This window comes from Gavia stellata, chromosome 2 (assembly GCF_030936135.1).
Source record: "Gavia stellata isolate bGavSte3 chromosome 2, bGavSte3.hap2, whole genome shotgun sequence".
NCBI classification, from domain to species: Eukaryota; Metazoa; Chordata; class Aves; order Gaviiformes; family Gaviidae; genus Gavia; species Gavia stellata.
Genome location: NC_082595.1, coordinates 109,482,773 through 109,554,442, shown reverse-complemented (window position 1 = coordinate 109,554,442; position 71,670 = coordinate 109,482,773). Strand labels below are relative to the sequence as shown.

The window sequence follows — 71,670 nt, the reverse complement described above, 5'->3', positions numbered from 1 at the left end:
AAATCAGTAGAGGTGGGACCTGAGTTTCAACTTGGGAAAACAACACAAAGCAAATAATGAGCAGAAATCTCAGCCGATCAACAACAAATAGCGGAAGAGAAAATAGAAACTTTATAAAGGTTTCTTTTTACAGCAATGACGCAGCGGAGGGCATCACCAAGTCTTCCATTTTCCCTTAATAAGTCATGTTGATGGCTTTTTATTTGCAGGCTCGATGTCAGGTAGTGCTGGAAAATGTAAATCCAATGGCCTTCGGGCTGCTTGAACAGAACAAGGATCACCTTCATCAAACAGTGCAGATAAGGGGCCCTTCACCAGCTGGACTTTGGATCACGGGACACTGAGCATTTAAACAGGGTGTCGTGCAAACTGGCCACACACAACCGGGGGAAGGAAAATGGGTCTGTAACCCTATCTGCCGGGGGGGATAGTTGCAAGGATATGTGTAGAGCCTCTCTAGAAGTGTTGGTGCTTTGCATATCTGGTGGTACTGCTTGGTGTAGTTGGTGGAAGACCATAACCCATCACGTGCCTCTGAGGATTGGCATCTCCAATGTGAGAGATGGTGCAACGTGTCTGGGGCAGGGTTTATCTAGCGTAAATGAGACTGCAGCTCTTGAGCTATAACCTGATCAGGGAGGAGCATCTGGATGCTCATATGAGTGTCCTTCTCTGAGTATATAACCTGATGTGTCTGAACATGCATGTGCGAGCAGCTTAATGGACTCTAGAGAGGAGGTTTAGCGCAGAGCCAGAGTACCACGTGTCCATGGTGTTCCTAATGATGGCAAAGCACCATCTTTTATCTCTAGCTCAGCTGCTCTCCCTTGGTGGGAGCAGCACCATCTCAGCAGATGAGCTGTGCCTGGAGCTGTTTGAATGCTGCAGGCTCCACAGGGGCAGGCGCAAAGTTGGCCAAGTTACATTCTCCACACCACCACAAGACCCTGTTCTGCAGCTGTGGTGCATGGGTTGAGTTGCAGAATGTGCCTTGGGAAAAAGAGCCAAAACAAGACAATACCAAGAAACCAGGGGCAGGAAGTCTCTGTCCCCCGGGTGATTGCTAGGACAGCAGATGGGCTTGCTCCCTCCGGCGTGGTCCCTACGCCGTGTTGGCCTCAGCCTCTGGTGAGCCTACTGGGGCTGGTCCATCAGCATCACGCCCTTCCCCACTCCCCAGCCTGCCTACAGATGTTTTCTCTCAGAGCCCACCATGCACAAAGGCTGATCTGTGCTCAGTGACACGTGGCACAAAAATAGCTCCCGGGTGCCTCAGAGGTTTTGAGGCTGAGGAGGAGCCAAATCAATCCACATCCGCCCCATGACCCCAAATGGGAGGGATGTCTCCACTGACTTCATCTGCCAGGTCCAGGACCTGAGCAGCCCAATTTTTAAAATGCAGCCTGGGATATATTTATGCCAGCAGGAGCAAATCCTTTGGTGATTGAACCCTCGCCAGCTTGTGATGCTGCCTCCACCTCTCCATCCCACCCATGGCTTTTTACCAAAAACCCAAGCCAAGCAAGTGCAGATACAGCCCTGCAGTTCAGCCTGGGAAGAAGTGACCATGGGCTCAGCTCTGGGCTCAGCTCTGGCCCAGAAACCCACTGTGGCCTTAGGCAGGCTTTCGTTACAGACCGCAATACAGCCGTCTTCACCCAGCCCGCGGGACCGTCCACCTCCTGCCTATAACAGCAGCCGTATGCGGAGGTGTGAATTAGAGTAAGCACAACACACCTGTGGTATTTATCTCAACATTTCTCCTTCTCTCAGGCTACTTTCTGGTCTGGAGAGAGAAGTTTTACATGACAATATCCTTCAACAAGGAGTTTCATAGGTCTGCAACCACTTAGATGAAGGAAAATTTTTGTTTGTTTGTTTTAAATGTGGCTCCCACCAGTTTCCCAACAGTTCTTGTGCATGATGAAAGCGTGAATGGTCAGACCCCATTCACCCTCAGCACGTTTCAGCAGACTTTCCTGATCCTCTAGACTTCTGCCTTATCCCCCCTAAACCACTCAATGCCAGTCTGCTTTGCAAGAGATGCTTCTGGACTCAACCTCTGCCTAGCAGGCTCTGTCATGCCTCCTGCCCACTCCCCAGGTTCCTCATGAGCCCAGGGGAGATGTTTGCAGATAATCCCAAACCCCTACGCATGTTCAGGCCTACAGGCATCTGGTGGGTCATATGTATCCCTTAAAACACGTAGGTCTTCAGGCTCATGAGACGTCTAAGTGCTCACTGAAGTTTGTGGAGATCTATCACTCATGTCAGTCACGTAACAGGCATCTGTTAGCATGTGGGATGCTCTGGGGTACCCAAGACACCCATGCTGGGCTGGTAGCTGTGACACCAGATCTATGTGCCCTTCTGCTGTGGCAGCTGGAGGTCAGGACCAATACCCTGGACATCTCAAACGCGTCTAGGTACCTGGCAGCCAGACTTCATGCTGGTCTTGTTCTGCACCATGCTCCACTACACCTCTGAAACCCACTATGCTCCTGGTCTCACAGCCTGCTGCAGCTTATTTGCTCTCTGAGTAGAAGAAGATTTCATTTTATATGGTCTGAAACTGTAAATCCCTCATTTCTCCCCATTTTTTTGCAAAATGTTGTTCTTTGCACCATGGCAAAGAGACACAGCACGCCTTGTGTCTGCACATCAAAGCTCTCCCTGCCAGCTCCATGGCCACATCCAGATGTCTACGACAAACGGTCCCTGGCATGTCCCCACCTCCAAACTGTGCCAAGGAGTAGTTTGGGGAAGCGCTAGTTTGCTGATAGCATGGGTGGGTATCTGCTAATGTCTGAGCCTGAGCCTCACGTGATTTGATTTACTCATTCAGATACAGCCTCTGAATCCAGACCCACCTTAGCATGCCACTGGAGCTGGGCTGTGGCAGGGTGATGATACCTTTCACTCCATAGGAGTCGGAGGAGCAGCCCTGTGAGTGGGCTGGATATGACCCCCTTTCTCCTGCATGGGGGTGAATGGAGAGCCCGGCATGCAGGTGGTTTGCCTGGGATTGCTGGGAATGGAAGGAGCAATCTGGATCTAAGGGGCTTGCCCAAGACTTTGAGATCTCAGCTTCCCCAAGCAGGAGCCCATCTGATGACCCTTCTGCTCCTGATTACACAGCTCCATTTACAATGGCATTTTTAGGGCAGAAGCAGAGGATTTCATCTCCGTCTGGCACCTTCTGCCAAACAAACACTGGCCTGTTGCCTGGGAACAGCAAACAAATTCCAGCGAGGGAGTCGTTCATGCCATGCTTTGATGAACTAACATCTCCAGTTATTCATGAGACTTGTGCTGGTTGACAGACCAGGCATGAGGGTAGGGCTCTACCCTGGCTGTCTGTATGGCTGCAAAGGCACAAAGTGTACCTCCAAAGACCCAAATAATACCTCCCAAGAGGTCTGGATGGTTTCTGTGTCTCCCTTAGGAGCTGTTAGAGGTCTGCTGGGGTAGTACTGAAGAACCCGTATTTTTGCAGCCATCTAAGCTCTGTCTGGTACAGGTAGCTGGAGTGAAAGGCTTAACCAAGCTCTTCCCAGAAAAATTCTCCTCCTCATTTGGCTTTGTCCCATGTGGGCAAAAACTTAATGTCTTTTCAGAGCAGACAACTAATCTGATTTAAATTCTCACCAGCCTGTGTCTTTTAAGAGATGGTAGACTTTACCTTCTCATTTCTTCTGCTATTCTCACTTCCCCCTTAGCTTGCCTGACTGTCCCCTCTACTCCTACATGCAATGCTGTGCCTAACAGTTTGGATTCAGATGAATTCCACTCACCACATGTTGGTCTACACTCTGGAAATGGTCCCAGTTGGGCAGGACTGCTGGTCACGGGTGGAGGTCCTCTGGCTGTAGCAAAGGCTCACACTGGGGATGAGTGTGAGTGCCTCAACAAGGAATATTTTTTGGCTTTTGGATATAAAGGGTTGGAAAATGGTGTTTGAGGGCCTGTAGGAGTGAGGTCTCATGGTGAACAAAAACACGCAGGTGAACAGTTCTGTGCTGAGTGGATGAACACGGTCACTTAGCCAGAGGAGTTTGGTGCTTCCTCCTCCCTGGGGTTACAGGATACGACAAGCTGGGGGTAATTAATCTGAGCAGCATTCCCTATCACGCACTTACACCAAAGCGTCTTATACTGCTGTTTAAGCAGCTCCTCACGAGCTGTGCTGGTGGCTGGGTGCTGTGCCCCAGGTGAGTCAATAGGTCAAGAAACCACGGGGAACCGTTGTGTAGGGTTGATGGACTGCGGGGTGCCATTCTCCACCCTCCGTCATGTCCTCAGTGCTTTCTCTCTCCTCCCTGTGTGTCAGACCAGGTAGCTGGGAGGGAAGTCAGTTCATCTTATTCATCAGGCAGAAATGATGATGGATTTTTGTTGTGTTTTTTTTTTCATTGGGTTGTGTTCTGTTTTTTTTGGTCTAGGCTTATTTCCAGCCAGATTAGCGAGAAAGGGAACACACAGCTGGGGGAAAGTGGGACTGTGCTTTTAGCAGCAGCTTGCATTTACATTACTGCTGGAGGGACAATGTTGCCTATAAACTGGCTGAGTATTTCCAACTCCCCTGATTGAAATTTGGCTGGCCGAGAGGTCCAAAATGTATAGGCCCAGGAACTGGCAGGGAGATTTACAAGATGATGAGCTGCATGAGCCCATATTTTTCACTTTCTTAGGAAACCAGGCTATAAACATGGTGGCCAAGCATCCCCCAGATAAGAGGCGTGAATCATGAACTTTGTGGACGGATGTGAGAAATAAACTGTTTGATTTGGAAAGGCAACTTGATTTAAAAGCCTGCCTGTGCTGTACTCGTACATCAGCGTGCCTCAGAGAGATGGGCTGGATCTGGGGAGGAATTTGGCTCCAGCTTCAGCCCCATCTCTGTTTTCAGCCGCAGTTCCCGAGCTGAGAGCCAGCCCTGGCTAATTCAGCTCTCCTGATGGTTCATCCAACTGCAGGGGATCTCCAGGGGAGTGCTGGCGTCTCCCTTCATATGTTTGTGTCCTGGACTGTGCTATGATGACCTGAGGAGAATAGCTGGGCTGCTTGTGGGAGAATGGAGACACTCAGATGAATTAATTGTTGGACCTCTGGTGATGGGTCCTGACCCTGGTGAGGTCAGTGGGAATTTTCTTGTTTGATTCATCACAGCAAGAATTTCATCTCCCAGTGAGGACTTTTCCCTGGCTCTGACCAATGCCTCGGCTAATTGGCATAGCTCTCTCATCACATCATTGTTTTCTTGCTTTCACAGAAATTATTGACCCAGAGAGAAATATTTTACCTGGAAAGGGAGACCAAGAGATAACTGACAAAGGCAAGGGGGTGTCAAAATCTCATGCTGAAAAAACACAGAAGGACTGAGAGTGGCTCTGGACAGGTAATGGATTTAGGCTGGTGCAGCTCGTAGGCAGAAAGCTGTTAGGTGCAAATAGGCTAATTGCTTTGGGATTATTGCTGGGTGATTAGAGAGGAAAGGAGGAGGACCAGAAGTGCAGTCCGTAGATGAGGAGACCAGCCTGTCAAGGGCAACGGTAGACAACTTTCAGGTCCCTTCCCTACCATGTTTAAAACAAGCAAGCCTGGGCTGTTCCTTGGTCTTGCTCCATTGTGGAAGAGGGATGAACCTGGGACAGCCCTGTTGGGTTTTGCATTTTCTGGTCTAGGTGGTGGCTGGTGGATAGGACATTCCTGTTACGAACCCCATGGGCAAAGGGGTCTGTATGCATGTGGGGAATCCCTGCTTCTTTTCTGTGCCTTATTTCTCATGCCAGCCCTTCCCAGTGCCTGTAAGAACCTGGCACAGCCTGGAAATGAAGAGTAGCATGGGGCTCGCTTGAGAAACACAGACTTTTATGTCAAACTTGGTAGCTTTTGTACCAAAAGTGATGGAGAAAAGGCTGCCCCATTGCAACTGTTTTCTCTGGGAAGGGAAAAAAAGAGACAGAGCCACCCTGCTCTGCTGGGAAGGTGTGGGCTCCTGTGTTCACTTCTGGTTAGTGCGAGAGCGTGAATCCCACCACTGGCAGCTTTGTTGAGTGTCAGCTGGAGTCACAGACGGGCACTTGCTGTTCTCTTAAACTTCAGATTTATTGCTTTCAGGTAAGGAGAAAGGCAATTTCTCACCTATGCATGACAGGTGACAACCAGATGCCAAAAGGGGCAATATATAATCTGCGTGGCCCCAATTTCTTCTTGTCACAGTGTTACCTAGAAAGTCCCAGCAAAAGCAAAAAACAATGTGTTCAGAAGTTCACGAGTGAATCTACAGCCATGTTCTCCCAAGGGAGCAACAGTCACAGAAAGGCATAATATTTTCTTCCCAACAGCAGCTCGTTCCTTGTTAGCGGAGCCTGCAGCTCTCCACGTGCTGCAGTTTGCTCCTTTGGAAATCTTCAGCTCTTTGCGGTAGCGGGTGATAAACTTTTACAACAGAGAATGATGGGTTCAAAGCAGTACCTAGCCAGATATTCACCAGGAATGCAGTTTCCAACTCGGCACAAGCCCCCTTCATGGTTACAGCTGTCTGGTCCATGAGCGTCTCCTGTACAAAGAAGCAGCAAGTTGGTGGGTAAAATGCATGGAGCTTCTTCCAGCACCCTGTGCCCGGCCAGCCAAGCCAGCACGGCGAGCGTGCATGGAGCCTGGACATGCATGGCTGCAAAGAGCACACCCGGGATCCCTGTCCCAAAGGACAGCTTCAGACATCTGTGTTAAAAAACTCAAGTTGCAAAGCCAACCTCTCTCAAGGAACATTTTATCACGCGGTTGTTTTTTCGGGACGTTGCCAAAGACCGTGCACGGGAGGTCAGAGCGGTTGTCCTCGCCCTACCAAGGAGGCAACTGCAGCCTGAGAAAAGGCAAAAACGTTTTCCCAGAGCTCAGGATATCTCCTCTAGGGCTTCTCCAACCAGTCTGCTCCTAGAAAGGCAGTGGGGTGCCCAATTTTCACAGTTTCTTCCCTGCTCATTTTTGCATTGCCCCAAGGGATTAAATCATGCATTTTGCCAAAGTGCCTAACCCACTATCTCATCCAGAAACCTGAGGGCACCTTTCCCCTTCAGTACCTATAATATTTTGACTTAATTACACAGTGAGGAAAGATTATTCCTGTTCCCAGATACCTCTCTTTACCACCCTGGTCTTACCGTGACCGGTCAAGGAGATGAAGATCAAAATGAACCAAAGGATCCCCATTGCTTTGGTTCTGCTGGAAAATCGCAGGGCTGAGTGTGAGATTTTGCAGAAGCCTCTGTGTGCTGCTGGCATGCTGGATGGCATCCGGGAAGACAGAGGGAGTAGGCAGGAGTTAATTATATTCCAGTCTCAGGAGTAATATTTGCTGCTGAGAAACCTTCCGTGTCGTTCTGACCCAGTGCAGCGGCTCCAAACAATGTTGACTTGCTTCATGTTCGCTGGTTATCGGCTCCCCTGATTCCTTTCCCTGGCAGTTGGCATTTTGGACTGGTAGCTTGCCAGCTGCAGGCAGCTCAGTGAAAACAGAGGCTCAGGGGATGCTCTGTCCTTCACCTGCAGCCAGCAAAGTCCCTGGGGAGCTGATGGGTGGGAGGGTGGCAACCTGCAAGGAAAGGCTCCTGAGGAGCTGCAAGGAGGAGAACGGTGCAGGCTGGGAGTGATTCATTTTTTGTCTGAGCTTGTGTGAATATTTTCTCCAGCTGAAACCTGTGTGTGATTCTTTTTTCCTGCCAAAAAGGCTATTCCAGCTTTGGCTTCCGAGGAATTTGGGAGGCTTCATTCCTGAGCGTGATGAGCACACAGCACTGGTGGAGGAGGTGGCTGGTTATGCTCAGCAACGCACCACTTGGTGGTAATTGTTTGATAGATATGCAGCTCTTGCTGTAAAATCAGCCTGTGATATTCCAGCTGCCCCTGCCTGGTCCTGCTGTTTGTTGTCCCTTCAGCTATGTTAATATAACAGTTTGTGTGAATACATCCTAAACTGGACAGTTGAAAGATCAAGGTTAAAAATTCCCTTCTCCCTAAAAAAATGTAGTTCAGATGCACTTGATAGAGTCAAAGTTTGCTGTCCTGGATCAGCAGGCATGAAAAGCTTGATTTATGTCACTTGAGATGCAAAGGTATTGTGGATTTCTGCATGAGTGACAGTCGCACACAAGACACTCTGGAAGCCCAGCATGATGCCCTGGGTCATCTCAAGTGTCACCGGTCGGTGTCCAGCTGTAGGCAACTGAGTCTGGCCATAAAGCCAAGAAGGACAAAAGACAGATTTCATCTGTCTTTAGGCTCAGTTGTGTTAAACCATCTTGTTCGAAGGCTGACCAGTCCTGATCTAGGGCATTCAAGTGCTGGCAAACCCTTCATTTTCCTTGTCCACTTAATATTCTGATTACTCCATTACTCCATGGTCACCTGCTGGACCAGAAAGAGGTCCAACTACACTCACGGAGTGAGAACTGGTGCCTTAGGAGTGGGACTGTTCCCTTGGGTCTAGAGCAAGGAGCTGGTCTGGGACCTTTACACAACTGTTTGGACACTATAGTGTTTGGACTTGCCCCTCTGGGCTATGTGGTGGACAAACCTGCAAGGCAGGTCTGGCAAAAGAGCTCGAAGCTGTGGACCGTTTCGTGCTAGAGAGATACTGATCTTGGAGGAACAGCAGAATCAGCAGACTGCCTGCTGCAGTCTGAAAATAATTTCCAGGTAAGCCTGCTCAGGTTTTGCAAAGGACAGAATTTTTCTATCTATCTCCTCTCCCAGGCCATTTTTTTTGATGTGTTGCTTTTTCAGTGCATTTCCATTCCAACAGAGGGGTGTGGGCTTGTTTTATCCCTGTAGCCCCCTCCCAAGCAACATTGCTCCCCTCTCCTCATCCTCTTCATGCCTTATAAATGATGACAAAGCTTGGCTGGTCCCACATGTCGCTGTGTGCTGTATCCTCATCTCCCTTGTTTGAGAGCGAGAGGTACCTTCTCTTGAACGGGTTGTAGGACTGGTTGCTGCTCCTTGCTCTCTCTGAGACTGGAAGGTGCGTGGTAGGTCAGGACCCTTCGCACGCTGCCCCACATGCTGGTCCACTCGCTAAGGATATAGGGAAGTGAAACAAACCTGTAGCTGAAAGAGCTTTCTTGCCTGTGGCCCATGACAGTGTGGATCAGGCCAGCCTTGCAAAGAGAGTTTGGAGGGTCTTTTGTGATCTAAAGAGGATGCGCATCTGGACATCTTTTGTGTCTGAATGATGGGACAAGAGCTCGCATGGAAGGGGCAGGACATATGGCAGTCTTGTCAAAAATGAACACCTCACCTTTTTGCTTTTTGCTGGTGTGAAATAATTATTTGCTTTTTAAGACAGCAGTTCCCAAAAGGGACTTGTCCCACAGACACACATACCCGCAGCTTGTTAGGATTAATTAAAAATCAGGTTTGAGGGGACTTCTACAGTTCTGCCTAAAGCGTGACCATCTTAAAATCTGCATTGTCCCAAGGACATGGACACTATCGATTTACGGTGCACCATACATACACTATACACCTGTGGATATCTAAGTACTATCGCTGTTAATATCTTCTCTGTGTTCCCTGGGCCAAGTGGTGTGGGCAGGTTCATCCCCATGGCGTGTGATTCTGCGTGTGGCTTTCCATACACAAGCACGCAGTTGGTTCACTGCAGAGTGGAAATGGGGTGTAAATGGCTATGAATGCAGTACAGACAATCCAGTGCCCAACACCTCCGTGCAGAGCAAGGCGTGGACAAATGTGGTGTTAGTGCAGATGCACCGTTGTGTTATCTCCATGGGCTACTAACACTAAATTTTGTAGCTGGACTTGGGGGAAACATTTCTTTGTAAAAACAGGGACAGCAAAGGCAAGATAGTCAGTGCCAGGGTTTTGAGGGCAGTAAGTCTTTACTTACATGGATAAGCAAGATCCTTTCCACACTGCTTTGGCAGAGTTGGGGTATACACCTCAACAAGCCCCTTCTCCTGCTCCCGGATAACCCCAGTCCATGGAGGCAGCCAGCGATGGCTGTGTGTGTCTTAGGAAGGCTGGAGGAACATGATGCTGGCTTTAAAACCACCTCATGACATAGCAGTCAGTGGACGCACACTGTCTGCAAATCTGAGCGTGGCCCTTTTCATTTGGTATTGACCCAGGGTCTTCTGAGAAATGATAAACGTTTAACTGCATAGCTGCAGCCACTGGGACCTTGTCCTCCACCAGCCTATATGGCTGCTGAGCCGTGGGTCTCTTTCACACCCCCAGGTCACTCCACATTTCGGGTTTGCAATGTGCCTTTGTGGGTGGGTGAATTGCTTTCATGGGAAGGTTTGCATCCATGGTTATGGTGACCTCGGTGAGTCCCTTGATGAGTTTCTTTGGGAACTGTGCAGACCATGTACTCTTTCCTGCATGTTTTATCTGCACACAAGCCCCGATTTGGGGCTAATAGCAGGCTTTTTATTCTTTGCTGACTTATATCTGATGGCATCTTAGTGAAATCTTCTAGCAAGCCATTAACTTGCTAGTTACAGTGCCTCTTCCCCTTATACTAAAGTTGAGAATTGCCCTCCTTCATGACTCAAGGAAGCTGGGATCTTGAATAAATTAGCAAACAACTACAAACTGCCACCGCCCAACCAAAATCAGCTAAAACTAATGAAAATAAAGTGAGGAGAAGAAAGAAGATGAAAGCAAGGCTCAATGGTGAGAGTCCATATGTAAGACATAGGAAGTCTTAGGTCCTACTTCTGATCTAAACTTTCTGGATGCCTCTGTAGTGTCCTCTGGAATCAGTGGTCTGTTTCAACAGTGTCCTGGACCGGTGTGAGGACAGTGTCCTCACATTACCTCACATTACCTCCTCAAGAACCTTCATGCACAACATGGGACTAAATCACACTTTGATCGACATCAATTCACCTCCAAGTCTCAGATGAAAAAGCGTCCTTTAGAAATGTATGAGAGGCAAGCAAGACATGCCGAAGAAAACAGTTTCATTATCACTGTCATTACATTGAGTATGGACAAGGGAGCATTTATTGAAGAAGATTTGAGGTTCCCACGGCTGCTGTACGTGCTGGAATGGGACACTTTCAGGACACCACATCTTCTACAGTTCCACCTAATATATATACCAGCAACAGAGCATGGTGTAATGCTGACCAGTCCTTATCTATTGTTGCGCAGGACCGCAGTCACAGCGTTGGCATATCCCACCTCTCACCAGGCCCACCGAGCGTAGACCGAGTCCTGCATGGGCACATCACGGCTTGAAAGGACTCAGGGAGGTGAGAAACAGGCTTATGGAGGCACCGGCCACGTGTCAGGGGACCAGACAAGAGAGGCTGACTCTGGAGTGGTAGTGGGAAAACTCAGTGGGAAGAGACTAAAGCCCATTCATTGACTTCACTTGATTTCAGTGGGTCATGGCGTAGGCTGTAAATCAGGTTATTTTGTTAAAAGGATAAAAAAAGTGGGATTTTTAAAATTTCTAATTATAAAAAAAAAATATTACTCTTCTTTCATGCATTTTCCCTTTATCAAAGATTTAACTCCTTGGAAATATCTTTACTAGTAAACAAAACAGGGCAAGGCACAAGCACTGGGATTTGATCATCCAAACTGTGAAATGCTTAGCATATCCCTGGAAAGGTTTTGGTCCAGGCTATTTCTCTTCCAAACAAAGGCCAAGTGTGTCTGGGATCAGGGATCGTTTCCACTAGGCAGTCTGGATGTAGCTGTCTGTTTCTGGAGGAGAAGAGAGGATGGACATGACCAGATTATGATATTTGAGTTCAGGGCTAAAGAAGAGGCCCTGAGACTGCTCGGTTTACCAGATCAGTTGTAGTGATTCCAATACTGAATTGGCATGAAAAAGTACTGAGTTTTCTGAGAGTGAGTTGTCAGTTTGGAAGATACATGGGTTGGGGAAGACCTGGGCTCTGTCCCCAGCTTGTACTGACTGGCAGTATGATCTTGGGCTTTGAAGTCATCAGGAAAACTCAGGAGCTTAGGGCTACACATGTGCCCAAATGCTTTGTGGAAGCAAAGCACAACTGTTTGCCCAAGGGTACCTCTGTCCTCTGGTTATTTGTGCATCTGCCTTTGATTTGCAAATGATTTCCCTGACATCTTCCCTCCCATATTCTGTCTGATCTAAACATGTTCATTGATCCCCATCCCTCCAAAACACCCTCCCCCAGTCCTAAAAAAGGAAGGACACAGCCAAAACCATGCCAAAGACCACACTGACAATTTACTGGTGTAGACCATCGAGCTCCAGTGCCTTAGCCCGGCTCTGCTTATTTTCCAAGCATGACATAGCCTCAGAGACAGCCAGTGCAAGTCCAACATTTGATTTGTGTCCACACTTCAGTAAAGTGCCTGGATGGTGCAATGCACATCAGGACTTCACCCTTGATATTTCTCAAAGGCTTGTCTGATGCCTGCACGTCTAGTTTTTGAGTTGGGTTTGTGCTGGGTGAAGACCACTGTGGATGTAGACGTGGGGGGGTCCTAAGGGGGAGTCCGTGTTGCTGTTACTCTTAGGCACACTGAGAGTCTTTCTGTCTGAAAGACAGTGAGATGTGCAGATGATGAGCAGTGGGTGGCCAGGTAGAAACACCTAGGCTATTAAGATTTTAAAATAAATTCTTCCTGGAAAATAACTTGCAATGGCACTAGGGAGAGGTGGCGGGGAGGCAATCAGAGAAGCAAAGCAGAAGGAGCTTTGTACCCATAAATCCTTCTAGCAGGAATTTCTTTTAATGAAAAAGCAGAACTACTATGTTTTTCAAGCCCAATCTAAAGCCTCAGGATGACTCTCCAATGGGTGACTCCTTTGCCAACTCTAAATCTCTCTCTCTCTCTGCAGCACTTTAGTACTTGTTGATAATGGGTGGCCATCTCATCTTCCCTTCAATAGCAATTGCTCCTGAAGCTGCTGGACCCGCTATCCTGGTTGGGGGCATGACCTGCAAACAGCTCAGCAGGGCACTCAGAGCCACCACTATTGATTAATTAAATATCACTTAAATCCTCCTGCCCTGGAAAAGCCATGCAACTGTTGGGGAGGGGTAGGCAGAGTTTGTGTCTTGTGTGGTGTGTGATGAGGAACATCTGGATATCTGAATGCCTGAGTTAGTGGAGAGGTGGATCCTGGCTCATTAAACTCTCTGCTTTCCACAGACCATCAAGGATGTATCAACAAGGTATTTTTTTCAACTTGCGTCGAGCTTTGGAAGAGCCACCTTTGTTTCAGGTCTGGATAAAGGCTTTGGTGCTCAAACCCGTTCAACTTTTCCAGCTGTGCTAGTTGGCTTTGTCTGTGTATAGACCTTGCTCTGCTCATGTCGTTCAACCATCAGAGCCATAGTGAAATGGTGGAGTGACCTGAGAGCAGCCTTTCACCTGAAAACTCCATCTGTGCTTCACTTCTTTACTAGACGTTTCCTTCAATAAAAAAGCTTAATTTTCCTCAATCCTCTAAAGCATCCAAGCATAACAACAACAAGATGCTGATAAGCAAGATGGGGCTAATCAAGAAGACTGTAATAGAGAGGTAGCTCTGCAAGCAGATGTTTTCCTCTGATGACTCCCCCACAGCACAACATCTGGCGTCGGGGTGAGGCAAAGAGCCAGGGACAGCAGCTTCCTACAGACATAGTCACTGTCACAGTTTTCTCAAAAAAACTCAGTTTCTTGTGAAATTAAAGAAAATTGGCTTCTCCTACCCACTTCTGAAGCAGACAAGCCATCCGCAGCATCGCTGTTCTTTCCACATCTTTCTGTTCTCACTTGTCCTTCCGAGACTCCTCCAGGAAGAGCTGCTGACATTAAAATCTCCTAAAATAATGCAGATCAACTGGTGTAGGCAGACCATAAGCCTGGACGGGTATCTACTACGTAATGATTACAGATTTGTGGTTTTTTTCCTCCCTTGAGATTTTTTTTCCTTGTGTGTAGTTACATAAATTGCCCTCCACCTCCTCTAGCAAAAAAATACAAAGGGCAAACAACAGTCAAAGCCAAAATGCTTAAAAAAATTCTCAAATAATTTCTAAACCTTTCCTTCCCTTTAGTGCTCCATCATAGGTAAAAAATATGGCTTCAGGAAGGGTTCTGCTGTTTCCAGCTGCAAGCTGTGCACACCTGCCTGATTTGTGATACAAGCTTGGGGAACACCTATGTGAAATACTCCTTGAACTACCAGCAATAGACATGGCAGAAAATACCCTCAGAGTTATCAAAAGAGTGCAAAGATTTTCTTGCAGCATGACTATTCCTAGCAGAAAATGAATTAAATTAGTTCGAACAACTGATTGGAGATCTTACCTGAAGACCATTCATCTCCAATTACTGAGAATCCCTGTTAAGCTCTTGGTTGGTTACCTAGACTGTCACACAGAGAGGTGATGCTGCTACGGAAATAAAGTTTTCCCATTGGAAGAGGTCAATATCATTTTACACGTCTTTAGAATGGAGGAAAAAATTGTTAGACCAAGGTCATCCCACCTGTCTAAATGCTGGCTAAGAGGGAGGTCACTCTTCGGTCGGTGAGGGATGAGTGTAATGCTGTTGCCAGTGGATCTGTCCTCTCCATGGACCAGAAGAGCAGCCTAGGATGACTAGGATGATAGTTAACACACTGATTTAGAGAATAACCTTTCTGAAGTGTGTGGTGGCAACATGAACAAGCCATTTGCATTAGTTCAGGCTGGAGGAAAGGGTATCTCAGCTGCTGAGAAACAGGATGATGAAATTTTGCTGCTGCAAGGGGCTTTCTGTCCTGTGTGGGAAGGGTTTGAAATCCTCCCATCCAAGGAAGGTGCCACAGCTTGTGTCCTGAGGGTCATTTTTCATTTTCCTCTGCAAAGATGTCCAACTACTCAGCCTTCAACTGGATAAACTAGAAAGCCAGCAGTCATGACTGGGAGCTCCTGAGCGCGTGGAGATGACACTGGGAAGCAAACACTTTTTTGTCTACATTTTGAATGAAACTTCTGTAGTTAATAAATTCAAACTTACCACAGAGGGAAGCACATACTGCATAAAATTTAGATAGACCATTTTAGATAGATTTGCCCAGTCACACATGAAGACTTCCCATAGGTGGTACCTGTACTCAGGTGGGTGCAGTTTATTGACAGAAATAGGGAGGCAGGGAAGAGCAGTTGACTGGCATGCTGCTTTGGAGAATGGGAGTTGAATAGTGTAGACATGGCCTGATCATGCCAGTTGGTCAGTCCTTGTTTCTATCACTTTAATAGAAGGAAAAGACATTGTCTTTCCTTCTATTAAGAAGGAAAGGAAGGAAGGAAAAAAGGAAGACAGAAAAGAGAGGGAGGTGAGGTTTGGATTATGAGGGGTTGTGGTTTCCAAGGACATTACAGCAAAGTTTCTGTGGACCTTTAAGGTCCCTTCCAACCCAAACCATTCTATGATTCTACGATTTCTCTGTGTGAGTGTAATAGAGAGACATTCTGCCTCTTTCCATACTTATACAACTGTGATACCCATTTATTTAGTATTTTTTGCCTTTGTTATATAAAGAAACATGTCACATCTAGTTAATTATACACTTTGCATGTTGAGAAAACCAGACATCTTCTGTACAACAGTAGGAAGAAAACTTGTTTCTTTTCTTGCCCATGCCTTTCTGTGGTTTTCTGCAAGTCTGTGAGGTCTTTATTTCACTTCTGTGCAGCACTTCCATTCTCTGTGAGGGCAAAGTCCCACTTGTTCTTGCAGACATTTGATTTCTGGAGGTACACAATGACCCCCCTCGTCTTGACAAGTATGGAAGTTTGATGTCGTGTCTGCAATGAGAAGTATTTAGGTCAAAACAGAAAACATTACAACACCTTCTGAAGCAACTCATACATGGTAAGTGTCATGAAGTTCTGGTTACTGTGTCTCTAAAAGCAAGGACACAAAGAAGGACTATGGGAGTCATCAGAGCACTTCTGTAAAAAGAGGAATTTGTGACCCACCAACTTGGAAAAGAAACAACTGAAGGAGGGCTATTGTAAAGGTATGAAGAAGGTGGATGCAGAATGACTACTTTTCATTTGCAGTACAGAAGTAATTGGTACTGAATAAAATTATGAGGGAAAAGGCTGTAAAACAAACAGAAGGAATTCCTAATCTAAAGAGGAAAAATCCAGTATGAACTTTTAAACACAAAGATGTTTAAATCTAAAAGTCCTGAGCTGCAAATTCATGAAAGCCAGGAGAATATATAAGGAAGTGTAACTATATGGTTGTGGTGTTCATTAATAGTCATTTTACACACACAGAGCAACTGTATGGGAATATCCACTTCTGGCCATGAACAGATACAGGATGCTGGATCAGATGAACCTTAGGTCTGATTAGCACAGTTGGCTATAAAGCATGTATCAACTTAATGATATACGTTGACTACTGAGGAGCTCCAAAAAAAAATCAAGTCCAGAAAGGATTAGATAAATTTACAGGGAAGAGGTCAGTTGGCACCTATTAAACATAGCAGTGTGGATGCAGTCAGCAGTCCTCCAACAGATGATTATAGGAAGATATATCAAGGAAGGAGGACTCTGTGTTGGCCACAATTTTTGTTTTCTTTCCCCAGGCATCTGTTCTGTTGGAGACAGGACATTGGGCTACGTGGTATTTGGCCATCCCAAAATGGCATTTCTGTTCCTGTGCTCCATGCTGCCGTTAACGGAAGAACAGCCCGGCCCATCTTTGTAGATGGGAGGAGGTGGCTTAGGCCATTTGGAGACAGAGCAAGAGTGTGTTTTGCTGACTTTAGTAATCTCCTCTCCAAATGTTGCCTGCCTGGCCAGGGTTTCCACACATACCTATGCAGCAGGTTTTCTGACGCCGAGAGCAAGTTCCAAACGCGGCAAACGGCTCTGGGCAGGATTTTGAATGGAAGCAGAAACCGTGGTATCCAACACAACGTAAGGTGTCTTTGGGCAAGCTGAGACCTACAGGAAGAATGGGATGCCCAGCTGTGCTGCAGGATCAGTCCATTTCTCATGGTCTTCCTCCTGCTGAAACCCCATGGACCCCAATTAAGGGTCTGATACAAATACCCCCAAAGCCCAAGGCAGCTTTTCAAAAAGTTTTGGGACCTCACAGGACTGCAAGGAAGGCCTTTGTACAATTAGAGAAAAATGTAGCTGTTCATGGCAAGTTTCTGAACGTATCCTGGTCATGCATGTTGTAGAGGGTAGGGACAACCCAGCCTTTGGCTGCTTCTAAGCTCTAGGACTGCAATGCTGCAGACAGCATGGTGCTCATATGCCCTGAGATGTACCTATGACTTAAAAAAAATCAAAAGCTGGGAGCTGGCCCAGTTAACAGGGACAAGAGGTTTGCCCAAGTCCCTTCCTTCTCTGAAAGATGTACTCCAAGGTGGGGAGTTTCATTAAGCATGAAGAAAAGCTAGGCTAAAAGCACAATCACTAAACGAGTCAGTGCAGCAGAAAGGCTGAAGAAGGGGAACCAGCATATTCAGAGACCTTAAGTAAACTTCACTGGTGTAGTTCAACTTCAGTAATACAAGGGAACACCTTTGCCGCTCTTCTACTGTACACGAAGGAGACAATTTATGACCCTGGGGTAAGAAAAGGTATATGATTTCCATAGTACCATCTTCAAATAATGCCACAAAGTGTCATAAAGAGACTTCAAAGAGTCATAAAGAGACTTCAAAGAGTCATAAAGAGCCAACGTCTGGTAGTGGCTTCTGTGGGGAGGTTCTGGTTTGACATCTGGTCACCATAGGTTCATTTTTCACTTCTGCTTCTAGACTGAGAAACAGGGAATGGCTCTAATGAAAGGAGCTGAAGAGCACAGAGGAGTACAGTCTGCACCACTGCACAAGCTAGTTGTACCTCCTACACAGGCAGACCCCAGCGTGGGTCTTGCCCCTTACCTGGCACAGCCTGGAGGAGGAAGAGGAGAAGAGCCATGAGGCAGGAGAAGAGCTTCATGGTGGAAGGTCTCAGCTGCAGCGTGGAGACAGGACCACAACACCAGAACCTTTGAGCAGGGGAAGCAGGGGAGGAGGGAGCACTCTTGCATTTATAGGGCTGTGGGAACAGACCTGGCTGTCCAGGGGACCTTGGCAGTGGTGAGTGTGGAAGGCAACGAGTACAGCTTGACCGCTGCACACGGCTGAACCTGAACAATGGCAGAGGGTCACAAAAACAAGCAGAGAGGTAACCACACCTCCCTACCTGGCCACTGGGTAGGCTGCTTCTCAATATCGACCCACCCAGAGAGCTTCATTACTTGTTATCTTCAAAGATCAAGATGGTTGGTAATGGACCACCTGGAGAAAATTAGCCATCATTTTGGTGGGAGAAAGGCACCTGGGAGTGCCAGAAGACTGTTGATGATGGTGAGTATAGCAGAAGGTCCAAGGTTCTGCTGCAATGTTTGCAGTCTCCATTCATCAATGCAAATAAATGATTTTTTGCATCATTTCCCTAACTGAAAAATAAAATTTGAACCAACTAAACAACCAATTTTCTTTCTGAAAATATTAGTTCATTGATATTATGGACTCAATTCAGTTACCCAAATATATAGTTTTAACTCATGTGGGCTGCTCTAGGGTATCCAAAGAATCTCAGGGAGCTATCTTGTAAGACACAGGACCTCTGGGACAATCTGCATATGACCAGAGGGGCAAATGGATGGCCACCTATCTAAAATGGCACTGGACACTCATGTGTGGTCAACTGACTGAAGCTTAATGGCTGTGGCCAGTGCTACACTCAGATACTGAGATGTAAGCATCTATAAGGGATGTGGCTGCATGGGAATGAGATGTTTAATCAGCTCTTCTAGGACTCACGTCACCTGTTTGGCTATAGTAGGACCTTAGGAGCCAACACACATGCAGAAACCTGCGCTGTAGATATTGGTACTTATCTGGCCAAGTCCAGAGCTAAGGGCATCTATTGTCATTTAAAGATGCCTCAGGGATCCCATCTGGCCTCCAGCTGCTGCTCCATGAGGGTGCAGATCCCCCATAGCTCCTGCATGATATCTGCCAGCCCCAGGCAGACATCAACATTTCTAATGTCCCAGGGCCTCTCAAATGGCTGTAGTCTTTATGTGTGGGCAACTGGATCATTTCCTACATCTTCTTCTCAATTGTGAAATTCTGGTTGTGGTCATTTTGTATAAAAAAAAAAAAAAGAAAAGAAAAAAAAAAGAAGGTTATAGAATAGTTTGCAAGGTCCTGCTTTGTGATTCAATGATCAAAAGGTTTAATACAAAATAAAACACTTTTGGTAGCAAGGACTCCTGTCCCAAAACACCACTGTGTCAGCTAGACACTGTGTCAGCCCTATGTAAGCCAGGAGACCTGGGGTACTATCCCTACTCCAGTAAATGTATGATTTATTTTTTATACCACATACAACAGGGTAAAGAAGGCAAAATTAACAATTTGCTTTAGTACTTGATAGTCTGAAAAGGAGCACTAACGGATTTAAGTACGCCAGGGCAAAACAGAACTGGAGCTAGGTCTCACATTGCCAGAAAAACATGTCTTCATTTGTTATATCTGCAGTGGATAAAATTGGAATTTTCCCCCTTAAACCGAGTCATTGCATCTAGCAGTGTGGGAAGTAACTCCAGAAGGAAAACAGGGAAAGCATATACTCAACGTCAAAAATAGTAGAAAAATCCTTTTATTGAAGAATCATGAATGGGCCTGAGTTAAAGAGCAGAGATATCTTTGAAGCTAAGAACACACCTCCTTTTTCTTTTATTTATTCTTTGGGAACATAAGAATATTCCTGGGTATTTCTTACAGCATCTGTATTTCTATAGAAGAAGCTTCCAATCAGATGCTGTAACATCTGCAGCTTCCTCTCAGACCACATCGGAAAGTGTCCGTGACATCCCAAGACCCGCTGCCCGCGCATAGAAAACATTTTGTACTCAGATGAGAAAGGATAGGCACAAAACGTTATCAGATCAATGGGTTTGTGGTTAGGTTGCCTGCGAGTAATCTACAGCCTGTGCCGCATGCGTAGCAGAACTTCTGAGTAACGCATCAAGCTGGAAAGAGAAAGGGTTTTGATGTGGACTGAAGTGAATTGGGACTTCTCCAAGTTACTGCTATGAAATTGCCGTTGGAAAAAACAATAAATGGTTTCACTTAACGTGAAAATTTTGGTTCATACTGAAATGAAACTTTCTGCGCTGTGCAGGTGTAAGACACAATGGAAATAAGAGTTGGGTCTTTGGAAACCCCTCCATGAAGTGGTGCTACCTTTGTTTTATCCAGGCTTTTAAGCAGCAGAAAGAACCAAACTCCAGCCTGTCTTTTGTATATAGAAAACAGCTGAGGAACAGTCAGCACCTCCAACTGAAGTATCACCCATGCTCTTTTCTCTCCAGATTTATTTAATAAATGTAACCAATATCTGCAGTTTGCAGACCCCCCTCACAACTTTAGGGCCAAATGGTTGCAAAATTCATACAAGCATCAAACTATTATTTCTTAACTAGGAAAGGACCCTGGGTCTACTCTGGGATGGCTAATGGCCTGAGGTAGTCCTCAGGGACAGGGCAGACTTAGGTCTAAAACTCTTTCCTAGTAGTTTTTGATGTTGCCTTAGCCAACAGACTCTTCTGGAGCAAGTCTCCCATGATGTATTCTGCTGTTTCTTCTGCATTAAAGAAGTAAAGCACAGAGCATGGTTCAGAAAATGCGTGGGCTTCAGCCACATAGTCATAGGTGTCTCAATATAATCTAGGTGTCTGAGCTCCCATTTTAAACAGTGGGCAGGGGATTTCTGTGGTCACAAGGTAGTCATCGAGTGATTTTTCAGGCACCCTTGGGTACAAGGCTTGACCGATACCATACCTTCTCACCCTGTGCAAATGTCTTGAGTACCCCAGATAGCCGAGGGTTCACTAACACCATCAAGTGCCTATGTTTAGGCAGGTGAAGCCTGCTGGAAAGAGCAAGGCAGGGAAGTCAGCAGAGTCAACTCAGCTCACCTTTGCTGTGATGGGCACATGAATCATAGAATCACAAAATCACAGAATCACTAAGGTTGGAAAAGACCTGTAAGATCATCAAGTCCAACCATCAACCCAACCCCACCATGCCCATTAAACCATGTCCCACAATGCCTCATCCACACGTTCCTTCAACACCTCCAGGGATGGTCACTCCACCACCTCCCTGGGCAGCTTATTCCAGTGTCTCACCCCTGTCTCAGTAAAGACATTTTTCCTAATATCCAGCCTGAACCTCCCCTGGCACAACTTGAGGCCATTTCCTCTTGTCCTGTCACTCGTCACTTGGGAGAAGAGACCAACACCCACCTCCCCACAACCCCCTTTCAGGTAGTTGTAGAGAGTGATGAGGTCTCCCCTCAGCCTCCTCTTCTCCAGACTGAACAACCCCAGCTCCCTCAGCCGCTCCTCATCAGACTTGTGCTCCAGACCCCTCACCAGCTCCGTCGCCCTTCTCTGGACACGCTCCAGCACCTCAATGTCCTTCTTGTAGTGAGGGGCCCAACACTGAACACAGCATTCGAGGTGCGGCCTCACCAGTGCTGAGTACAGGGGCACGATCCCCTCCCTGCTCCTGCTGGCCACACTCTTTCTGATACAGGCCAGGATGGCGTTGGCCTTCTTGGCCACCTGGGCACACTGCTGGCTCATCTTCAGCCGGCTGTCGACCAACACCCCCAGATCTCTAGACCCCATGAGCTCCACTGAGATATCTGCACATGGGAGCGCAGGGCTGTTTGAGGTGGGTCATGGTACATGTGGTGGTGCATGGTACCCTCTCCCCTGAACCGCTCTACGATCTCAGGAATTCCAGCTAGGCCCTGGCCTTTGTGTATCAAGTTGGGCGGTTAAGCGTCCCTTGACTGTACCAGGAACTCTTGCAGGGCCAAGGTGGGGAACAGCACTGACTGTACCCAGCACTCCTGTTACCTGACCGAGGCGGGAAATGAGAGCAAGAAGAATGGGATGATCCATCATCCCCTGGCAGCCTTGGAACATTCCTTATCTGGATTGTAGCCCAAGTGGAATGACACCATGGTTACTGAAATTCCATTATTTTGCTAATGACTAAAGCCAATCATCTTGCGAACCTATAAACAGCAGTCTTAAGTGAGGCCTTCCGAGCTCTCCTGGACCGCAGCGGGCTGCGACCACCATCTCCCTCTGAGCGGGACGCCTCTCAGAGTTCGTGAACTCTCCAGTTTGCCAAGTTTGGAGGAGTGCCGCCGAAAGCTGGTGACGGGACCTGGGCTGAAACCCTTTCCTCCTCAAGGCTCAACCCTCCCCCATTGAGAAATGTCGAGACATTTGAAGTGAATATTTCACAGAACTCAAGGGGGATTTTTAACAGGTATACCTTTGTTCATATATATATACATATATATCTTTATGTTTGTGTGCATGCATGTGTGAATCAATTTGAGTACCTGATAGCAAGTATAATATAAATATTACCATTTCAAATTTGTAATTAAGTCACTGTTGTGATTGTAGTAAATTCTATTAACTCACTTTGCTAATGTTAAACTAATCAATGATTAAGTGTTGCTAAAATCTTGTGTTCCATCTTAAATTGTGAATGAACCTTAGATTGTTGCTAAATACATATAATCCTTTAGATATAAACTGTTGACCAAGTCTGGTCCAGGAGTGGACCTAGCCGGTCTTCTCTGAACCTCATGACTCAACATTATTCCTTATACCCTTTCCTTTAGACATGAACCGTTGACCAAGTCTGAGACTAAGCCTGGATTCAGGCGCACCTAGACTCCTCTCTGAGAAGGAGTTTGGAAAACAAGGGGGTCCACTCTGAACCTCGTGACTCAACAGGAGGGTCCTCTTTACCCTTTTGTTTCTCCAGTCTCTCTGCAAAAATCATTCTGATTCAATCATAATTTGATTTTCCTTTGTTTGTTTTAGTAAGTAATAGAGTGAACCTTGTTGTCAAATTCTGTTAAGTCATATTTTTATAAACTTCTATTAAAATCACTTTTGCCAATACCCTTGATGGTGATTCTTTCAGTGGCCTAAACCACTCATTCATGACAGTACCCTGCCGGGCTCCAGCTGCCCATCTGGAAGGTCTCAGCTGTCCCACAGGGTCTGTGTCCCATCTGCTCCCTTGAGATGATATCTCAGGTACGCTAGTGCACGTCAGTGCACACAGGTGCCTATATCAAGCTGTTAATCTCTGGTCACCATAACCCTACCCCAGCTCTTTCACTTTGCAGGTGGGTTCTCTAAGCATGGGGCAACAATGTAGTCCAGAAGCACTTTCTCTCCTGCCCAGCTTTCAGTGGGAGTTCTCCTAAGACCTGGGAAACATTTCCTGATAGGATCTGCACCCAAACCAGTGACAACTGTGGAAATGGGATAACTTTAAAGGGGTGTTTAATACCACATTGTACCATAGCTATGGATTAGTCTTCAGCAAGAAAGTTTACAGGATACAAGCGTGCTCCCTAAACTGATGCGCTGCCTACTTATGGTGACCTTCAAAGCTTCCTGGCTCTCAGTCTTTATCATTCCATTATACGAGTTGAGTTTCATTTCCCATGGAGTTAGGGGTGCTGTTATACTCTGCACAACTGAAGACCTGCTCCAAAGCACTATTTAAAATTCCCTCAGACTCCTAAATAATTCAGGCACTTTTGGACACTTCCCTTGAAATGACAGGATTTGGTCTCTAGTACCCTCTGAGGTTTACCTTGAAAATGCTGGAAAATTAAGATGAGAAGAGCAATCAGAAGGTATGAGAAGGTCCTCATAGCTGGAGCTTGGTCCCAGACTCACGGAAGATACACAGAGAAAAAGGCTTTCATACAGAGAGTGATGAGGCGTCCCTGTATTTGTATAAGCAGCCAAATGAAAATCTCAGAATAACTCCATAAAATCCATAGCCCCAGAAAGCTGCCATAACTTATTAGCTCAAGTTTCACTTTTATGACATGACAACAAAGAACTCTTGATGAATCCTTGAAAATGCCGGCTATAAGATGTGATGTAGGTGGTGAAAGGGGAAGGAGGGGTCCTAAATCAAGGTAGGGTAGAAACATCTCTAGAAGCGCTTTTCCATGACGATGGTGTGTATGTGTGAAAAATGTCTTTTCTCATTTCCAGGGGATTAAAGGGGTCTTTCACAGGACAGGACAGCTTTGCAGCATCAGTTGGCTCTCTGAGATGGTGGTGGAAGAGGGGGAAGGAAAACCCCCTCTTTCACAGGAGGAGAGGTCTATGCAGTGGATCAGCCCTGTAAAAATCCATTCACCTGCAGTGGTAGAGGGGAGGTCCACCTTGCCATGCCATTGCTTTAGGAACCCTGGTAATTACCACTAAGGACCCTGCTAATAATCGTTCTGTCAGATCAGGGACTGTGGAAAACCATCTTCCCCTCTCAGCAGCAGACGATGAGGGGGGTACACAGGTACAAAGGGTCGTGTACACGTTGGGCTGGCAGGGGTGTCACAGAGCATCATCTTATAGAGACCTATGGGGATATTGAAGGCAACTGCATACACAACCTTGGATGTATGCGAGCAAGAAAAAAGCAGTTTCACCTCCCAACTCTTCTGGGGCTTTGGCTTTCCTTTCCTTCAGCTCTTCTCTTTTTTTTTCTGCACCCTTGACCTTCTGAACCCAAATCAACCATCCTTCAAACTCATCCCCTAAACCACCAGAAACACAGCCCAAATCCTGTGCCCTGTACCTCCTCTACCCCCCTCTCTCCCCACCTACCATGCTGCACACTTCCTACCTTGCAAACCAATTCTGCCTTGGACCCTTATCTCCAGACTGCAGTTGAAAGTACGGATCTTGTCAGTGGCTAGGTAACTATGTCTCCAGGATGCTGCACTTGCTTGTTTTGCTTTCAAACACCTTGGAAAATAGCCGGATGGTTAGTTAACCCACTCAGGTCAAGCCAACCCAGTCCACGGGTCATTTCCCATCTCCACTCTTACGTCACACAGAGAAAGCATCTGAATATTAAAGAACTAAGAAGAACTTAGACCTCAGATGTAAAGTAACAGGTTATTAAGGAAAGCTGTGCAGATTAATTAAGGTTCTTTTCACATGGTTTCAGTTTGAATGGGTTGTTACCTTACAGAAAACATATGTGTCAGCCAGAATGCATCAGCCTGCACTTCTGCAGAGAGCTCATTTGGTTTCATAATGCATTTAAAGTAAAAGCATGTAGAAATTGCCAGAAAGTCTCCCCAGAGCTGAGTCAGTATGTCCCACTGTTGTCCCACGCCTCAGTTCCTCAAATGGTAGTGCCTTACCCCAAGAACAAGGTGTGACAGCAGTCTGGAATTAAGTGGCTTGGTTTGTGTTGGGCTGCCAGGACTTCATTTCCATGAAACATACTGTGTTATTAAAAACACCATTTTTCTACTTAAAAAGTAAGATCTTGCCATCTTAGAAGCTATCAGCACTGCAGGTTCCTGTACGTATTGCCTGAAGCCATTGTTCAACCCCCGAGCGCTCATGCTGTTCTCTTTAGGAGGATCAAATGCTTTAGGGACGGCCATAAACTAGAAATGAGTATTTGATCACTCTCTGCTCCAGGGAGTCCTGAGGAAATGCTTTGTCACTTTTTTGGCTTTTCAAGCATGGTTTGACAAACAAAAAGGACTTTTTTTTCTTCAAAGCACCTTTCACAGAACAGAATAGATTTATTTGCTATTTCTATGGATGGAATACCCACTACTCCTTACTGCTTTCTCTTAGGACCCAGTGTTGCATCACAGGACATACAGCAGAGTCATACCTGAGGTGCAGATTATCAGCGTTTGCAGATGTCATAAGCAGCGCCTTCAGTTTTGCAGGTGTGCAAAGAGCAAGTGAGATTCATGATACAGTTTTCATAAGGATCTGTCTGTACAGTGTTTGAATTGTGCTGCAAACAGTCATGCTGAAATGGTAGCTGACAGCACAGGTTCTCCTTCAGAGCAGAAGAAACCAGTGCCATTTATTTGAGCCTCTTTCTGTACATGATATGTATTGATGTTGTTCTGATGCAGTGGCCTTGATATCAATGATATAAACCTTCCCCTGACTCAGTGTGCATTGTTCTCTGCCTTTCTGGTTTCTTTGTTAGCTTTTCATTTCAAACTTGCGGGTGCCATTGAGTCTCACGAGCAGCTATGTGGCAGGAGAGCTATTTATGCCCATTTTCAGGCACTCCAGGGAAATGGATGAAACAAAGACCTTGAGAAGGAAACTTCAGCTGGCTCAGGTTCCCACTGAAGCCAAGGGGAGCATCTCAGCTCTCAAACAGGACCTGACATTGTACTTAGTCAGACTGGAGCAGGTACTCAGCTTTTTAATCCTGCAAAGTTATTTTTAAAATTGCAAAAAGTGGACCTGTTCTGTTTAATGGTGGACTGGAAATGTTTTTCTTTTTTTTTTCATGGGAAGCGAAGGGCAAATGCAACACTTCAAGTGCGTTAATACCCTGGTAGAGGAGGAGTGCTTGTCCAATAGTCTTACGTTCAAAATCCTTCCCTATCATCTAGCCATTGCATAGACAATGTTCTCACTGTCAGGCTATAAGCATTTATATGATCATGATTCCCTTCAAATTATGATAAAAAAATTTCATCTCAGAAAAAAATCTTTGGATTTGGAGCGAAATTCACTTTGGTAAAGGGTTTCCCTCCAGAGTCCCTGTTGCTTGCAGCAGGTCGGATCCCCTCTTCTGATTCAGAGATGACCCTGTGATTGTTCAGGGAAGGTTATGCACAGAGGTGTTCGCTAGCAATTTTGGCCAAGGGCTACGCTATATACATTGAAGTAAAACCCCTGTTTCCAGTCCTGCCTGCTCCCAGAAGCCCTATAAACACTGGAACTCTCTCACCACCTAGCAAAGAATTGCCATCTCATTCTGCCTTGGTGCCTCTGCATTTCATTTGCTCTTGTTTATTCTCCTCCTCCTCTCCCAGATTACTCCAGGTAAGAGACATGTTTTATACGGATCACGGAAGAAATGCTTACACACGGGGAAAGCTCTGCCTCCTGCCTAATGACCAGTTCTGCAGCTGACCTACAGCTGGGGACGGAAAAAGTCACTGACCCTCCATATAGTCATAGCTTCCCCATGCTCAGTGTTGCAATGGTCACAGGGAAGGCCTCTTCCCAGTTCATCCAGTTTACCAGCAGACGGGACTGCTGGAGACATTTTCATGCATTTCCATGCAGGGAGTGAAAATGCAAACAACTGCAGAATACTAAGCAGGCTTGTTTTAATCACTATATTAGTCATTAGCATTGTTAAGATGAATCACCCATGATTTGGAATCTTCTGATTTGTGGCTTTTGGTGGAGTTTGTCTCACATTAGATACATGCAAATTACAAGCGGGGTTCCCCTCTCCCCACTTGAGATGTCTACAGTTTAGAGACTGCATTGGAGCCAGTCACGTAGCCAGTGTCACTTCTACAACGTGATATTCTGGCAGACTCACCCAGTACTTGCTTTTCTCCATTGACTATGAAAGAAATGCAGAAGACTAGTTCAGATGGAGGCATCTGTACTGCCAGCCTCCAAAAGAGGTGGGATGAAACCCATCCCAGCTGTCTAATCTAACGTCGTCTTCTAGTTTTATCTTGGAGTCAATGGAGACACAAGGACTTCCAGAGAAGACTTCAAACCTGCCTTGAGGTATGTGTCTGAGGCAGGTGAGATAGACAGTCTTTAGAAGATGTCTTAATCTGGGGAATAGAGATAAACCCTTCAGTGATCTTTCTGCCATGGAGTAGATCTTGCTAATCCTGACTTCCACACCGATATAGACTGCCCATATAGTAGCGTCCCTACCCACCTCACCCAGTTGCATTAGCTAATTTAACAACAGCCTGAAAAATGTACTTTATGGGTATCAATCCCACCAGGAGGGTAACCTCTTCTGATGGGGGCATGGGAAGCAATGAGTAGGTATTTACAGGTATTTCCAAAACAGGCCTGCATTCCTGCTTCGATGGGTGGGGAAGCATGCAGCAATCATCAATACGGGATGAAAACCAGCTGACCCAATGGATTGACTTCTCCTAAAGTTGCAGAGGGTCTGGACATAGAAGAGCCCTCCAGGGCTGCAGTGAGCTCCTCAGCCATGGGTCTGACAGCCGTAGACATCTCCACTAGGCAGTTCTCACCTTGAAATCACCATGATGGCTCCTGAGAAGTGTCTGCTAGGTGAAATCATTGTAGCTACATGTCCTCAAGGAAGGATATGCTGAAGAAGATGTAGATCCATGTGATTGGCAGACAGCAATGGGGGAGAAGCTTTTACCGTCATGTGAAATGTCTGTTCTTTCCTTTCAGTAGACTCAGAAAACTGTGAATCTTTCCCTGGGACTCACATCCCTTTGAAAGCATGAGGAAAGGAGTGTGCATGAGAAGGGAGGACACCTCTTTCATTTTGAATTTTTCAGTCAGTGGGCCTGGGCTAGCTCTGAAGTAACCTGGGACAGCAAAATTATGGGAAATATCTGCTTCCCTCAAGCACTTATACAGATTTGCTTTATGGCAATGTAAATCAGAAGAACTAGATTGCAGTTGGGGTGCAGTGCTCCTCGAACTAGCTGAAAAACAGAGCTTATTTATAAGATTGTAAGGGATTGGAAAGGGGTGTTGGGGGAGAAATGGGGTGTTCTGCTGAGAAATTTGAAAATTTCAGTGTTCTATCAAACTGATATCATACAGGCATCGATATATTCTGCTTAAAAATAAAAAGGAACACAGCAAAGCCAAGTGTCCAGAAATATCTCCTGCATCTCTTCAAGACATTTTTACGTATTTATGTGGTGTATCAACTATCTAACAGGCAAATACATCCCTACGTGGAGACACCTTCTTTAATTGTCCAATTCCTTGAGCTGACTCCCACCCTCAGGCAGGATTTAGTTGCCTGAATATAGTATCACTAGAGCATCCAAGATATTTGCATGGGACAGAGGTTTATGGGATACTCAGATTGCTTCTGGAGAGGCAAATATAGACCAGGCAGCGTATGCCATAACACAACACCAGATGCCTGAATTTAGGCAGCTGAATCTCTCCTGTTGTGTCATGCAGTTGGAAACTAAGCAAGTATCAGAGCAGGATAGATGAGAGGAGGTGGTCAGCGGGGAGCGGGCAGCAGGCGGAGCTCCCCATGACCACATCTGAGGCTGCACTTCTAGAAAACAGTGTGCTGATGGGGGGTGGGAAGTCTAAGAGAGACCAGTGGGACTGAAAGGCAAAAAAAAAAAAAAAAAAAAAAAAAATTGAGGCTGTGGAGAAACAACTGTATTTCCAGGAAGGAAACAAGCTGAATTTCCAGCCTGGCCTAGGGATGGAGGGTCCTTCACTGAGCAAAAGGCATCTCCAGCTTGGCTTTGCAGCTTGTGGAGCCCATCAGCGAGTTCATGGCTCCCTCTTGCGGGGGGACATGCTGGTGGAGGAAGGGACACCAAGGACCTGCTCCTGGGCAGGGTTTGCTCAGATGGAAAGGTAGGTGCCGGCCTCTTTGCTCCATCTTCAGCATCGATAATTTGCAGAGTACATACATGACTTTTATTAATAAGTCTGGAGAGCAGGGATGGCTTGTGGTTGCAGATACCACATTTTAGGGACTGGAGTGAGTTGCCCACATTCCCTCTAAGTGCATAATTATAAAGTTAACCTTTTTCTAACTTCATATAATTTTATATAACTTTATAAAAGTTTGTAACTATAGTAATAATGAGAGCTCTGCTGCCTAGAGCACAAGTAGGCATCGTCCTTGTAGACACATTCAGGTGTCTAAAGCAGCATCCCACCCCAGCAGACCTTCCCCTACCGCTTCACGCCTTCCTAATCAATGCTGCCTCGTACAGTCGGAGAAGAGCAACCACATGATGGCAGTGATCTCTTTTAAAAACAAAACTCATTTTCAAAAGCTTGAAAATGAAGGATTTCAGAAAGACTTCTGCTGAGATTTCTTTTTTCACAAGTGAAGAATGTTTCCATGCAGAAATGTACCCTACCGCTAGCCCAGGTGAGATCGCTGTGACTTACTCCCAAACATTTATCCACAAATAGAAATCTAATAAAGTTCAGCAGAGGTCTTTCTCTCCAAATGAATATCGTGTATATCTCCTGTATTTGTATACAGCACATATATACGGTGGACAAGTAGCTCATTGGCTACGCAGTTCAAGCAAACTGCCTTAAGTGTAGCTAGATAACTATATCCACTGCAGAAACTAAATGCATTTATTAAACTATCACTTATGCTATTCCTCATTTGGGTGCTGTAGTTTTTATTTGCATTTATTAATCATTTTCTCATTTTTTATGCTCATTTCTCATGGATTTTCTGAAATGGATCAGTCTTAATAACAACAATAAATTCTACTTTACATCACAAACTTGTACACTTACATTAAATAGTTTATTTTCTTTAAAAGGAAAGAGTAGTAATGGTGTCAGAGCTCTAACTCTAAGAATTTTAACATGAGCTCTGGGGCAAGCAGGAACTGAGTGCAAAGATGTCAGAATTTGTGGCGCTAGGCAGAAGGTAGAGCAGTGAGGAACAATGATGTGGGATGAAATGGAGGTGGAGCAAAGCAAAGATGGGTTGAGCAGAAAAAAACATGCTCTGAAAGAGAAAGGGAATGGGACAGATAGAGGTGCAGCCACCCGGCCTCTATCCAGTCCTGCAGGAGGTCCAGGTGAAATGGGACATTTGTGGAAAAGGTGTAACAACAGCTGTTTTTTTGAGAAAAATGCCTCATGGATTTCTGATAGAAAAATGTCTTATTGCTGGCAGAACACATAACAAAGCAAATGAGTAAGCCAGAGCCAGGGCAATACCCAAACTTGGTTACCCACCACTTCCAGAAGGACACCAGGGCAGCCTGATTCCCATCACCTCCACCATGGCCAGGCTGTGGGCAGGATTAAGTTGAGTCAGGCAGGACTCAACCCTGCAGTCTCCTGGTGCATTGCCCATTGCACCGCTGGCCCCAGCCCCCTGCCCACATCGTGCCCCACCATGTCCCTGCCCCAGCCAGCCTAGTACCCAGCAGACTTCCTCCAGCATGCTGGGGTGGGCATGGAGTTGGAGAGGAAGAAGGAAATTTTCATCTCCTCTCTGACACCTCTGTCCATGGCAACCTTGTACTAACCGCCCATGGGGAAAGGTCTGGGCAGCCAGAGCTGGCAGTGAACCTCACCTGCACTGTTGGTGGACCTTGCCTGTGCTGGTAAGAAGTCTTTCCTTCCTTGCAGAAGGTCCAGCTGCCATTCCCAGCCAAACCGAGGTTTGGTTACCTACGTCAGGAGCTGTAGTGTCCGTCTGTGACTGGGCTGAGCCCATGGACTGTCTGGTCTTAACACTGTCCACCACCATTTCTGGGTATCTACTTAGAGCCCACCTCAGGCTGTGCTGTAGGAGGGGACCTGGCCCCTTCCCTGTGTTCTGCCGTGGACCATCATCCTCCTTCACAGCATCCCTGAGCCTGGCTCCAGCCCGCACTGACCTCGCAGGTCACCCCATCCCACCCTGCACATTCATGCTCCAGCCTGGAGTCTGCTCTGCGTCCAGGCATTGTCTGCCCTTCCCCTCCATAGCTCCAGCTGAGGGGCTGTGGGATGTCCCTGGGGTGTTCCTCGTGGAGGGGACATCCCCACCACCCAGGTCCGGGTACGTGACAGGGAGCTGCATCCCTCCACCTCGACCTCGTGGCGCAAGGGCAGCGCGTCTGACTCCAGATCAGAAGGTTGTGTGTTCGAATCACACCGGGGTCAGCCTTGGGGCACCACTCGCCACCTTCTGTATCGACCCTGCTTTTCTGTGGGGCTGGTCGGGGAGAGGGGCAGGGCTCTGCAAGGCATTGGCCAACTGTGGGGGGACACCTCGGGAACAGCTGCGGGGAAAAGTCATGCCCAGAGATTTCCTTTCAGCCTGGCGCCAGTGCTGGTTGGAGGTTATGGCTCATGACCAGAGTGGAGGCCCATACAGGGGGTTGTTGTGGTGGCTGTCTGACAGGTTGCCTCATCAACAAGCTGAAGCAAATGAACTTTTCCTCCAGGAAGTGCAAGAAGCTTCATAACTGCATGCGCAGTCACTCCTGGGGGACCTGCACTTACCCCCAGGCAATACCTGCCTGGGAGGGCAACATGCCCTGGTACAGTCAGTCCAGGGGATTTCTGGAGGGGGGTCAAGGACAACGACTCAATGAAAGATCATGCCAATAGGGAGAGGTTTCTGAAGAACAGCATGAGAAGTTTTTTCAAGAGGAGGAGGAAGGAGGATCTGGGCAGCTCTAATCTGGTCAGCCTCACCACAGAGCCCACGTGAAGACTACAGAATAAACACTCCCAAAAGCCATGCCCAAATGAAGGAAGGACATGAAATGACTGAATGACAAGTGGTCATGGATTGACCAAAACCAGACCACTCTTGGCCAACGTGATAGGTTTCTTTGAAGAGATGGCTTCCTCGGTGGTCAAGAGGAGACCAAGGAACATGGTTTCTCTTGACTACAACTTGACCTCTGATGGGGTCTCCCAGGCTTCTCACTGTAGCAGGACACAGAGACAGAGCGCCTAAGCTGAATCCCAAGGCGGCTGGCAAAGTGGCTGGACCGGGGGGCCGAGGGGGCTGCAGTCAGTGGTTGGCAGTCCAGCTGACGTTCCTCACTGCCTGATGTTGCATTGGACGTTCTTCGGTGCCTTTGTGGTGGGCGCAGAGGACGCCCTATAGACCGAAGGACATGGGCAGCCTGCCATGGCCCCGGGGCTGGCGAGGGGCCGGGGCCAGTGGCGCAATGGACAACGCGCCTGACTACGGATCAGGAGACTGCAGGTTCGACTCCTGCCTGGCTCAACACTTTTAACCTGGCAACGGCTCCTCCTGCTCCCTCTGCGAGGGCTCAGGGCCTTCTGCAGGGCAAAAGTGCTGGGGTGTTCTCTTGTCCTGCAAGATGGAAATTGTTCCTCAAGACCTTATGGTGGAGCTGGGCACCTTGTCTCATCACTCTCCTCTACTCAGTACTGACATCCCTCTATTCCCACTGCTTACTCATGTTCCACACTGGGAATACTGCACACAGCTTTGGGGCTTCCAGCGTAAGGACATTGATCAACTGGAACAAGTCCAGTGGAGGGCCACCAAAATGCCTGCTGTTGGTCCCATGGCTTCTCCTCATACAAGGCATATGAGGAGAAGCCATGGGAGCTGGGTTTATTTGGCGTGGGGAAGAGCTTTCAGTGAGGACCCAAGAGCAAACTTCCAGTACCCATGAGGATGTGGTCAAGCCAGGCTCTTCACAGCATTTCGTGATGAAAGGATGAGAGACAATAGGTTTAAACTGAAATGGGAGGTTCTGTCAAAATATGAGGGAAAAGTATTTTCCCAAATTTTTTGTCATTGATGAACATGGCAGGAGAGGGGGACTGAAAAAGGGAGGGAGCTGCAACCAAGGCATGGGAACGAGGGCTCAGCAGGTAAGTTTTGTTTGGTGCAAAAGGTGCCCGGTGGGTGCCAAGGTTAATGACTGAGGCGGGGGAGACATCTCACTTGCCCCACAGGAGGCTTAGCTGCAATGCCCAGCTCATCACAGTTGGGGTCAGCCCTGGGTCTCCTGGGAGCTGTAGTGGCCAGCTCTGGGGTGGTCCCCATGGGGAGCGCATCTCCACCACCCAGGCTGGGTCCGTGCCTGGGGGCTGCATCCCTCCATATCGACCTTGTAGCACAAGGACAGCACATCTGACTCCAGATCAGGAGGTTGTGTGGTTGAATCACACTAGGGTAAAGGTTCCCCATTTCTGAAGGGTGCTGCTAGGGTGCTTCCTCGCCACATGGCAGGACTTTACTTTTGTCCTCTCTAAGGTTCATGAGGTTCCTATCAGCCCGTTTCTCCTGCCTCACAAGGCCCCTCTGAAAAGCAAACGTGCCTTCCAGTGTATCAGCCTCTACTCCCAATTTGATGTCCAGAAACTTGCTGAGTGTGCACCCCATCCTATCACGCAGGTTGTTAATGAAGACATTTAAGAATGTCAGTATCAGTATCAACACCTGCAAACTCCATTACTAAGAGGACACTTGCTACATTTCTAGCTGGTGATCCCAATACTGGGTCTGACGGTCCAGCCAGGTTTTCACCCACCTTCTTAGCCTCTCATTTAGTCCATATCTTTTCAATCTGGCTACAAGAAGACTTGGAGACCCTATTTAAAAGTCAAGATAAACAAGTGTTTCTTTCCCAGGTTCCAGCAGGACAGGCAGTTGGGTAGGTCAGGTAGGACCATAGTAAATCTATGCTGGCAGTTTGCAACTACTTTGGTGTCCTTCACGTGCCCATTTTGCTCAAGTGATTCCTGACTTGATCATCCTCTGCCATGAATAATCCACTACCATAGGCTCTGTCAGAAGGCAAAGGGACATAAAGCTGATAGCAGACCTCATCAATGAAGACAGAGGCAGAGAAGGCACTGAGTACCTCAGCCTGCTCCACATCTGTTGCTATTTATTTCCCTCGCTCACTCAGAAGTGTTCCCACACTTTCTTTTAATTTTCTTTTGCTGCCAATGTGGTTCTAAAAGCCATTTTGTTGACCTTTCACATCTGTACCAAACTCAACTCCAGATGAGCTTTGGTTTTCCTGTGTCAGCAGCTAATTCTAGCCATCAGATTGCGTGAATGATTATCACCCTGTTTGACACTTGTGGGACCACATCTGGAGTTTGTGTCCAGTTTTGGGATCTCCAGAACAAGAAAGACATTTACAGACTGCATTAAGTCCCAGAGATGGTCAATCAGATAAGAAGGTGGTGGAGAGCTAGGTTTCTGTAATAGGGAGAAGAAGAGGTCAAGGAAGGATTATAATCTTGTTTTATGCTATGATGTTTGCCTACAGAAAACACGGAGCCAGGCTTTTCTTGTGGACATAGAGGATGGAGCTCAACATAAAAAGATTACATAAAGGAAAATCTCTATTAGATGACAGGGAAAAATTTCAGACATCAGAGGTCACACGTTAGAACAGGGTCCCAGAGAGATTTCGGAGTTCCCATCCTTGGAGACATTCAAAGCTCGACTAACAAAATGACCTAATGACTTTTGTACTCTGAGCAGGGGATAAGATCACTTGGCTTCCACGGATCTCATAAAATCTATTTTTTTCTATATTTAACACCTCTTGCTCCCTCCTCCCCGTTCCCCTCACAAAGCCCATCCAGCGATGAGAAGTCCCCAGAGCTCCAGGAGGACCAGGGCCAGTGGCGCAATGGATAACGCGCCTGACTACGGATCAGGAGACTGCAGGTTCGACTCCTGCCTGGCTCGGCATTTTCCTGCCCGCAGCCTGGCCATAGTACTGATGGTGACAGGCGCAACCTCTTTCTCCATGGTGGCCTGTCTTGGCCTGGCATTTCTCCCTTCTTGCTGGGCTCCTTGCATAGCAAAAGCTTCCCTCGCATCAGGGGAGGCTCTGACTGGGTATACTGGCAAAAAAAATTTCACCGTGAGGTTGGTAAATCACTGAGAGTAGGACCCAGAGGGGCTGTGGACTCTCCATCCTTGGAGCTATTCAGAGTTCAAGCAGACAAAACATTGAACTCAATGTCCCAAGTTGAGCAGAAATTTGGACCAGAGACCTCCACATGTGATTTCCAACCTGAATCACTCTATTATTCGATGGGAAGTTCCTGCTTCCGTATTCTTTTGCTGCTCCATCCCACGTTGGCAGGCTCATGGGCTTATCACTACCTTTGTGGTACCTTCACCCTGCATGTGGCTTGCGGAAGTGAGATTGAAGATGCCCATGTACAGGCTAGCCTAGACCAATTGGCCATCAAGCAAGATCTCACTACCCACAGCTCACCTGTTCTGCCCTCTGTCATCAGGCAGGAGGAAGCGGAAAACAAACCAGGTGATCTTGGGCTGAGCTCACCCCTCAGCTGGAAGCCACAGCTCCAGAGAGTCCTGGGCTGTTCCAAGCCCTGCGTTGGCTGGGAATTGTAGACACACCTTCCATGGGGGGGGGCAGATGTCTCCTCCAACCCACCAGAGCAGCTGAGGGGCTGGAGGACATCATCTGCCCTTTCTGCCTGGCCTCCCTGTGGGGGGAGTCAGCACAGGCACCACTTCTCCTGGGTGGTGGGACCAGTGGGACCAATACTGACCTCTCCTCCACAGGTCAGTAGGGCAACGCTGTCATGGATGGGGCAGGAGGGAGCTAGGTGAGGTCTTGCCACTTCCCTTTGACCACCAACACACCCAGGTGGTACAGAAAGCAAGGTGGGGGCACCAGGAGGGACCAGGGGCCGGGGCCAGTGGCGCAATGGACAACGCGCCTGACTACGGATCAGGAGACTGCAGGTTCGACTCCTGCCTGGCTCGCCCTGAAACTGCCTGGCTGTCATGGAGGTTCCAAGGGACAGTTGTCTTCATGACGTCCTTCCTCTTCCAGGCTTTTTGTCCGTCTCTCTGGCATCAGCATCACAGCAGCATCATTTTGCGACATGCTGCATCAAAGCTGCGGGCGTGCCACCTGCTTCAAGAGCCACCACTCCTCAAGTCCTTTTTGGCCTGGCCTGCTGACCTGCTAGACTGCTGGGCAGCGAGACGGCTCCTGAGGTCTCTGAGAGTGTGTTTCCCTCATAAGCACTGTGTTGATCTCTCTGTCTTTCTGAGCACCAGAGTGAAAGCTACCTGAAGCCTCACCAGTAACTGTGGGTAAGGAGTGGGTGGAAAATGGCCTGGGACATTGAGTCTGAAGGGTTGTGGTCAGGGGCTGGAAGTGCAAATGGTGGTTCATTGCTCCTTCGTGCTCCTCAGGGGTCAATGCTGACACTGATGCTATTGGACATCTTCATTGACATACTCAGTAATGGGACAGGATGAATCCTATGTGAGTTCATGGATGACATCAGCTGGGAGGGGAGCAGCTGGCACTGGCAGGGACGGCTGTCATTCAGAGTGACCTGGACAGGGTGAGGGAAGTTCAGCAGAGGCAAACACAACATCCTGCATCTGGGATGGGATAACCCCATGCAGCACTACAGGCTGGGGGCAACTGTCAGGAAAAAAGCTGTGCAGAAAGGGGCGTAGGAGGTCCTGGAGAACAACAACTTGAACAAGAATCAGCAGTCTGTCCCTGCACCCGTGAAGGCCAACTGCGTGCTAGGCTGTCCTACCAAGAAAGTAGCCACCAGCTCAAGAGGAAGGATTATTTCTCTCCATCCAGCACTTCTGAGACTGTCACTGGGACACTGTGTCCAAGACTGACCTCCTCAGTACAAACAAGACATTGACAACATGGAGGAAGTCCAGCTTTGTCCTTTTCCATACTTTTCCAGACCTCTTTGAGCTTTTTCCCTAGTTAAGGTTTTTTAAAGCCTGCTGGCAGACATACTTTTGCCTCTTCCTGTCTGATATACCTTCTAGTCTCCTGAGCAATCCTAATTCCTAAAAGAAGGATGCAAAGTTATGAAAGTGAGGGGTCTGAGATGCTCGGATTCTGCACCCCTCTGCCCTGACCTCGTGGCACAAAGGCAGCACATCTGTACCTGGATCACAAGGTTGGGTGACTGAAAGATGCTGAGGCCAGGCTTGGGAGAGTGCTGCGGGCAGGTGGCCGGTCCGTGCTTTCCGTGGGGCTCATCGATGCTGCACACAGAACTTTGCAAGGCACTGACAAGCAGCAGCAAGACCAATGTGAGCCTCAAATGTGGTTGGAGACCAGAGCACATGATCCACCAGGACAGCCTGAGAGTGCTGGGTCTGTCTAGCCTATGGGGGAGCCGTTCAGGAGGCATCTGCATCCTACTGTGGGATTTGCTGTGGTGCCCCTGGCTGTGGTGTGGGCGCCAGCTCTGTCCATTTTGGGGTGCCCAGCTCCACCGTAAGGGCTGGAGGAACTTTTTCCTTCCTGCAGGTCAAGAGGACACCCCAGCACTTTTGCCCTGCAGAAGGATGACAACCAGGAGAAGGAAGGCCCTTGTGAAGGGAGCAGGAGGAGCCATTGCCAGGCTAAAAGTGTTGAGCCAGGCAGGAGTCGAACCTGCAGTCTCCTGATCCGTAGTCAGGCGCGTTGTCCATTGCGCCACTGGCCCCAGCCCCTCGCCAGCCCCGCGGCCCTGGCAGGCTGCCCGCGTCCTTCGGTCTATAGGGCGTCCTCTGCGCCCACCACAAAGGCACCGAAGAACGTCCAATGCAACATCAGGCAGTGAGGAATGTCAGCTGGACTGCCAACCACTGACTGCAGCCCCCTCGGCCCCCCGGTCCAGCCACTTTGCCAGCCGCCTTGGGATTCAGCTTAGGCGCTCTGTCCCTGTGTCCTGCTACAGTGAGAAGCCTGGGAGACCCCATCAGAGGTCAAGTTGTAGTCAAGAGAAACCATGTTCCTTGGTCTCCTCTTGACCACCGAGGAAGCCATCTCTTCAAAGAAACCTATCACGTTGGCCAAGAGTGGTCTGGTTTTGGTCAATCCATGACCACTTGTCATTCAGTCATTTCATGTCCTTCCTTCATTTGGGCATGGCTTTTGGGAGTGTTTATTCCATAGTCTTCACGTGGGCTCTGTGGTGAGGCTGACCAGATTAGAGCTGCCCAGATCCTCCTTCTTCCTCCTCTTGAAAAAACTTCTCATGCTGTTCTTCAGAAACCTCTCCCTATTGGCATGATCTTTCATTGAGTCGTTGTCCTTGACCCCCCTCCAGAAATCCCCTGGACTGACTGTACCAGGGCATGTTGCCCTCCCAGGCAGGTATTGCCTGGGGGTAAGTGCAGGTCCCCCAGGAGTGACTGCGCATGCAGTTATGAAGCTTCTTGCACTTCCTGGAGGAAAAGTTCATTTGCTTCATCTTGTTGATGAGGCAACCTGTCAGACAGCCACCACAACAATCCCCTGTATGGGCCTCCACTCTGGTCATGAGCCATAACCTCCAACCAGCACTGGCGCCAGGCTGAAAGGAAATCTCTGGGCATGACTTTTCCCCGCAGCTGTTCCCGAGGTGTCCCCCCCCAGTTGGCCAATGCCTTGCAGAGCTCTGCCCCTCTCCCCGACCAGCCCCACAGAAAAGCAGGGTCAATACAGAAGGTGGCGAGTGGTGCCCCAAGGCTGACCCCGGTGTGATTCGAACACACAACCTTCTGATCTGGAGTCAGACGCGCTGCCCTTGCGCCACGAGGTCGAGGTGGAGGGACACAGCTCCCTGTCACGTACCCGGACCTGGGCGGTGGGGATGTCCCCTCCACGAGGAACACCCCAGGGGCATCTGGGCCACCCCAAGAGAAGGTCAATGGGAGGTGGAGAGGACAGGGCCACCCCTTGAGGAGAGAGTGGACAAGTCCTTCCCACAGCAGGTCCCTGCTGCCACAGAGCTTGAGGTGGTGGCTGTGCGTCTGCCAGGTGAGTGGGGCCTCTCTCTCCAGAGAGGTTGTGGGCTACCATCCCTCCTGTCCCTCTGGAGACACCACGCTCAGGCACTTTTTTCTCCTGGGAGAGGACCTGCAGGGCTGCTCTGGGCCATGGTCATGCTTAGGCCTTCCTCCTCTGAAGCACCTCATTTAGAGCCCTCCTTGCAGGCATAGCAAGGCAGCTGGCAAAGATGCTCCCACTCCTTCGTCAGAAGAATCAAAAGTCCCCTTCCTTCAAAGAACAGCCCATGGCCATAAATTCCAGGATGACATTTGGGCATGGTGCCCCCCCAGCCCTGACCTCGTGGCGCAATGGTAGCGCGTCTGACTCCAGATCAGAAGGCTGTGTGTTCAAATCACACCGGGGTCAGGATGTCCCACCTCCATGGGGTAGCACTGTGAGATGGGCAACTCAAGGGCAACTTGTTTTGGCCCTCCCACTCTGTATCCCACAGCCCTGGTGAAGAGCAGTAAATGAGCCATGGTGGAGTGGTCTTTCCTTGCTGGACCACTGCTGAGAAGTATCTGGATATCTTCAGCAGGCAGGATTAGTGGACATCCCATCTGTGGCTCCATGTCTGGGTACCACTTCTTTTGGTCCCAAACCCCCTCCAGAAAGGCAAGGGCATCTGACTCCAGATGAGGACTTCTACAAAAAGCCTACAGACTCCCGTTGCATAACAGGGCACGTTATCCATTGCAGCACTGGCCCTTGTGAGCCTGGAATCCTGTGGCAACATGTTCTCTTGTTGCTATTTGTGTTTTTTGCCTCCCATCTTATCACTGTGCACTGTGAGAAAAGTCTACATCCATCTACTCTATAAACTGCTGTTAGGTGGTTGAAGGTTGGGATAAGATCCCTTTGTGTGTTCTTCCTCAGGTTGAATAAACCCAATTCTTTCCACCTCTCCTCACATCTCAAGTACCTGAGTCCAGCACCACCTTGGTGGCTCTCACTGGACTTGCTCCACTTGTCCCACAGTTCTGCATCCTGCAGACAGAGGACATGGATCCCAAAGTCTGTGAGAACAACGCAAGTGTGGGACTCACCTAACGAGGCAGCCTTGAGCTCACACCTCCAACGAACTCAGGCATATTTCTGATGTTTCGACAACAGCTGAATGGTGATATCTGAACATAGTATTGGACTAACATCTTCAGAAGATGTTGTAGTCACCCAAATGTTATTTAGCCAGTGAGGAAGATCAGCTAAAGGTACCTGGTAGATGGTGTCTCAAAAAGGTCATTTCCATGGATTTATGCGTGGTGGGATTGCAGGTGGGCTTTGGCAATGGTGCTGGCCTGAAAGTGCAAGGGGCTTAATCTACCCGGACACGGGCTGTCCTCTCCAACCACCCAGCCCTGGAAGACACCCTTTCTGCCCATAGCTTGCCTGGCACCATCCGCAAGTGTCTTGGGGGATTGAGACAGAGGGGAAAATAGACAACCCCTGGGCTCAGACCATCCCACAGCTGGCCATCACAGCTCTAGAGAGCTCTGGGGATGCCCTAAGCCTGACATTGCCTGGGAATCACAGCCACAGGCAGAAGTTGATGAAGCAAGGAGGGCAAGGTCCTTCAGGGTGCTTCCACTGTTCCTAACCCTGCACGAAAAAACTAAGCGTAGGTCCTTCCATGACTCCCACTCATCTCTTATCTTATCTTATCAGATCCTCCTTATCTGATGAGCGTAGACCTAAGGGCTCCTATCTCATGTCCCCAAACTCCTGGTGTGACACTGATGGGTTGGTTGAGTGAGCAGAAGGTTTCGCCGGTGGCTGTCCTCCAGATGTCGCTACCCCACTGTCGTTTAATGTCCTTGGCTCTTCCAAAACCAAGTAAGCAAGGGGAGCAGGCGAAGGCACGGGAGATGTCTCCTGACTGTGGACCACATGAAGATAGCTGTGGCACGGGGAAAACATTGCAGCTGGAAGCTGTACAAATCCTGTATGTGCTGAGTGCTTTCACTCAGCTGCGATCGCTGCTGAACCAGGGGCAAGATTTATACCACACCACTCTAACTCTGTAATGCGATTTTCTGTCCCTTTAACTTCTCAGAATGGAAAGAAACTCAGGTATTTCCTTTTGCAGATCTTCCACAGCTGATAAAAACCCAATATAGTACAGGTCGCTAGATGCTTTTGCTGGGAGTGCTAGCACACTCTTTAAAGAACGATACCTGGTAAGAAGTAGTATTCCGGTATACTTCTGGTTAGAAGTTTTATTTTCACTGCAGCCAACAGGAACAGTTTTTAAACTTCTTAAAAAATGCTGAGATTTACAATTATTCTCACTCTTCAATGGGCTGAACTTTTAAGACTTTATTATTAAAAGCAGGAGTGACTTAAATCACAATATAGGCAAGAGCTGGCTGGTGGTGAGGTTTAGTCAAGGGGACAGTTTACCAGGCAGAAGAACTTGATGTCTCCCATGCAAAGAAAGTTGTCATAGGTTACTTAATAACCAAATTATTTAATAATCTTCATGCTCTTTGAATTTTTCCTAGTTAAAACACTCTACCTTGCATAAACAAGGAAATTTTTGAGGCCGTATCAGATAGTTAAGTGTGAAGGAGAAAGGCTGAAAAATATTCCATAAAATTGTAAATCCTCGTAACAAATGCTTTTTCAGATATATCTTTATTTTCCAATGAAAATCTAGTTCCCAGAAAATTGTGATCAGTTCTATTGAGGTCCATTATACAAAACAGTTTCCTCTAAATATTGACATACAATGAGCTTGACCAGTGGAGGACATGAAGCCTGTGAGCACAAACCCAGCTTTCCTGAGTTGGGACCCCTGCTCACAGCAGTAGATTGGGTCCAGCTCTGGATTTTCTGTGCCTGGTGAAAATAATTACAGATACTTTAAATATATTGTCAGGCAGTGAGAATTTTTTCTGGCTGTATAAGCATCTGTGCCACGCCTGTGTCACAGGGGTATATTCACTTTTGGCACTATCCCATGACTGCACAGGAAGCTGAAGTTTTATTTTCATTTCCCTTTACCTTATTGCCTCAAGGCTCAGTGTCTAAGTCAAGGACAAGGTCACATCTCCCTGTTAGTGATCAAGGTAAGGTCATTTTTGTTCTCTTGGACCTTTTTTAAGGATAAAAATCATTCTGTTTGTGGAGGGAGGCTAACTCCTTGACACTGGTGCCAATAACAAGGTCTTTAGCCTGTTTTTCCCTCAGTATCTGGATCACCGATGAAGTGGCTGCTGGAGAAGTGATGAAGTCCATTAAGATCTAAATCCCAAGCTTTGGGTCCCTTGTTTCCTCTGGTCAGGTCTATCCCTGGAGTCTCTCATCCCTATCCCTATTTACATCTAAGGCTGACCCATGCCTTAGTGCAGGGCAGGATGGAGGTGCCAAGGCTGTGACTGCCAGTCATCCATGGGGTGCCTCAATCTTCAGTGTGTGGATGAATTTTTGTCAATATCCTCAGCAATGACATGAGAAAAGAAGCCAAGAGTGAAATCTCCAGGTTTGAGATTTTTATTTCAGATATTTAAAAGCTGTGCCAGTTGCAAGGAACTTCATAAAATGGAGTGAATGGGAAAACAGATTATAGAAGTGCTTCAACACACTCATCTAGGGAAAAATAACCCAGACTGTCACACTGGATTGGCAGTTGCAACCCAGAAAAGACATCTTGACATTTACAGACAGCAAACTTGTCGACCTTGCTGCCACGGGAGGCTGTGAAAGCAGACAGTATCAGCAAGGTCAAAAAGGTCTAGACATACATGGTCCAATAGAGCATTGCTCTGTTCTTATGTTATACCGTGAGGTCAAGATTGCCCAGCAGAGGGTTGTTGGGGATTATTTCTTTCCCAATATATATTTTGGTGATAGCATGTGGCTGATATCAGGAGGCAGAAGGGCTTTCCGATAGTACACTGATATCTTGAAAATCAGACCATAAACCAGATGCGGTATGAAACGGATTATCAGCCAAGACGTCCACAAGAAATATTTCTTTGGAATGATTTCAGGGCAAAATAACACTAAAAAGGACTAAAAGCAATTTCTTACATCTACTTCTGGTGCAATCCCCAAACCTGAAAACACACACACACGTACACACTCATGTTTGCACCTTTCTCTTAGAGGTTTTTTTTGAGTCAAAACTGCCTAACTTTTTTATTCCACTGTTTCAACCAAATCTTCCAATCTCTTTGTGACACCAGGTTCAAATCTCGTTATGACCTGCATTCATAAAGATTTTTTTAACACCTTTTTCCTATTTTTCACTTGTTTTTCCAGGTGCAGACCCAGGATACGCTCCTGAGTAAATGTCAAGTTGTATCCTTACGAACTGGACAAATGTCAGAACAAAGTCCAAAAAGACCTAGACAAAGCACAAGGACCACCCTTGTGGGCAGACACCAATGCTGACAGTGAGATGCACTCAAGAGTATATTTTTTAAATGGATAAATGTCTAAATGAGATGTATACAAGTCGGAGCTCATCAATTTGAAGGTAACTGTTCTTCTAATAGTGTTCCCTTCTCTATCACAGTTCATTGAGTTTTCAAAGCCCCAGAAGTGTGCCAGATGCTTTTCATACCTTAAGTTTGCAGTGAAGAAGTCAGGATGTGAATTTCTCCCGAGAAAGAAAGTAGCAAGATGGAGCTGGAGCATAATGCCCTGCTCAGCACATCACTACCCTTCTCCCAAGGTTGATAAAGGAATAATACCAAAGAGTCCTTTTCCTTACAGCATCTCAGACGTATTGGCATCCCCTGGGACAACAGAGCATCTTCACCATTCACACATTGATTCTTACAACACCCCTGGGAAGGAGGGGAGAGAAAACCTTCTCCTGGTTTTACCAACACGGGAATGGAAAGAATTCCTTGGGAACAGGTTGTTGAAGTAAGGAATCACATTTGTGTCTTTGGAGGCTCCACATGTGGCTCAGCATGCCACCCCTGAAAGGCTCTGCCCTGACCAACCTTCTGTGCAATCTTAGGCAAGTCATCTCAAATGAAAGCTAGGAAAGGTTGTGCAGAGTGGTTCCTCATCTACTCCAGGGTCCTGTCGCCTACAGTGGTCCAGATGTTCACAGAAAAGATTAAGAAAAAGACAAGCAGAGCCTCCTATTTTCCTTGATACACTCTCTGAGCTTCCCACTGACACTTAATTCTGGAAAGGGGATGGGTTTGTGTGTTTACCACCCTTCCAGGGTGTTTCCCTGGGAATTTGCCTGATCATTTTCAAATATACAAACTGCCAGAAAGAGGATTGTGAGAGAAAAGGACACACAGATGGTGGTGCCAGAGTAGCTCAGACGCCACTTCTATCGCTGCCCCAAATAATTTAAATTTGCTCTAAGCATCAATTAGTTGCACAATTACCCAACAAGGCAAGTTCAGCTGTCACTGAATCATGGGCGATACCTTAAGACTCAGCAGATTCCTGGCTGCTCTGCCTGCTTCTTTCTGTGCCTCTATTTCCCTTTCCAGTTGGTGACTTCCCACCAGGGAAGGGCTTGTCCAGGTACCAGATGGGGTACAACAGAGACTACCAAATTCCAGTGCAAAGGAAATCATGATCAACAAGGCATGGAGAGCTCTCTATAAAAATCTCACTGTTCCAGCCTATAGTACATTTATTTAGGCGTTTACATCAGGAAAAAGGGAAAAATCCCCTGTTTATTTCCCCAGCGGGGTGGGGTCCCTGCTTTGTACAGCTGAAGAAAGGCAGGGGAAAGCCATGAAGATGCAGCATATCTGAGTAACAACATTGATTCTTCCATCTGAAAGAGGTGGGAGACCTGGCAGACCTTCTCACCTTGCCGTTATCAGTACACTTTTCATGGGCGCCTCATCTCCTGGCCGTGTTGTTCTCTCAGCATACGCTTTTCACAAGGTTTTTACCAGTGGAAGATGAACAACTGTCTCTTAGTCTTTCGTGCATGGAAAATGAACCAAATTTTCTTTTTTTTGTATGAACATTTCGCCGGGATTTTGTCACTTAAGTAAGAAGAGGAGCTGTCTGCCAGATAGGATTTGGTTCCACAGCTTCCTTGCTTGTTAGCTTGCTTGCTTGCTTCCTTCCTTCCTTTATCCTTCTGAGAGATTTTAAATCATATTCCTGTACTCAAAATTGTTCCTGCAAGTAAATCACTGCATAAGACCTATGTGCTTTATATGGGTGAAATGACTCAACAAATAAAGAACTGTTTTAATAAAAGGGCAAATTAGTTGGTAGGGGAAAAGCCAGAGATTCCACTTATTTGCAGTGTGATTGCAACAACTTTAGTCCAAATAATATGCCAGCATAACTGGTTAGTGTTTTGGGGAAGGAGGATTGAGTGGAGGGAAAGGAGAGAGAGGGAAAGGCTCTATCTACCCTATCCTGTGAGAACATCCACAGCAAAATTCCCTGGGGCAGCATCATGTCCATGTTGGCAAGTCAACTAGTGTAGGGGCAGAAGTACAGGACCATGGCTCTATAATATCAGCTAACCTGGGCACAATTTGGGCCCAGGCTGACTAGCACCGATCCAAACTATCCCTGGGCACAGCTGGGGGATGGCATGAGCCAGAGACCATTCCCAACAAATAGTTTTAATTCAGCCACCTTGTTCTGGAGGGTGAAAGAGGCCATTTCCTCTTGTCCTGTCGCTAGTCACTTGGGAGAAGAGACCAACACCCACCTCTCTGCAACCCCCTTTCAGGCAGTTGCAGAGAGCGATGAGGTCTCCCCTCAGCCTCCTCTTCTCCAGACTGAACAACCCCAGCTCCCTCAGCCACTCCTCATCAGACTTGTGCTCCAGACCCCTCACCAGCTCCGTCGCCCTTCTCTGGACACGCTCCAGCACCTCTATGTCCTTCTTGTAGTGAGGGGCCCAAGTGAATTGCCCCTGTCATGTTTAAATCATGGAATCACAGAATCACTAAGGTTGGAAAAGACCTGTAAGATCATCCAAGTCCAACCACCAACCCAACCCCACCATGCCCACTAAACCATGTCCCACAATGCCACGTCCACATGTTCCTTGAACACCTCCAGGGATGGTGACTCCACCACCTCCCTGAGCAGCTTATTCCAATGCTTCACCACTCTCTCAGTAAAGAAATTTTTCCTAGTATCCAGCCTGAACCTCCCCTGGCGCAACTTGAGGCCATTTCCTCTTGTTTAGTTGCATCTTTGACACAACTGTCCTTCCCATTTTTCCTCTGGCAACCTCCATCTGACCCACTGTTGGACTGGCTCCACTGTCACCATCACAAGACTCTGTCATCACACAGGAAGGTATACCAGAATAACTTTTGGCATACCAAAATTTTCCCCTTCATCCTCTGTCCTGCCCCAACTCAACGGAAGGAGTTAGACAGAAAAGAAAACCCAGATTTTAAGGCCAAATATGTACCTATTCACAATCAGCTTCAGATGATCTGAGTAGGCAGCCCAGAGGACTCTGCCTTGCAGGTCCTACCTAAAGAGCAGTGATCCGTGGGGCTTGCCTGTGAAGAGGTGACACATTTTTGCATTGATAAGGAGTTAGGCTTTTTGCTATGTTTTTCTAATTCCTTACCAAGGCCAAAACTTTACGCATGCTCTTTGTACCAACACCCACTAAACCACACACAGTGCCCCTCTGAAGGGCTGAACGTGAAGGTGAATGGTGGGTGAAACTGTGTTTTACACCCCCAGCAAAGACGTGGGTGTGAAAACTGTACAGAGGACTCCTGAGAAATGCAGCCCATAATGCTGCTAGCAAGTCTTGGCCTTTCCAAGGGTCATTTTCCTGGCAGTGTCTGGCTCATTACCCAGGAGGAATCCCATCCTGGGTGGGGGGGGTTGAGGTGCTGCCGTTTCCCAGCAAAGTCATGCACGGGGAAGCGGGAGCTATTAGCCGTGGGTGGCTCTGTGGAGACCTTTATGCAGAAGGGTGGAAGTGACCCTCTTAGCTGCTGTCCTGTTGGGTCCCTGCAGATGGCCTTGAGCATTTCTTCAACTTCAGCAGATGAAAATAAGATTGGCTTATGCCCTAGAGGTGGGTTTGTGAACAAGGGAGTTAAAAAATTAACAGCTCAATAGCTTCCTTTTCCTTTTGAGGGACTCTTTCAGGCTGGCCTCTGCAAGTGCTGCAGTATCAGTCCTGCTCCCAGCTAAGACTGGACAAAGCCTCACCCCCCAGCATGAGGGCCAGAGTGGTGGGGAACCACCGTCCATGGATGGGGAGGTGAAATAAGGAGAAAGACAGAGAGCAGATTTACATGGTGTTCCCAGAGGCTCACCTGATGGATGCTTATCTGTCGTTATCCTCAAGGAGATATTTAAGGGACAGAGACAGCAGATATGAAGGAGATGCTTAGGGTCTTGTCTCTGACCTCTGAGAAATGGCATAGTCTATATTGAGTTGTTTTCAACCCAAAAAGGGCACAGTTCCAGCAAGAAAATTACTGAAACTTGTCTTAAACTAGAAATCGGGAAGCAAACATTTTTGGTGATGAAGGCACAAGGAAAATCTTCTTGGTCCACAGCCAGGGGCTGCCCCTTCTCTTCCCATCCCCAGCAGACATAGCCCACTGGGTGGTAGAAAGCAAATACCACACACACCTCCAGCCCCTGCGTGCGTTACACAATGCACTGATTAGTTCATTGGAAATTGATTGTGTACTTGATTATGTCATGGTTTACATAACTTGGTTTTGCCTATGCTTTTGACCTCAGAAGATGTGAGTTGCTTTCCAGATGGCTAGAAATGAAGTAACTAAGTAAACTGAAGTAACTAGGTATTTATTATAAGGGACTCCTCCAGGTGGCTTGTTTTCTTTGTTCTTTAAGGGATTATATTTCACGTCATCTTTTATAACTCCATGGATATATTTTGTTAGAGTAGTGATACATTTTCTTGTAGTATTATCCCTCACTGCGTGTCATCTGTCCAAGTAGAGATCTGCAATGGTTGACTTCCAACATAGGATTTAGATGTCATTCACAAGCACCTAATCACCATGACAAGCACGGGGAGAAAAGCCTGTGGAACTCCAAACCTCAATTAGGGCACTGATCAGTGTAGAAGATAGTTGTCTTAATCCCAAATCATTTATAGCACAGGAAAGATTGCTAGCAGCAAGACAAAGAGGTGTTCAAGATAGCTGAGCTATGGGTAGAGGGAAGGGAGGTGGTTGCTCGAGCACCTCGTTAAAGACTCATTTGCAATTGGTGCAAAACCAGATAAATATGAATACCTGTAATATGATTAGTTGCAAATACAGACTGGAAAGCTGTAATTCTGTACTAGTAACAGCACCTTTCTCTAGGTCCTGAGATCCTATGGCAGGATGTGACCATACCCATATTGTGCAACTGTCTTGGCCTCCAAAATAAGGTTACCACATCAGACTGCCTACTGGAATAGTTCCTAGCCAGGACTAATCATTGAAACAGCCCAGGAATTTTTGGCAGAGAGCTAGCAGAGGCCAAAACTGCCAGGGCTGTTCTAATAATTTAATATTATGGATGATCAAGTTTCAGTGATCATGTCCTGGCACTTTTTAAGCTGTTTGTACAGATACAGAGAGGTCAGCTGAATCACTGTTAAGACTCTACTAACTGTGTTAGCTACAACTCAACAGGTTATAATGAGATTTTGGATGTAGCAGACACAACGGACTTGTCTATTACACATGAAAACAAGCATGCATATGCAGGTGAAGATCAATGACACGCTGATCTGTGATATATATATGACTCCAATTCTTGTGGCTGCAGCATTAGCAGCTTCCTACCTAACAAGAGCCAAAGAAGCTCCAGTGATTTTAGTTTTGATGATGACGGTACCAGAGTCAACAGAAATCCACACAATACACCACAGGAGTAGCCATTTTGGTGCTGCACAGAAAGAAGCATGTAGACACTGCTCACTGTCTAATGAAAACACTTCTGGTGTTTTAGTGCGTAGCCGGCTGCCTGGTAATTCTTAAAAATTAAAGCTTCTGTGCTATTTCATATGATACCATCCACACAGAAGCCTCAGCCCCTTCCAGGAAAAGCATCGTTGCAGCAACATTAGTGCTGTGTGGCAGATCAAGAAACTCATCATGCAGGACCAGAGAAGTACTAGTCTTTTCTCCATAACATACAGGAGATCCTGCCTCCCACCCTTCCTCTCAAACACTGATTATTACTCCTTCTCGCCCTCACCTCTACAGAGGAATCTTCCTTTTGCACAGACTTTAGGGGTGCAGAGGACATCGCATTCTCTGTGCTGATTTTCCGTGTCGTCGTGTACGGGTCTATTTAATGTTGACTCACCCTATGGATTGCAACATGAGGCCACATGCAATTGTGATCAAAGCAACCAAGGGTAGGTAATAATTGACTAGGTTCCCAGACCTCAGCATTGCAGCATCCCTGAACATTATGTGTACAGATGCTCTGGAGCCTCCTCTTCTGCCCACCTCAGACTTGTGCCTTTTCAGTGATGCTAGCAAGTCTCTTGCATCTCAGGATTCCTTAACTGCTCTTTGCTGTACATTTGTTCCTCTAAAAGGTTTAAGGAGTTTCTCTAATAGAGGACCATTCTAGCTATCAGAAGCACAGTGAGGACTGATGGAAGACCAGAGGTAGAATGTGCCTGATGGTCTTTGAGTCTTGTGCGCCCATTTAGCCCATGTGAAATGGCACAAAACACTCTACTGAGAAGTCACATGTGGGAACATTTTGCACAAGAGCAAAGTGTATCTATTAGAGAATTTCCACTAATACAGCTCCATGGATGAAGCAACATCAGCCCTCATGTTCCTGTTCTCATTGTGCCCTTAGCAAGACGATGCCGAAGGATACCCCATGGAATGGCAAGTTAATAAATGGACATGGCAGTGGTCGAGACTACACATGGATTTGCAGACTGATTGGTCTGAGCTGCTCTTTCCCTGAACTATGAGTGATATGCCTATGTGTCAAGAGATGTAAGATGCAATGGAGAAGCAGGCTGGATGCCAGCTTTACCTGTAGTTATCCAGGCAGAGGTGCACATCTCTTACCACCAGGTATCTGCAGTCAGATGAGGGAGAGAACCACCCCATTATTTACACTGCAAAGGAAAGAGCTGTAACTTTGATTGTTGTTGATTTCCCACATAGAAAACTGTAAAAGCAGACTAGCCAGTGAGAAAAGTAGAAAAACACAAACTTGTTTGTTAAAAATGCCCTGGGTGTACACGATGATGGTGATAAAATTAGTGTAAGATTTCAGTCTATGTTCTTTTACCTTGTTTGCTAAAACTTGGACATGTCAAAGGGCGCAACTGAAGAACATATTATGATCGTAATGAATTAACTTATTGGTGATTAATGGAAGATGAAGCCCTGAAAACATAAATCACTCTGCATGCATTGTAAGGATTTGTGCCATAATTAGGAGAGTAAGGAGAATACTGAAGTGTGTGCTAACATGAACTTGGTTTTAGTGGGACGTAAGCATATGCTTTCATAAATAATCATGTGTCTATGCGGTTTTAAAGGCCTACTTATAGCTAAAATTGCAAAATCAAGTCTCACTAGTGTCCAAATACATATACCCCATTATAAATAACCATTCGCAAAAGTATAATATTTTTTAAACTCTAAAAAACCCTCATCTCAACATTTTATTAGCCATTAGCTGTTAAGTTGTGCTTAAGAAAACTTCTTTGAGAAAATGTTGATGCCAAAAGCAATCAACACCATATACATTGCTCATTATGAACTTTTATGGGAGACAGTTGGTCAACCAAGAAGGGAAGAAAAGAAGAAAAATGCCTGCCTTGCAGAAGACCAAGAAATCTACTCAGCCATTGTGTGCTCCTTTATCAGTCGGGAAGAGGTGACGTTTGCAAGGGCTGGCCCCACTCAGCATTTCAGTTTTTGCTTGCAATATCACCTTTGGAAAGCTGTGCTGCTAAGGCAAAATACAGCAAAATTGGATTGCAAACATCAAAACATAAATATCTATTCATACCGTGCAGATTTGCAAAATAGAGAGAAATAAGGGGAGCACCATTCTGAGATATTGTGTCCTTCATGATCATCCAGACATCTCCGTTTGTGGATGTACCAAGTTCTTCTTCTTTGGAAATAGCTGTTGGAGCACAGGTAAGGGAGCTTCTGCTATTGTAAGCTGGCCATCTGATCTCAAAGGCAAAATTAAATGTCTTTTGAGTGTCATGTGTGTCCCCCCTTTCTCTCGTTTGCTACCAATATTCTCATGGAATCTTTTGTGTCTTATTTGCATTGCAGTATTCTTGCATAAGGTTTTAAATTTAAGTAAAGTCCCCCCTACAGCTATTTGCTCAGAGAGCCTGATTTCTCTGGGGTAGGCAGCTACAACTCCTTGAGTTCTCAGCTCATGTCTGGAGGTTAACGTTCAACAGAGATCTCCAGGACTCGTTTCTGGCCCTGACTGCCGTGGGACACAGCGCCACGCACACACCATCATGTTCCAGCCCCCGGTCACTGCTGTGCTGCACAAATTGCTCTGCTCCTCGGGTTTTTTATACAAGTTTGGCCTGGTTTTAAGCAACCAGTTTGCACCTGTCTTTGTTTTTGCTAGGAGCCAAAGTCACAGAATGTTCCTGTTGCTCTGAATGACATTTCCAGGCTGTTGGTGCTAGTGGGGCTTAACGTGTCACTCACTTTTCTAGAGGGCTGCTCTCCTTCTGCCAGAAATGAGGTTGTTCACAAGATCCATGAACACTATGGCAAATTTGCATCACTGAAATTTATACAATTTAACTCTGATAGTAGATTTATTGTGTTCCATGGGCTGGAAACAGTACAGCCCTGAAAGCAAGCAGAGCTTGTTGAAATAATGCACATGATAGCAGAATAGTCACCACCTTCCCAATGCCACATTCTGATTTTATTTGGGGAAAACATGACTCCTCCCTAACATGAACTTCTTTAGGGAGCAATGAGTGCTCAAAAAACACACTTCCATTGGCAAAACATCACAACACCGTTGTCCTGTCTACGTGAAAGACAGGTGGGGGAGATTCACAATTCAATGGGTCTTCATAAAAACGAAAGGGTTTTGTTTCCTGTCTTTTTCACGTTCATGTTGCAGGTCAGGTGTCTGTCTCTCCATCGGGGTGTCCCACCGACAACTCACTGAAACAGAAAAGAAAGGAGTGGCAAATCAGCTCTCCTCTCCATTAGAAGTGGGGAAAGCTGGAGAGTTGCTGGCAAAAAAAGAGATAATTTCCAAGGCAAGGGTACAAAAAAGGACATTCTGGAGCACTTGGCATTTCCTGGTTAATTAGATTTTATGGGTGGAAGAGGGAAATCAGTGTTTATCTTACTGTTATTCACTGCATAAACACTTAAGTAACTCACCTTGTTGCTACTTTCTCAGCTGCTTAAGCTTGCCCATTAGTATGTAGATTAAACATAAACATTGGTAATGTTTTCATCCTACAAATAATTCTAAGAACAAAAATACCATTAACTCTGAGTTACATATAATAAACGAGGTAATAAGGAAGCAAACCACTGAACCAGAATGCCAGAGCTAGGAACTGCAGAAAGGCCTGTGCTTTGACGGAGATTAACCTGTTTGTTATGTGTGATGGGATTTGGGCAAAGGGAGGATTCCCATGGGTGCAAGTCATTTGACATCTACAAGCCCAGGATTTCATGAAGAAGAACCTTCAGTGTTTTGATCCCCTAACCAATGCTTCTCTGAAAATGTACCACTCTGAAGTGAAGCCCAAGAAGATGTTGCACTTCGAAGGCTTTATGTCTGCCTAGATTCTTATGGAATCAGCCCGTTCTCCCAACCTTTTGGGGCAATATGAGGGGAAACAAAAGGAAATGTCAAAAGCTGGTAAAAATGCAAAGCAGTCAAGGTGGGATGTAAGTGAGAATTAAAGGAGGGAGAGACCTTCGTGTCAGTCCTCTGCAGCGGGTGAGGATGTCCTGAAACCTGTTTAAAAAGTGACAAAGCAAAGTTGCATCATCTCAGATCTTTCCCAATGCTTTCCTTTGCCTTTGACATCATCCGCCTGGTGACAGGGATGGGGAGACGGAGACAAAATGCTTTGTGACTTGTCAGTGAGCAACAGATCCAGGGTGAACGCTGGGACCAGACTCCAACAGTGGCTGACTCCCAAGCCCTCTGCCCAACCCATCCCCTTGCCCGTGTTGGAAACAGGTCTGCAAAAGCCACGGGAATTGGCGCAGCTCGGTGGGGCTTGGCTGATGGTCGCGTTATATAACTGTCTGACACGGTCAGTGGAAATTCACCCTTGGGGATTGCAACATGTTCGCTGCAGATTTCATTGCAACCTGCGATAAGGGGGATAACCAGTCTGCTTTCCAGAAGGTTGGTTGCAGTTACTTATTGACGAAGCACTCAGCCGTCAAACTTGCACAATCCCGCGGGCCCTATAAATACCAGGTGCCTTTCCTAGCCTCTTCCTCAAACAAACTTCATCCTCCGTCGGTCTTTCAGGCGCTTTGCAGGGACACACAGTCCACAACCAACTGGCAGCCATGAGGATCCTGTACCTGCTCTTTGCTATTGTCTTCCTCCTCTTCCAGGCTGCTCCAGGTGAGAAGCAAAGTAAATCCTACAAAGAATGAAAGGGCTTGTAAACAGAAGTGTGTGCATAGGAGGAAAAAAAGCAACCATCAACTGACAGGCAAAATCTGATGCTGTTGGGATGGTGCTAGGCAGGGGATGGACCAAGAACACCTGTGCTCATGGTGGCTGTCTTCCTAAAAATGCAACAAGTGATCTGTTGCACATTTATCCTTCATCATTTCAGACTGCAAACTGAGATTTTAACGTCTTCCACTTCCCACAGGTTCTGCGGATCCTATTTTTGCTGACACCGCAGAGTGCAGGAGCCAGGGAAATTTCTGCCGTGCTGGGTCATGCCCACCCACCTTCGCTGCCTCGGGGTCGTGCCACGGGGGGCTGCTGAAATGTTGTTCAAAGTAAGTGCTGCAGGACTGAAGGGCATCAGAGGGCATTTTTGTCGTGCCATTTTATTTACTGTTTCTTTCAATAATAAGCACAACTCCATGGGGCTTGCAGGGCAGCCATTTGTGACAAAGTCCAGATGGAGGATGAACATGTATACATCATAGAGGCGTGTTTGAGGAGATGATTCATTTTGATGGAAGTTATGTATGAGAGTAAAAGTTCAGGAGGCTCAAAATTTCCCAGAAATCAGTATTTTTCACTTCATTTTAAATTTTGATGAGGGAACAAAAAGAAGTTTTTTCAAGAAATTATTATGAAAATATTTCACAGTATTTTCACCCATCAGGGGAAACAATGTGTCCTCCCTTCCTCTGTTCTCTTCATTTCCAAAATGACCTAAAAAACTGAATTTTAAAGGGGGAAAAATGTTCACAGAACTCTGCTTCTCATTCTCTCCCCATCTCTCCTTCCTCCCACCACTGTGCAGCTCTTAGAAAGATGAAGAAGAGTGAATTTGTTAGTGACTGGAGACGACTGGGTGTCCATTTCACTTTTGACTTTGGACACCACTTTCCAATAACGTCTGGAGTTTCCCTGATAGCAAGATTTTTTCTTTCCTTAGGGTTTTGAACATGCTTTTGGGGAATGCACTTTAGCTTAGGATAAAACATATTCCTCAGGCATTTAATTCTTACAACGGTTTTGTTCCACTGATGGCCATGTGATGATCATTGCCGGCTGCAGCGACTATCACATACACTGAATTCAGTGGCAAATTAGAAGAGGTTCCTCTATCTTTTGACGAAAAAGACCGGTGTGATGACATAACTCATCCCAGCAAGAGATGTCCAGGCAGATCCTTGGCCATTGATGTGAGTGGACAGAGCCGGGTTCAAAACAAAGGGAGAGCTCAGACCTGTATTTTCTGAATTCTCTAGAACTTCTTATTCTGTTATCTGTAGAATTGCCAGGGTTCAAATGTTCCCAGAAACTGAAGAAAGTGTGATGAGATGGCTCTAGGGAAGAGGTTTCATAGCATTTGTTCAGCACATGGGGATCTTCAGTCGGACAGTGGTTTCAGGAAACCCAAGTCATACCAATATTAGGACATGTTTGTTCTCAGGAGATTAAAAGATGCTAAAGAAGCATCCACTTAGGAACTCAGGAAAGTAAGTGGTACAGAAGCAATCTGCTATTAGATGATTTTACAAAGGAATGATGTGATCGCTCAGTCTCTGTGAACGATCATTCTCTTTAGGAAGCAATTTCTACTGATAGCAAATAGGCTGGTAGGAGCAGATGGCAGATCTCCAACATCAAACTTCTGTAAGAACGTCTGTTAGGCCTGATCAAAAGAGAATTGGGGCTGGGAAAGGAACAAGACCTCCTGAGTTTGTTTCCAGGTGTAATTTTTCTACAGAAATACTCTTTCTTGGAAGAATGTACCGTTATGTGATACTGATGGATTCTAATGTTCAGGATTAAAACTCTTCCTATTGGGCTGTTAGATTTTCAGCTGGGTTGATCAATACAGCAGTAGAAGCTGAAAACAACAGGGTGTTCTGACATACAATATAAATTTTTTTTCCAGCTGAGGATTCAACCTACTGAGTTGCTTGAAAAGAAATCTTTGAAATTGGACTCAAAGAGTTTGATTCAGTAAGCCACACTGAGACATTTAGTGGCATGTGAGGTGCCTTGGAGTATTTAAACCATATATACATGTCTGGCTGAGATAGCTCATGATCTATGGGAAAACACTGCTTTTCAGAAGAGATGTCTGGAGGCCAAGCAGATACCCCAGAGCTCTTCAAATGGCACTAGACTAGTGTGATTCAGTAACTAAATCAAATCCCCAATCTTTATTTTGGGGTGAGCTGAATCAAAATTTTATTAGTAGTGGTAATGTAACTAGTTTGCCAGTGAACATAGTTCTTGTGCACTGGATGTCTGCAGACCTAGACACCCAGCACACATGGGGAACCTTCCATGGAGGCATCTAAATGTAAGTTTTTAAACCTGCAGGCTGAACCCACCCTGTACATTTATGCTGAAAAATAATTAGCAGGTATTGAGGCTTTTAGAGATTGAGTTTAGATTACACTTCAGCAAAATAACAAGACACTTTCTATCCTTACAGGATTTTGGCAAAGTAAGAAGAAAAGGCTTTCTGGGTCAGTGTCCTTGTACCAGCAACATTTCCACTGCCTTGAGGAGGTGATTTTGATGTATTCCTCCTCTATCTAAATCCTCCTGCAAATGAGCATTAAAAGAAGCTTCCAGAGGGCACGTCCTGTTAGCACACCGCTTCTGGAGATCCAGGCTTTTCCTCGCTGAAGTCACTCCCTTTTTTGCTTTTAATACACAAGCCACTTTGGCACCTTGGCCACCTATTCCAGCCTACCTCACAGGGATGTTTGGATGTTCAATCAGTTCAGGTTCATGCAGCTCTTGGAGGATGTGAAGCAATATATATATTATTATTTTATTCACACACAAAAATAAATGTCTTCTTAAACCAATAACTGTGATCTTCTGTTATTACTACCAGTAATTTTCTCTGCGGTTTTGACTCAAGGCTCATTGAGTTATGCAATCTTTTTAAACAAGTACGTCTGTGCACTCTCACCTATTCCCAAGTGATTTGGAAAAGGGAATGGCTAAAACAGCAATGAGTTTTGATGATGATACTGAAATATTCAGGATGACAAGACTGAAAGTTGAGTGTGAAGAACTGTACAAGCAAATCATGATAGTGAGTGACTGAAAGAGAAAATGGCAATCAATAAACACTTCCAGTATTGCCAACTTTATGTATATATATATAAAAATAAATATATATACACACACCTAACTTCATAAACACTATGACGGGGTCTGAACTATCTCTTCCCAGGAACAAGATTTGGGGTGATATATAGACTGTTTTTGAAAACATCAGACCTATGTTCCACAGCAGTCATAAAAGTAAATTAAATGTCCTGTTTTATTCAGTAGTACAGATACAGCCATGAGCTCTATAGTGCTAAAGATTGAAAACCACGGTGTTTTTCATTTGTTTCCTCGAACAGTTACAGATGCACAAGCAATTTCTTTTCTCCCATCACAACTAGTCACTAAGCAAAAAGTCAATTTTTTTGACTCAATTTCCTGCACCTATTTTGAAAAGATGTTAGGGCAACACAGGGCTGATTTCATCCAGGTGCATTAAAAAAATGCTAGGAGTTTCCCCATGGCACTGGAGCCTATTTTTAAGCAATTTAATAGATGTGTCCAAATTTGGAGCTGTATCAAGCCAAAGAAAGATGCTCCTTCCCCACAACTGTAGCCTTTTTTTGTCTAAAATAACCCCAATCAAAACCACAAAGGAAATGCAGAAATCAAAAAGGTCAAATTAACACAGAGGTTGTGCAGCATTTTATTTCCTTCTCCTTGTCCTAACTTCCCATTAAAAGCTTGACAATGCTTCTATCTATCTTGTTAGTCTGAAGAGGACAACATGCCCAAATTTTCCCTGTTATTTTGGAAATATCCTGCACAAGGTTTCTGTAAGCTGTATTTGTGCAAGAAAACAAATCTCTTGATTTCTGCAGCTTTGGATCTGTCAAGCGAGGCTAGATCACTTTCTTTTGAATCAACACCTACAACAGGACCATACTCTGTATGTGTTAAGTGACACCGAAGGGCCACATATTCCACCTACTTCTGTGGCTTCTTAGACAGAAAAGGCCTGAGGATATAGCAGTAACCCATGTTTGAAGCTGCCTCGAGTAATCTGCCTGACTGGAGTAATCCTACATTTATATCAGCAACTAAAAGTCCAGGGACAGTTTTCTGATGAAATGGAAGACTACTCACCAGATCTCTTGGCCTCCAAAATAGGATGGCTGCATTCCAGATGTGTACCAAGAACAGTTCCTGGTCTGTGCTAACCCCTGAACCATGCCCAAGATTTGTTCAGGACATGGCTACCTGACCCACTCCTAAGCTACACCAAAGAGCCTGACAACATTTAAACAACACGCTCACCATTTAGCAAGCACGTCTCACTGCCCATAACCTGGTCCTGTTCAACTTGCTACTATAGATGTGGATGATCTGTTCTCCATCCCTCAGGTTTCTCCTGAAAAAAAAATCTCTGGGATTAAGTCTGGATAAATTCAAGACAGACTGAGCCTCAGATTTCCCTCCTGTCCTAATAAAACACATCTCTAGGGCATTAGTCATAGAGGTGTTGCTCCAAACAGGGTTGTCTCCACTTCTGTCTCTAGATGCTGTACCTCATGTTCATCAAGGTCTTTCATTTCACCCCAGCAGCCACCCTCACTGCCATACACGGGTAACTTCAGGCTCATTCTCCCATTTTTGCCCAATTTCTATGGATCCCCTTGAGTGTCTATCTCACCTCTGCACTCCCCATGTTCCCTGAGTGGAGCCTGGGGTTGGCCTCATGCGGGACAGCTCACACAGCTCTCCTGTGTTGATGGCCCTACAGAGACCTGCTTCTCCCATACCAGTTTCCTCTCTCATTCACTGACCACTGAGAGTCTTCCCAAGAAGTTCCTCATCCCGTGTCTATTGATAACTTCCCTCCTACCATTGGTTTTTTCCCTTGGAAGGCTGGCAGGAAGGCAGCTGGAACCAAACTCTTCGATAGTGCAGCTCAAGCTATGGGACAAAAGAGATGTCTTGATTGAGGTACACCTTCCAAAGCTAATGCAGGACCTCAGAAAACCTACTCCTTGACCACCTGAAGAATGGATCAGTTTTCAAAATGGTGATTGGGATATGGACTTTCCAAAAATTTGCTGACCGGTGACTTCTTCCCCTCACAGCTCTCTTCCATGACAGGGAGCCAGATTGGAGATTGTCCCATGGTTGATCTTGTACAGGTACTTCAGTCACTAGGACTGGAGTTCCCCCACTGAAACCTAGTTTCATGCATGAGCAGCCTCCATCAAGTGCTCCATCAACGGGAATGAACATCATGTACCTTCTGCCCACTGCCATCTTCATTGTGTCTGTAAACATCTGTGCCTCTCACTGTCATTTTTCCCTTGCACTGAACTTTGGGACAGGGGAACTCAACACCACCACTTGCTGCCACCTCTTTATTTATTCCTAGACCATAGGGGATTTTCACTAAATTAATTCTTCCCTTCTGTTCTGGCAGATTAGTTGCCCATCAGCTGTAACTGAAAGTGGGGACCCTCCTTCAGGTCCAAAGACATTTGCACTCCCTGCCCCACAGCCCAGAAAACAGACCACAAGTGGCAATTTCCCAAGCTGAAAAGGCAAACAACAAACCAACAAGCCCCCTGAAGGAACAATCAGCCAAAGAGATGAATTTACTCTTTCCGGGTGACAAACTGCTGTTTCTTCACAAGGACAGGTCCCATACAAAATCCCCCATCCACTCCTTTGCTACCGGGTCAAATATTAACTCTAACAGACACCTGAAGATCAACAGCTTCCCATCAGTAACAGTCCTACTGCTTTCTCTGCATGCTGGTGACTGTTTGCCAGCATCTTCTCCCGGTGCTCACGGAGAAGGAAGAAGTGGGACACCTTGCCCAGGCTCCCTCTCCCCAGTGCCAAGCAGTCTTCAAGGGGGCTGTTATGGCCCCAGGTGTATTTACCTTTCAACGGAGGGAGCCTAGACCCAGGACAAGCATTGCTGCTGCTCTCCAGCTGGAGCTGGGGGAGGGAGGTGAGGAGGTCTACGGAGCTGTTCCCCCTTCGTTCCCTCTCCCTGACGTTGTTTGGTTCCAAAGAGCATTGAACAACGCGTGACGCTGTGGGCAGACCCCGGCAGGGCTTGCTCAGCAGCTTCACTCCCCAAAACAAACACCCCTGCCCCTCACGCCGCCTGGGACAGGCAGGAGGAGAATTATGCAAGGAGTAGACAAGCACATTTTCCATCTCCATTAAATCCTCTTATTTTAGCAAGCAGCTTCACCCTTAACGTCTTGCCTAATGCTGGCCAGGTTTTATGATCACGGACTCCTCCTTTCTTACCCTCTTTCTGGCCATGCTCTCTTTTCAGAAATGAAGATGAGGGTGCGTGTGGATGGGGTGCACGTCTGAAACCCTGAGCAGGTGCACAGAGTATTTTGGGTTGTGGGGTTACATCTATGTCCTAGCTCACAGATCAGAAATCGGAGAGCTGGTCAATGTTCTTGCTTAAAAAAAAATCCAGCATGCACACACACAAAGAGTGTTTTAACATAAAAGACTGACTCCTCAAAACTTCTTTTCCCATGTTCAAGAGGAACACAGAGAAGAGATGACAGAGGGCCCCTGCCTGACGCAAAAGAATCACAGAATCACTAAGGTTGGAAAAGACCTGTAAGATCATCAAGTCCAAGAGAAGGAGGCAACACAGTACAGGACAGAATGGGGTGCAAATGGTTTCACCTCATGTACCCCTCATCTCCATGGATGGGGTTGGCGAAGACACCAGCCTGTTTAAGAACCTGTGTCTCTGCCCCAGCCACTGCTCTGGGCAAAGTGTAAGGAAATACATGGCCTTTCCTTAGACCACCACTGCCCACCCCAGTTCTCACAGATCCCTGGCAGAGGTCTGAAGCTCTGAATTTGTCTGCATTGCCACCTGCTTCCTCTTGCCCCTCCTCAACCTCCTCATCTGCCCTCCGCTGTAAAGAAGATTTTTGCTTGTTTCTAAAATCCTAGTCCTGACAGAGTGAGCTAATGTGTTTTTTCACAAACTGAAGCACACACTTCATGCCCTACACCCAATTTGTTGCAGGTGGTTTACCAGACCAGACCTCTCTGCCCTCTGCACGCAGACATAGCTCACCTCCTGCTGATATTCTCCATCGCTTCAGTTCGCTGCTCTCACTGAAGCAGTAAAATATTAAGCGTCCTCATGACTTGATTTAATTAACGATTCTTGGCTTATATTGTTTGCAAAAGAAAAAACCTCACTTGCAGTTCTCCTATGTCCCAGGAGTAGCATTTCTTGGAGACAAACACAAGTATTAAGAATGTTATTCAAAGCTCTGGTGACACGTCCTCTGGTCCATCTTATAGACGGCGAGTCCTTCACGTGCCTGAAAAAAAATTTCACTTTTTTTTTTTTTTTTTTTCAGATACAGGAAAAGGTTACAATGTGATAAGAGATGTGGAGACATCACACACAAGTAGATTTCTCACGTTGAATCTAAGAAATCAGAAAGACAGATGTAATCTCTTCATAACCACATCAGGGAGGTGACTAGCAACAAGGGAAAATGTTATTAAACTGAGGTCATTTTGGGCAGAGAATGAGTAGGTTTAGACTCTCCACAAAGGCGAGACATTGGAAGAAGGTTCAAACCATCAGAGTGGGGTAAGGGAATTCAGTGCCTGTAGCAGCAGTGAGGCACACGACCTCACCACTTTCAGGACAGAGCTTAGCTGATTGCTGAAAGGAAATTTGGATGCAGTCTACTATGATAGCGTGGCACAACACACAGTGGTGTCCAGTCCTTTCTGTCTTATGACTTATTCTTCAAGATTTGGTACAAATCCATGGCAAAAGTCCCAAATATAAGATGCAGAGAGTAATTGAGCTCTGAAGCATGTTAGAAGAACACCTGGGAGAAGGAGCTACTCCCATGTCTGCAGATTTCATAGCCAGGAGGGGGAATGTCGACAAGCCTTTCACCCCTACTCTGCCTTCTTCAGCTGCAGCCCTACAACCCTGATCAAGCAAGGGCTGAAGCTCTGATCCATTCCTGCACCCAAGGAGGAGGGTCTGTTGCCTCCTTGTTTCAGGCAGCCTTGCAGGCCAGCTGCCCTGCCTTTGCTGCGCTCACTGTGCCCGGTGGCTGGGGGGAGGACAGCCTGTCACAAGCCCATGGCCAAGAGCCATGGGGCATCAGCAGATCTGCGTGGTTTACAGTATTGCAGATCACAGGAACCCACCTCCCTCCTCCTCCAATCCTGTCTCCTCTCCCCGGGTGCAGCCCACCAGCTGGCGCAGGGCGTGCGAGCACAGAGTGATTTGGCCGCTCAGGTCAGCTAGCGTGATTTGGTCATTGCTCAGGTCAGGCATCTTCAAATGTCTTGGGTTGCAACACCTTCATACATCACCAGTCTCTATAGTAATAGGGCAATGAACTCGCTGATCTTCAGACATCCACTCCTCCGCCCCCTCAGCTGCCTGCGCTGCTCCGTCCCAGAGCCTTTATAAGCACAGGGACTAGCTATCTTCTGCCTCGAACATCAGCTTCTGTCCGTCTTCAAGAATCTTCAGACCTGTGAAGACCATCCCGCTACCAGCTGGCAGTCATGAGAATCCTTTTCTTCCTCGTTGCTGTTCTCTTCTTCCTCTTCCAGGCTGCTCCAGGTAAGAGAAAATAGATGAGATGGAGGCTAAAAGGGTGCATGTGCAGAGACGTCTGTTAGAACCCACTGCTGATGTTCAGATTACCTCATTGCTCTCAGGCTCCGTGACTTTCATATCAGAATTCCCCTTCCCTAGTCATAGTCCTGATCTTTAAGCTCTTGAGTCAAGGTCCTTGATAGTCTTACTGATGGTCTCTTTCTAGCCCTATGCACTTTGCATTCCAGTCACTTGATGACATGACAGAAAAAAGATGCTCCTCTGTATTCAGACAATTCTTAGGCTGATACTTAAGATGCCATCTTGCAATGTAAGAGCTTTCTCTTCTCACATTCGCACCCCTACCTCCTGACTGTGTATTCTAGATTAGTAGACTTTGTATATTTTTGGAAAAAAGTACTTATGACTGTAGGGCTTTGCCTGAGCTCTATACTGTCCATGTGCATTTAAGTGGGTTTGGACCATATGCATCATTCCAGGCTGTCTGGGAGACTTCAGAAAAGTTTAAGCTATCTCCATCCCTGCTTTAGTTTGCAGTAGACTCAAATTTGTACTTACTTTTCTAGACGAGCAAATGTCTGCCTACTCAATGAAGAAATGTAGAACTACTTAGGTTAAAAGCAGGCACCTGTAGGAGCTTTAGGCAAAGCCTGTACTGCATGCTTCTGGATTGCTTTCTTGGACTTTTCCTATTTTATGCATTACAAAAAATATTATCAATTTCAAAGCAAACTGTAACCCCTGAGATGGCTGTAGGGATGGTGCAATTCCAGTAGAGTCTCTGGGAAAGGGCAAGTCATTTTATATCTCTTCGTAAAGACTTACGCAGAGAAGAGACCCGTAACACTATAGGAATTTTTAATTTAGGAGACAAGAGAAACCAGGGTCTAAGGATGTCTTTAAAATCAGCTGAGTGAAATCATCAACACACACCCCTTGAATAATATGTGATTAAGAGAAAAGAGTTGAGAACCACTGGGACAAATCCATTGAAATGTGGTAGATCTAATTTAGACTAAAGCTTGCATGCCTTTCAAATTAAGGATAGGGTCCATTTTGATGACTGGTGTGGACTGAGGCAGGCACAGAAAGTACTGGGTGAGGTGATCAGGTTTGTGCTTAGCAAGAAGTTGGGCAGCTGGTAAGGGTCTCTTCTGCCTTTTAAGTATACAGGCATACAACGCTCCAGGTGATATGAGAGATCCATTTAAATCTTACAAATATAACACAATTTGAATCTCAGACTGAACATCCCAGTGGGAACAAGTAACGTTTAGACTGGAAATAGTCTGAACCCGAACTTGGGGCCAGCTTTTCAGCTGGGATAAGCCGAGGCAGATCCCCTGACGATGATGGAGCTGCAGTCTTTGCCACCACCTAGACATTTGGCCCTTCAGGTCTGAACGTACTGGCATAGTAAAACCAGCGCAGTGTCTAGCTAAACCCTATACAGTACTAGTGACAACAGTCACTGACTTTATTTTAGAGTGTATGCTTTAGTGTTTAAAATATTTTAGTTGGGCAAGCATTAGTCCCGTTGACTGGGCTGTGATTAAGATTTCTCTTTTGTGATGTTTTATGCCTTCTGTGTTAGCCTCACCATTTTTTATATGGTAACACAGTGCACAGGTTTCCTCTGAGCACGCTGCTCCTGCTCACAATGCTCAATGCTTCCCGCGAGGAAGCTAGTCAAACTAGGAGACAAAGATTATGAGTCATAAATATGCTTTACATTTGCTGAAACTTGAACTGAAAGCTTGAAGAAGTTTAGTTAAGATGTTGATATTTGACTATCATCACTTCTTTTCTGAGGGTAATGTGAGATTAATTTTAAAAATACATTTTCCTGTGTTTCTTATGGCTTGTTCACATAGCATAGTATTTCTGTGTGTAACTGGAATGACAGGCGCACGTCTCCAGGAGAGATGCTAAGGAAGTAGACATCTTCTGGTCACTATTAATCAGGCAGACTATCTCCATGCTGGCATTACAACCTGCTCTTCTCGTTATTTCGCATTTCAAATAGATGTAAAGACCTTAAGAAGGAGTGATCAGGTTACCTCAATCACAAACCAGGCACTGTGGCAGGAAACCACATACCACACCAATTAGTCCAATGCCACAATTCTCCAACCCTCTGCCTTGACAAATGAACATGAATTTTCCCTTGGGGTTTTTTTATTTTTGCAGCTTACAGCCAAGAAGCTGCTGACACCTTAGCATGCCGGCAAAACCGGGGCTCCTGCTCGTTTGTTGCGTGCTCTGCTCCTCTGGTTGACATCGGGACCTGCCGCGGTGGAAAGCTGAAATGCTGCAAATGGTAAGATGAAGTCCTCCAGAGAAATGCCGCTGCACCAAGAACAAATAGACTTACTGGGCTTTTCCCCCTTTTGGGACACAACAGGCCACCATATCCAGTCCCCTACATGCTCCATAAAATCATTCTAATTGCTGGGATTTGTGGCTGGTAACAAAAAGGCAGAGCCTTGTGGTGTCAAAATTGCTAGCCTGTTTTCTCCAAAAAACCACAGGGAGAATTTGGTGATGAGCAGGGAGTTTGCAGATGGAGGAGCCAAGGCTGGCTGTCTTTGCAGCAAGGGAGCCCTTTTCTCCATAAGTTCACTGAGACTGTACCTCAGCTGTGACACTAATGAAGGTTGGAGCTCACACTCAAGCCTATGCCCTTTGAAGCTCCATATCACTAATAACATCTATTATCGCTAATAACATATCACATATCACTAATAACTTCTTCCAGCATGAGTCTGGTACCAGGGCAGAATCAGCTCATGCTCAAACTCTGCCTCTACTAAGCATGGTGGACACAACAACTTGAGACAGCTCTGAGGACTCTCCCTCAATCCACACAGGCAGCAGCATGGAGCTTCGTGCTACCAAAAAAAAAAAAAGCTTATCAGCACAGAATAGCCATTAAACAAGCCAGGACTCATACCAGGGATGCAGTTCTCCATCTGGGTTACTTTATCTGGTGCAAAGTGCCAAATACTAGACCAAAGTGCCACAGGACATTTTCCACCCTCTAGGAATAAAACATTTTTTCATCAGCACCAGTGAGAAAGCATCTGCATCTATAGGAGAGATCCCATGCAGAGTGATGCTGTAATATGCCACAGTCCAGCTCTGCAGTTGGTGATATTTCATACCAAAGGAGCTGTAACAGATCTACCCCTTTTTGGACCCCATACATCTTTCTTTTATTTTATTTTTTTATTATTATTATTTGCATTTAGATTTGATCTAATTGGAATTCTGTGAAACATAATGCTGAAGTATGCAAAAAAAAGGAGAAGCCTTGTCACCTTTTTCATAGAAAAAAGGTATGGAGGTCATGGAGGAAAGTGAGAGGATCAGCCACTTTCTCCGGTGCAGCTCTTTATTCCTGAATTAGTTTTATTCTTAAACTATATCCTGGCAGCTATTCTGGGTCATCATCAGCTGCAGCCGAATAGCTGTGGTGTGTGCCGAGTGGTAACATCCCCATCTCCATTTTGTCTGGGTTGTCTTATGGCCAGAAACACAGGTCAGCAGTCCAGATCACAAGGATCTCCAGTAGTCTTTAACCCTATGTCTTAACTTATGGCTACAGTAATCTGAGACAGCAAGGTATAATTGACTTTTTGGACGGCGATAGATGGACTAGCTAAGCACCTGATTTTTCTTTGCAGGACACCCAGTTCCTAAAACTGACACCTCACTGACCACATAGACAAGAGCTCCGGGCATCTGAGACATCTCCCATTTTTGACATCAATGGATCCCAGCCTCAGTGCAAGCCTGGGGAGCCTTTCCCATGGGGGTGAAGACCCTTAGGAGCACCAGAAGATCTGAGGAGGAGTTCTTGTACCCCTATAAAGAGATTTGCAGCTTCAATTCTAATAAATGCAAGTCACTGTGAAAACACATTGCTGACATTTGCTCATGTATTTCAGGATGGTTTTTGCTGTTCTTATTGTCTATAAAAATCAACCTGTAAATGCAGTTTATTTAACTAAATTAAGTTAATTTAAGTGCATGTGTCATTGAGTCCTGTTAAATCGTCCTGCAGAGTGTCTGGGTTGCAGCTATTTGTGTGGTAACATATTTATTAATACATTAAGAAGCACTAGAGCCCATTCCCTCTGCCATCCCAGTCCAGGGCACCAGGCTGGGGTTCAGGAGGCAAGCTCACTCCTCTGCTCCTCTATAGGGTTACATCTGCTAGCCAGAGGTTCTGGGAAGGGCAACAGAGAAACCCCAGGGTGGCAGGAGGCCAACGTCTTTAGGTCTTGAAACCGCCTCACCACAATCACGTCATTCCGCTCCTGCTGCCTCTATTTAGTCTATACCAGCATCATGTCAATGGGATTTTACTTCTCTGGATCCTAAACTAGTCAAACTATTTGTCACTGCACCATGATGTCTGGAAGCAGTGGGTTGCGTGTCCATCAGCCTGGAGTCTTGGCAGCTGCTGTTACAAGGTATAGACGCATCCCCTGCTTCCCTTCCCCATCCCTAACATCCAGAGGGCTAATGCAAAGGCCAAAAGGATTCAAGACGCAGGATGACTAAAAATATCCATGCTCTCCATGCCACGAGCTGCTATGGATGGGCCACGGGCCCTGAACATGGTCACTTTGTGCCAGCTTTCTACTTGCCTAATCACGGTGGGTTTGGAGGAGTTTTCTTGACCGTTACTGGTCAACCGAATAATGAATAGGACCAGGCCATATTCCTGTCTGTACATGGGTTCAGTTTCATCTCCTCTTCTTGGAGAAGTTTACCACAAGGCACATCTCACACTGACCCCAAGTGAGATGAGAGCCAGATCTTCCAGCAAAAACACACATCAAGACAATTCCTCACAGGTATAAGGATCAGACACAAGGTATTCTGGAGCAAGTTTATTAAAATTTATGGAGATAGGTAGATTATGAAATATGAACAACCCAGCTGAGCATTCAGTGTCTCCTGGCGACTTTCTCTTCTAGTGCTAATCACTTTATTGCTAACTCTAAAAGGAGAAGAAAATAATGAGTATCTGTTCTGAGGGACAAAGGAAGAATCTGCTCTGCATCCTCTCATGAGGACAGACTTCTGTGTGTTGGTGATCTCTTTGGGATAGATGTTGGTGGCTGCAAAATAGTTTCAACAGAAAAACATTTTAGAAAAATGAGAACTATTGGTCTTTTCTGGGTGGTTCAAGAATTGCTTTGGAGTTTCTTCGTGTCATTAAGTTTGTTTGTGGAGGAGTTTGTTGGTCATGCTTTGGTGCGTGCCTGTGTGTGTGTTATATGCATATTTTCAGCTCAAAATTCCAGATTTTCCGATGGGATGATGCATATCCTATGTTGCCAGAAGCTCTGTTTAGCCAGTCTGAGATGCCAATGATCACTAATCATACTGCAAAAAAGGAGAGAAACTTTCAGATTTTGTACTTATAAACAGGGAAAGATCTGAATAAGAAACACAGAAGGGATTGAATGAGCACCAAGAGCTGATATTCCTGGATAACTCATCAGTTCTTAGTAGGATATTCATAGTCCTGCTGCTGCTGATTTTTAAACATTAATTGTCTTTCTATTTTATTTAATACTGAATTGACAGGTCTCTGTACCTGAAGCTTCCTTCTCATCTTAAAATCTCTAGTGTGGAGAGGAATTTCTCTATATACAACCGCTGCTCACGCTTGTTTTTAACATCTCTGCTATTAATATTGAAGAAAGTTTAACTAAGCGCCTTCAAAAATAAGACTAGCTACAGCATCTTACAGAAAATGAAATATTAGAATCATTGTGGATATTTGTTTCTGCAGTTTCAGATTGGAGTAAAGATACAGGCTGAACTTCAGGATTCTACTAAGGAATTTGAGAAAAAGTAAGATATTATGTTTTGGTTTTGTTTAAAAGGGGAGAATTATGGAACTGGAGAAAACACCTAGCAGAACAACATGCCTTTCAGGTTTTTCTTCTGACTGTGAGACCAGGCAGACTTTGCAATGTGGAACATGCAGGTTTCTTATGAACCTGACCCAAATGTCCCAGTCTCCAGTCAGTGTGCACATTGAGAGACGTGTCCTTTGAAGCCATTACTACTCATCATGAGCGGTTTGAACCAGCTAATGGGAACAGCAGAGAAAAGACTTAATTTCTAGCTAATTACTTATCTCTGCCAAAGAGATTTGACGGTGATCTTTCCCAAGAGGCACTCAAGCTACAACATTAATGATACAGAGGGAACCAGTGAGGAAATCATCAGGAAATCCTATGTCTGAGTGTACAGAGTCTCTGCTCCCTTGTCGGCTTGCACTAGAGGAGTTTCGCATCTAAAGGGCAGACTGGCTGTGTGAAAGTGAATAATAAACCCATTCCCCAAGAAACACCTGATCTTCATCAAATCCATAACTCACCACAGTTCGACAGCAAGGGACCCCTTGCTGGCAACGTCCAAAAGACCTCATATTGGGTAGAGGACAGTGTTTGGTGGAACAGGTACCCCCAGCCTGTTTGCATTGCACATCGTTATTAGGTGCACGCATGAAACCTGCACAAAAAAACCCCAGAGTCTTGATTTTCCTTCCCAAAGAAGACTAAGAACAAGTTAGGGTTATAGCATGACAGCAATATTCTAGTCTGCTTTCAGGCTGTACCATTAAATTCCCTTATTTTCCAAAGCAGGAGAGTTCAGTGCATCCAATGGACCCAGCTGGTGTCTGTTCACTGCTAAAGTCTGCCCAACACGCTGGCAGCACTAGTTGGCCTTGGGCAAAAGGGACTAAAACCCATTTTATTTCTATTTCTATTTTAGGTACTCCATACTCACAAACTTCCCTCTGCATTATTTCCTTTGATTTTATGTAACTCTTACCTAAAGTGCCTTGGAGCACCAAAAGGAGAACAGCAAAGAAAAGGGAAAAGATCTTCATGGCTGAATTCAGTGCCACCAAACACAACAGCCACTGAGAAAAAAACAGAAAGAGGTCATGCATTTGTCCTGCATTTGTGATTACCTGATCCAAACACTATTTATGACATATAAGCTGCAATTTGTTGATAAAAATTGTCATTTATGCGATAGAGTAAATGTTCTAGGATAACTCTAGTAAAATACCACTTTTTGAGGAAAGATACCTTTGAAAGCACGTTGCATAAGATCAAGAAATTTTATTTATGCCTGTAAAATGTAAAAGAATGAGATGAATATTGTGATTTTCTTTCCGTCGACTGCAAAGATAGCCTATACCAGCTCTAGTGAAGACTCCTGTATTTGAATCCCACACACCCTGGATGTCAGAACTTCAAAAAAAAGTAAGAAATTTAATTAATTTCCTCCAACTTTTATCCAAGTCCTATAAAATAAGCAAGATTTTCTTAGGTCCCTTTTATAACTTATAAGTAATGCTGCTACACGCACAAAATCATCAATACTTCCATTTAGAGTTTTATACTTTTTTATTTAAGCAACCATACTGGGTCTGGCTGGGATGAAGTTAGCTTTCTTCATGGCAGCCCGTTTGGTGTGGTGATTCGTGTTTGTAGCAAGTCAGTTAATGACTAAAATGTCCATTTTATTTAATTAGCACATATTTTGCTTCAGATATGTGTAGGTAATGACTTAAACCATTCTAATTTTGCTGGATAATAAACACTCAGTTCTCTGGATAATAAATGCTCAGAAACTTTAGTTATTTGAATAATAGCATTTTTTGTATCTTACAAGCCAGTAGTAATTCCTTGAAAACATCTTTATAGAAAAACCTAAGGAGCTGTCTACCTCTATAATACATGCCAGCTGAAAGCTTCAAAGTATCTCTCCACCATCATTCCTTGCTGCAGATTCCGATTAGCTTTTGAAAAGAATACAAACTACAATAATCATTCAGAATCACCATTATTGACCATAATAGTCAACCAAATGCATTACTGAAACATCAGATGTTGTACATTTCAGTTGTTTATGAGGATTTAATTAAGCTGCAAAATTATACGCCTTGGAATGATGAATTTCTTTCTAGAGAAGCAAAGAATATTATCAAAAAGGTTTGTATTTTTATCCTTATCAATTGAGAGTGGTGTGGAAACTACACCTTCAGCACACCCTGGAGGACTTCAGACATCAATAGGTAGAAAGTGGAAAGGGGCACGGTGGCCAGTCTGTCCTACCTGGTTCCTCTCAATGGAGAGCTTCAGAGTGATGTCTTGCCCCAAATCAACTGTTTTTATATATTCCTGTTGATGACAGAGCTGCCACAGACCAGCTGGCCAAGGACATGGACTTCTCACTGTGATTCCCCGCAGCTGAAATGACACTTCCCAGCAGCCGATGAGAAATGGTGACCGCTGGTGAACTCCCTCCCCTTTCTCTGGCACATGAGTTGGTTCTTCCGAAAAGCACCTTACACCACCCCGGTTTGCGCACAAGACATTGATCCATCATGGGCTGTGGAAAAAGCATCCTGGGACATACACTGAAAACTGCTTGTTTGGCTCCAGCGGCTCCTAATTCTGCAGGGCTGTCCCATGGCCATGGTGCCTGGTGTTGACTGCAGAAAGGTCCTCTCTGGAGACGGGAGATACCTACAGCAGCACCTAAACAGCTACATTAGGGAAGCTCTGGTTTTGCACAAGACTTTCAAAAAAGAGAAAGCTCCTGAAGGGTCTTGTGGGCTGTAGACGATGTCTTGAGAGCAGAGAGGAGTTGAGCACCCAGCCCAGTTGGAGCAATCCATTTGCAGCAGCGCAATCACACTGAAGAGCATGCTTATCTGCACACCAAGAATATTTTCATTTTCATGCATTTACCATGTCTGTAGTCTACTCATTGCAGAGGAAATAACTATTGTTTGAATAACTAAAGTTTCGGGGAGGCACCCCCTTCCACGCACCCACTTGCTAGGTGGCCAAAGGAAACAACCTCCACAAAACATGTTTTGGTCAAACATATGTCCCTAGAGGATCTGGACCAGAAAGA

At 46.1% G+C, this 71,670-nt stretch overlaps 7 non-coding genes across 7 annotated transcripts; 5 read left to right on the top strand and 2 right to left on the bottom strand.

Annotated features, from left to right (window-relative positions):
- The first annotated feature begins 31,734 nt into the window (after positions 1-31,734).
- Positions 31,735-31,806, top strand: TRNAW-CCA (transfer RNA tryptophan (anticodon CCA)). Its single transcript has one exon. It is a non-coding gene; the product is annotated as a tRNA-Trp (tRNA).
- A 1,008-nt stretch (positions 31,807-32,814) lies between these two features.
- Positions 32,815-32,887, top strand: TRNAR-ACG (transfer RNA arginine (anticodon ACG)). Its single transcript has one exon. It is a non-coding gene; the product is annotated as a tRNA-Arg (tRNA).
- A 2,387-nt stretch (positions 32,888-35,274) lies between these two features.
- On the top strand, positions 35,275-35,347 carry TRNAR-ACG (transfer RNA arginine (anticodon ACG)). Its single transcript has one exon. It is a non-coding gene; the product is annotated as a tRNA-Arg (tRNA).
- Positions 35,348-36,330: 983 nt separating this feature from the next.
- TRNAR-ACG (transfer RNA arginine (anticodon ACG)) lies at positions 36,331-36,403 on the top strand. Its single transcript has one exon. It is a non-coding gene; the product is annotated as a tRNA-Arg (tRNA).
- A 1,642-nt stretch (positions 36,404-38,045) lies between these two features.
- On the bottom strand, positions 38,046-38,118 carry TRNAR-ACG (transfer RNA arginine (anticodon ACG)). The gene has a single exon. It is a non-coding gene; the product is annotated as a tRNA-Arg (tRNA).
- A 1,008-nt stretch (positions 38,119-39,126) lies between these two features.
- TRNAW-CCA (transfer RNA tryptophan (anticodon CCA)) lies at positions 39,127-39,198 on the bottom strand. Its single transcript has one exon. It is a non-coding gene; the product is annotated as a tRNA-Trp (tRNA).
- A 524-nt stretch (positions 39,199-39,722) lies between these two features.
- On the top strand, positions 39,723-39,794 carry TRNAW-CCA (transfer RNA tryptophan (anticodon CCA)). Its single transcript has one exon. It is a non-coding gene; the product is annotated as a tRNA-Trp (tRNA).
- The last annotated feature ends 31,876 nt before the right edge of the window (positions 39,795-71,670 follow it).